The 72,089-nt window shown below is 29.1% G+C and overlaps 4 protein-coding genes across 5 annotated transcripts; 1 reads left to right on the top strand and 3 right to left on the bottom strand.

Annotated features, from left to right (window-relative positions):
• Positions 1-18,596: 18,596 nt before the first annotated feature.
• LOC107621295 (uncharacterized) lies at positions 18,597-20,743 on the bottom strand. The gene is made up of 3 exons (XM_016323327.3): positions 19,832-20,743; positions 19,122-19,663; positions 18,597-18,861 (listed from the first exon to the last, which is right to left on the bottom strand). Exons 1-3 carry the CDS (start codon positions 20,515-20,517, stop codon positions 18,803-18,805), a joined length of 1,287 nt encoding a protein of 428 aa, XP_016178813.1. The 5' UTR covers positions 20,518-20,743; the 3' UTR covers positions 18,597-18,802.
• Positions 20,744-36,316: 15,573 nt separating this feature from the next.
• On the top strand, positions 36,317-40,571 carry LOC110267678 (uncharacterized). Its single transcript, XM_088495064.1, has 7 exons — positions 36,317-36,496; positions 38,399-38,774; positions 38,884-39,122; positions 39,201-39,416; positions 39,641-39,733; positions 40,074-40,175; positions 40,284-40,571. Exons 1-7 carry the CDS (start codon positions 36,317-36,319, stop codon positions 40,569-40,571), a joined length of 1,494 nt encoding a protein of 497 aa, XP_088351190.1.
• Positions 40,572-57,898: 17,327 nt separating this feature from the next.
• Positions 57,899-60,584, bottom strand: CYB-1 (cytochrome B561-1). The gene is made up of 4 exons (XM_016323565.3): positions 60,299-60,584; positions 59,834-59,882; positions 58,724-58,923; positions 57,899-58,332 (listed from the first exon to the last, which is right to left on the bottom strand). Exons 1-4 carry the CDS (start codon positions 60,443-60,445, stop codon positions 58,030-58,032), a joined length of 699 nt encoding a protein of 232 aa, XP_016179051.1. The 5' UTR covers positions 60,446-60,584; the 3' UTR covers positions 57,899-58,029.
• Positions 60,585-62,253: 1,669 nt separating this feature from the next.
• On the bottom strand, positions 62,254-71,853 carry LOC107623510 (histone acetyltransferase HAC12-like). Of its 2 annotated transcripts, none has more exons than XM_016325816.3 (15): positions 71,724-71,853; positions 70,283-70,495; positions 70,106-70,202; positions 68,258-70,021; positions 67,139-67,423; positions 66,771-67,052; positions 66,302-66,430; positions 65,961-66,161; positions 65,660-65,802; positions 65,216-65,519; positions 64,155-64,294; positions 63,699-63,756; positions 63,212-63,601; positions 62,866-63,092; positions 62,254-62,754 (listed from the first exon to the last, which is right to left on the bottom strand). In XM_016325816.3, the coding sequence occupies exons 2-15, from the start codon at positions 70,477-70,479 to the stop codon at positions 62,667-62,669; spliced, it is 4,305 nt and encodes a 1,434-aa protein (XP_016181302.1). In that variant the 5' UTR covers positions 70,480-70,495; positions 71,724-71,853; the 3' UTR covers positions 62,254-62,666. The 2 variants fall into 2 exon arrangements, with proteins under 2 accessions (XP_016181302.1, XP_020970724.1); XM_021115065.2 differs by having other exon boundaries at positions 71,490-71,725.
• Positions 71,854-72,089: the final 236 nt, after the last annotated feature.

The raw sequence follows: 72,089 nt of genomic DNA, 5'->3' as shown, positions 1-72,089 counted from the left end.
AAATAGGCACAGATCATCAGTTGTCATGTCTCTTTTTCATTGATTTTAGCGATTGATTTTAATATACAAATAATATTTTTGTTATACATAAATATATAATAACTAATTTGATGGTTGATTTTTGGTCTACATATAATATTGTTATAAAAGAATAATCCAAAGACAGAAACAAGGTGAGATTATTGGTCAAACATTTATTTGGTTTTGGTGAGATAATAATGTTGAAAGTGGAGTTCATGGTGTATGCCATAGCTTAACCTAGCTAGCCACCGCATATAACATCATACACTCAGAAACTTACATAATGTTCTATAGGTAGGTCAAAATAGTTTCCCTTGCGTTCAAAGGAGACTCAGACTATAAGTAATGATTTGTTCTTGCTACACCCAAAAAAGATAAAAGATCTGCACTTATTATGTTACCCGAATCCAACGTAAGCTACCTTTGTTCTTCAGAGTCTTCGCATACAAAAGATGATGTATGTACTATGTTTAAATTAAAGTATGTCATAGAACACTTGTGAATGTCGTATTTTGTCATATCTAATAATATATTTTAAAAAAAATTATACCAATTAATAATTAAATTTGTATTTATTGTGTTCGATAAAAAAGAACAAAAATAAAAAATAATGACAATAAATATTTATAAAGTTTTATTTCATTAATAATACATATATTTATTTTTTGATAGGACTTTTACCAGGAACGAAACTAGTCTCAATTTAAACAAAATAATTTTATATTTAAAACAAAGGTTATCATAAACTATTCATCCCAAAAATTTAAACTAATAAAAAAAATATAACATTAATGATTATATATCTAACGGACTCTGCCTCTAACTTTACTATACTATACTTAACGACACATAAAAAATAAAGATAAGAATTATACATAATAAAATAGTGAGATACATACAGTAGGTCATGTTTTTGCTTGTTATTTTTATTGTTATCTTTATTTCATGAGATAAATTGAGAAGAGAAATTATCCATGATACAATTATATATGAAAGAGAGAAAAGAAGAGGGGCAATATTAAATTCAAACAAAACAATTCAAATGGGAATGAGAAAATATAAGAATAATTTTAATAATAGCATGGTATAAATGACATAAATTTAAATTGACAACAAAATTAAATAGACAATTTCATAGAGAATTCAACCACTCATTAAGGAAGACATAAAAAAATAAAATGAGCAAAAAATTAATGTTAGAATGTTAATAATGTTAGAGTTTAAAAAAACAGAATAAATTAGGTAAATAAAAAATTAAATAAATCAATTTTATGGAGGGTTTAACCACCAATCAAGAAGATATAAGAAAAATAAAATGAGCAAGAAATTAAGTACATAAATGTTAGAAAGTTAGAAAATTACCTTCATTTGGTTATAAATGTTTTATGCTTGTTTTATGACATAAGAATGGAGTAAATCAAAAGGATTGTTTTGTGTTGTGTCTTAACATGAAATACACCAAGAAATTAAATAAGATTTGATGAGGAGAAGTGATAGACTTTAAAAATTACAAGAACATTCAAGAATATGAATAATACTCAGAATTTTTTTACTAGCTAAACTTTAATTTCCAATATTCAACTATGATGTGTTTTCTCTTTAATGTGTGTACATCCTAATTCTATGTTAAATGGTCAAAACAATGCATGTTGCTAAAGATATTTCAACACTAGAAATCATAGTGATTTTAATTCTTATTTTTTTGCACTTCTTTTCTTTGATTCTTTTGCATAATTCCTACAAAACAATGAAGCAGAACTATATGGATGCCTAAAATTCATGTAATGTATGAGTTAAAAATGTATTCTTTTAATTTAAATTCAAAATCAAAATTCTAAATAAAATCATACGAAACACATGAATTGATTCTTAAATTATATGCAAATGCATGTAAAAATATGTTTTTATTAGATAATTATTAAAACTCTAACTTAAATGTTACCTTGTCCATATTGGATTGTCTCCACATAAGTGCTTTTCTTTTATGTCTTTAAGCTAGACGTTCGAAAATATAAAAAACACATCGAAAATTTGTAAAAGAGATTATAATATATATGTTGAGAGTTTATCTTGTTCAAACAATTTCAAAAAAAAATACGTTATTGATCTTGTTCTTGTTCTAAGCATGTTTATTGTCTGTATCTCAAAAAAAATTTTGTAAAAAAAATATTTTGTAATTTTTGAATGTATAAATATGTGTCTATACAAATATTATTCAAAGAACTTGCCTTATTTAGCATTCATTAATTGTCGCAATAATTTATGAATGTTAAATAAGGTAAGTTATGACTGTTTTTGGCTAACTTTTTTTTGTTACCAAATATTTTCGTTATTTAAATTACAATGATCCGCATAATACATTTAATAGTTACCGTTTTATACAGTTGTGTTAAGAGTGCATTGGAATTAAGTTTCATATATATATATTTCTTTACGTATAATTAGACTCCTAATTAAATTCAAGATATCTTGAAAAAGCTAATTTTTACAAATGATCCAATTTTCCCATAATAAAATTAGTGATGAGTCCATTGTTCATATTTTCACTTTTTTTTTTTTTGGTTGCATTCTCGTTGCATTGTAGTCTACTTCGAACATGTTGTGATAACACTAAATCGGAATTATGTTTATTTTTACTCCAGATGAAGTTAAGAAGATATTTTATTAATTTTCATTAATTTTATTATAGTATTTTTATCAAAAAATTAATGCTAGAATCCAACACTATAACAATTAATTTTAATTAACATTATAGTAAGTTGTTAAACAAATTTAGTATAAAACATATTAAAAATGAATTTTTGTTAAATTTCAAGTATTTTATTATTTGAATTTTAAATGTTTTTATTTTTAAAAATTTTAGATTTTTTATATTAAAATATTAGCTATAATAATATTAACTGTGCAATATTGATTTCTAAAGTTTCTCTTTAGAACATTATTTAATTTAATTGTACAGTAAATAAACACCCAATTTGATTATTTTTGTCCGTTATTTCAAAGATAATGTAATTTCTAAGATAATGTAGTTAAACACCCAATTTTACTTAATCATATTAAATATACATTAAAATTAATTATTAAAATATAAAATATATATTAAAAATAAATTAAATTATATATATTGATACATAAATATATAATAATTTATTTAATAATTAATTTTTTATTTATGCATAATATTTTTGTTATTAATATTATATATATGAGCTCCTAAAAACAAGGAGAAAGAGAGAGTGACGTGTACCATTTTAAATCTGTGCATGTATGTCATCATGCATTATTCATTCAAGCTGTAAGCACACTAAGAATTAACATTCTCTCACTGTATCTGACTCTGAATCTTAAATGGTAACAAATAGCAAGTATACCACATAATAAAAACTCAAGTGTATTTATTTTTAGGTTTAATTATTCTGTTAGTTTTATAATTTCATGAAATTTTTAATTAGATTTTTGTATTTTTTTTAATTGGATCTTTGTACTAATTTTTTTTAATTAAGTCTCTCTTAGTAATAATTGGCTTAATTTTATAGAGATCCAATTAAAAAAAAAAAGAATTAATATAGGGACCTAAATAAAAAGAAAAAAAAAGTGTAGGGACCCAATTAAAAAAAATTTGGTACAAAGACTCAATTAAAAGAAAAAAAAAAGTATAAGAACCTAATTAAAAATTTCACGAAACTATAGGGACCAACAGAGTAATTAAGCCTTATTTTTATATAAAATACAGTTGTATATGAATATTTATTGTATTAGTTACATAGTTTTTTTTCTTTTTAATGTATAGAAAAAATTTTAAACATATAAATAAATTAGTATTTTAATAATTGTTAACTGTTAATTTTAATTATAAAAAATACATATAATATATATAATTAAGATGAATGGTTAAAATTTACGGAAATACTAATTTAGCAGTATATTTAAAAGCTTTATTAATGTATATATAAAAAACTTTCCATAATAGTGAGAGAGTCTATATGGAAAGTAGCTTAGCTTTTACCCACTTTCTGCAAATAATTACCAAACATGCAGAGTGTGTAGCGTCTTTGCATTTTGTGTTTCAACTTTCAACTACTTTCAACTCATCATGTATGTTAATTCCTCTATCTCTATATATCATGGTCCTTCTTCTACCATGTTATTCTTTCAAGTAGTTCAGCTAAGGTTACTTGTTTTCTGTAACTATCACAAACACATGCATTCTCATATTCAATTCACTATAACTTAGGTTATTATTCACTATGCTTTTATGCCTCTCTCATGTAGTCATGAATGAAGTTCTCTTTTCAGGTATATATTCTAATTTCACTTTTGGTACTTTTTATTGGCTCTTTATTTCGATGCCTCTTTCCTTTTTCATGACTATTTGTGTATTTGCACTTTTCTTGATTTGTTTCATGTCACGTTCTAATAGAAGGTACGTAAAAATTCACGTGTAATTGTGTTCATATCATGTTTATATTTAAAAATTGTTAGATGATTTAATAAATTTGACTAAATTATTATCGAATAATTCTTAACTATTAATTTCATATGAAAATAACTACCGTGAGTCTTTATCTTATATTAACAGTTTAACCATCGAACCAAAATTCTTGGTTCCTAAAATATGAATAACGTTTATGCTGCGCTCCTTTTTTCTTAGATTTATTTTATGGGTACTTTGTTAAATATTGTCCATTCTTTTGAAGATTATACATACACATGTATTTTATTAAATGACACTGATGCTTTTTTTTAGTTATTTATAAAATTTACCCTCTTCTTTGTAAGATTAATAAAAATATCAATCAATAATTATTATTAATAAATATATATATATAAGTGACAATTATTTAGTTAATTCAAATAAAATTAATCATATGAAATATATATTTTTTTTTGTAATAAATATTTAATGACATAATATAAAATATTTTAATTTTTTACGAAAATATTTAATTTAAATTTATTTTATATATGTTATGATTATTGATGTAATAATTCTATTTATTTTTTATATTTATTATTGATATGATTTTTTTGTCTTACATACTCTCAAGAACAGCTTGTCAATTTACATATCTTTTCTTTCGTCACTTTTCAGTGTGAAGATATTGCACATTTGACTTTTTAAACAATGGAATGAAGCAGGTGGAATCAAGCCATATATATGTTTATGTAAAAAGTTCACTGCATAGCAATCATTACCTATTGAATTTTCTTCTCTATTTTTGTTTTTGTTTTTCTGATTACTTTTTTTTTTAATATTGAAAATATAGCTAGTAGATTGCTGGTGATCTGAGATGCAAAAGCAATGAGGTAAGTTACTTTGACCTCTAAGCATTACTCTTTTTTTCATCATTTGAAACATTATTATTATTATTATTAGGTTTAATTGCTCTATTGGTTCTTATAGTTTTGCGAAATTTTTAATTAGGTTCCTATATTTTTTTTCTTTTTAATTGAGTTTTTGCACCAATTTTTTTTAATTGGGTCCCTATACTTTTTTTTTCCTTTTATTTGGAATCTCTATACTAATTTTTTTTAATTGAATCCCTATACAATTAAATTAATTAAGAGAGACTTAATTAAAAAAAAATTGATGTAGAGATCCAATTAAAAAAAAATATATAAGGACTTAATTGAAAATTTCAAAAAATTATAAGAACCAACAAAGTAATTAAACATTATTATTATTATTATTATTATTATTACAAGTTTAAAATTTCACTCTGTAGTAATTAATTAGTTGATATCAGTATTATTATGTTACACCCTTTTAAGTTTAACAGTTGAGAATAAGTCAATAATTGACAGATGACAATTTTAATAATAGGTTTTGTATTATTACTAGAAGAGGAAATTAGCAAATTGATATTACAAATTGAATCACTTTAGCCACAACTTTTTTGTCCATTTGAGTTAGTTGGAGCCAATAACTTCATCTCTGTTTGTTTGTTTTCTTTATTTCTTAAAGTTTCTCATTAATTAAATCATAAATGTACATAAATGATTATTTATATTATATTAGAATTTATTTATTATTTAAAACTAATGTTATTACAAGGCAACGATTTTGTAACTAGTATATAGTCACACCTCACAACATAAAGAAGGGGAAAAAAGAAAAACAAAACAAACACAAAAACAACTCAAGAAAGACCAACAAATAAAAAGCCTTAGTTACCTAATAAACTTACTTTTTAAAAGAAATGCAGCTTATTGAAATGATAAATATAAACATATTTCTTCTTCACAAAATTAAAATTGACCATATGAGAAATACTTATGAAAAGATAGAAGAAAGAAAATGAAGAAAAAACAATTAACAGCTATTTTAATGGTATTTATAAATAATTTAATTTTGTTGCACTTTTTGCACTGTTTGTATAAAGCACTTTTAATTTACATGTTAGTAAAAATGATTATTTTTTACACTGGTCATATAAATAGCCATCTAAAAGAATGAATGTAATTGAATGACTGCATAAAACGTTTTATTTTGTCAGATATATTAAAATTAAATTCTTTTACAAATGACAACCAATTGTTTCATCATTTTAGGTACATTTGCTTATACAGTTTTCTTAAAAAAGATAAAAAAAACTAATAAGTAGTAACTATTTTTCTATCGACAACATATTTTGTTTTCAAAACAAATAAACAACTAATTGATATCATTAAGAGTGTGTTTGTGAGGGATAATTAAAGGAGGGAAAGTAATTTTATAATAACAAAATAAAGTGTTTGGATGATTTTTAGAGAGAATGTTAAAATTAAGAGATTTAAATAATGAGGAATTTTGGTTATTTAAAATGAGAAATTTTAATTCCCCTTAGAAGAGAAGGAATTTGAATTTCTCCTTTCGTTCTATCTCATTTCAAAATACATTTATATTCACTAATTAACACTTATAATTAACTAATAAATGATAAAACCAACAACTACATATTTTATTAATGAAGATAATTTAACTATCTTTTCTAAACAAAGTATTTTAAAAATACACAGTTAATATAATGACCTCAATCAAATAAAAAATTTTAAAATTGAAGAAATTTAATTATAATATTTAAATCTCTTATATTTAAAATACACTACTGAAAGTTAAGAATACTCATCTGAATATGTTTGGATGGAATACTTTAAGGAAGTAATATACTTGTTTAGAGAATTTAAAATTGTTAAGAAAAAATGTATTGGAATTTAATTGGAAGTATTTTTGTATTTTAAGAAAATTTAAAAGAAATTTTTAACTACTAAAAATAGAGAATTTCAATTTCTGAAATTTCAAATTCCTTCATTTTATTAATAAATAATAAACTCAACTACATATTTTATGAATAAAGGTCATTTTTTTAAATAAAATATTTTAATAAAGATACAAGTTATATTACCTCATATAAAAAAATTAAAATTAAAAAATTAATTACAACCTAAAATTTAAAAATATTCATCCAAACACATCATCCTAAGTGATTAATAAAAACAGAATAACACGAAAGTAGAAATTCAAGTGCAGTCAATTTCACGTGAAGTTGATATAAAAATTTAGTCAAATTAATCAAATCATTTAACAGTTCTTAATTATCAACTTTACGTGAAGTTAACTGCACCTGAATTTTCACTTAACACAAATGATTAATAAAAAAAAAGTTTACATGTAAATCAAACTACGGTAACATTTTAATTTAAAATAACTTTAATTATATTTTAAGAATGTAGAATATTTGAATGAAGAAATTAAAAGAATAAAAAAGAGAAAATCTGAAAATGGAAAAAGGAGGTATACCAAAAACAAGAATAGAGAAGGTAAAAGACGATGGAGAATAGAGAATAAGTAAAATCAGGAGTACGTATATGATTCAATGTCACATGGCATGCATGAACACAACAGATACATATTTTTTGATTTTGATTGGATGGATATTAAATTAGTGCACTGTACTTGCAGCCATCCACGCTCTCACTTAATGATTGTCTTTCAATAATTAAAGAATAGGGATTTGTTTTTGTTGAAAGAGAATAAGTAAATTTAGATTTCTTAAAAGTTTTAATTTTTGGTTTGACAAATTTTTTATTCATAAACCTAGAATGATTTTACATTCAAAATTACGTTTATAAGAAGCAATAATTTTGAGCTTCTGCGTTTCACTAATGGATTTTTAGTCATTAACATTTAATCTTTATTTACATTTTATCAACTTTATTTTTTATGCATGTTATTGTATTATTTATGAAATTCTTATTATTTCTGTTTATATGAATTCTTTTTTTCTATTATTTATTATTTTTATTTTTTGTTAATTATGTGTTTGAAATTATATATTTTTATAATTGTAATTTTTTTGTATTATTTTTTTATTATCTTTTTATAATATAATTTATTGATCCTATTAGGTAAACTAAATTAAACAAAAAATTAATCATAAATAATAATAATAATAATAAAAATTATAACATATTAAAAAAGAGTATTAAGAGTACTAAAAATATACTATATAAAAAATATCATCAAAATTTTTTTAATTTATTTCAATTACTACCAAGGTAAATATTTATTTTTTTTATTATTCTTAGTACTCTCTAAAATTTATATTTTGTTAGTTTTAATTAAAAATATATTTTGTCAATTTTTATATGTTATTTTTATTTTAGTATATAAATATTAATTTTATTATAAAATTAATTAATAAGATCTATTCAAATATTTAAATTAAAATGATAAAATAATATACAAAAATTATTTAAGTTCATGTCTATTTTAGTAATTTTTTATCTAAAAGTGATTTTTGAGTAATGTAATTCAAACAACATTTATTTTACTATAATCCATTTTGATATAAAGATTGCCAAATATAAATCATTTTAACACAAACTTACTTTTTATCAAAATCAAGTTTGCAAAATCAATTTTATACAAACTACCGTTTGTAAACTGTAATCCAAACACACACTAGATAATTACTTTTTTTTTCTTTTAAATTAGTTTTAAAAAAATAAAAATTATTAAAATTTATTATTTTTAGTTATTAATTAATTATTAATATTTAAAAATATAAATTAAAATATATTATTAAATTGATAAGTTTGACTAATTAAATTATTATTTAACAATTTTTAATTATAAACTTTACATAAAAATAAATGGATGTAAGTCTTCAACTTGAATTAAATTATTGTATCTTGTATATCGTTTTCAAATACATATACTAAAAATTTGTATATTTGTATACCTAATTCTTTTGGTATCTGTATTCATGCATCTCTCTTAACCAAAACTGCCTAATAGAATAGAACTAGCTAGCAGAGTAACTTACATTGGTATTGTGATGATGATGATGTGTTTAAATAGTATGTATGATATAAATTTAAATCTCATCATCATCCTCAGTAATATATAACAAAAACAAAAATAACATGGAATCAATATAAGAAATATAACTTGATCTTATATAAAAAAGGGTACACAAAGTCGAACACTATAAATATGTAATGAACATAAATAACGCATTTTCAAAGTTATTTATTTTGTTTTTTAGGCTCAGTCTTGCTTAAAACTATTGAGAAGAAAAGAAATTTATTTATCATTCAACCAATTTAATATTAACAATAATTGTCATGATACCAAAAAATAGATAGTGGCAACAGAAAAGGCCCAGAGCATGGTTTTAGAAGGTTCAAAGTGCTTAAATATAGAAATATCCACTGAGAATGGAGGCAAAAAAATGGCTATAAGATTGTGTTTATTTCTGAAAATAGAATAAGATAAGATACTGAAAACAACACATAAAAAATAAAGATATAGAATTTAGTGTTTTTTATTCTGTTTAATGATAAAATAGAACAAATTATGAAAGTCTAATTTATTTTATTTTTTTTCATTCAACAAATTTGAGAAGAAAAATATAATAATAAAAAATATAATTATGAGAAATTAATAAGAATAATGAAAAAAAATAAAATTAAATAAGTTGTGTTATCTGTTAATGTTTTTGTGTTTTTTCTGTCAAAATTGACATAAAATACATTAATTTAGTGTCTCTAAACATAATATCTCTATTTATATTTCATCTGTTAAATACGATTTTATATTTTTGTATTTTTTTTAGTATTCCATCCCTATAAATAAACACAGCACAAATGATTTTTCTGTTTGGATGTTCAAGTCGGGCAGGATCATTTAATTATAAAACACTTATTCCATATAAGAAATTCATGTTATTGTACATATATTAAAAATATCAACAGCAATACTATGTGAACAACTTTTTGCTACAACTATATATACACGATAACTTCATAATAATAGGAGAGAAATCTTTGATTTGACTTAAAGGTGTTTATATTTTCTTTTGGTGTCTTTAAGGGTGTTCATATAAATCGGGTGGAATTGAATTTGTTTTGATTTAAATCTAACTCTAATTTTATCAATTCATCAACTCCATCTAGCGGTAATGTATATATGTACAGTTAATTATTTTGACGTGTTTATTTATAAAAAATAGTCATGTAAATAATAATTTTTGGAATAAAACTTCACTTATTTCAATAGGATTTGTGATAAATAGAGAGCAGTTGATAAATGATATATGAAAACTTAAAAAATAATAAATATTTTATTATCATGTGATAATAACGAGACATACACCACTGTAAATAATAAAATACATGAACAATTTAGTTTCATTTTGCACTATTTATTAACAGAAGGACATATATGTCCATTGTTTACTATCTTAGAGGACCTAATTAGTAATTAGTACTTTTTTTTAAAGACAAATTAATCCAAAATCAACATCTTCAAAGATCTAATTGTCACTTTACTCTTGATATATCATTTAATATTTTAATATTTTTGCCCAGAAGACATGTACAAAAGAATTAAAACTAAAAGCATCTTTAATATCAAATTTTTATACATCTGTATTCTCTCTTTCTCTTATCAACTTAACCACTTGTAATATACACCATAAAACTGATTCAATAATTTTATTTGCATTAGTATAATTCTGGTCTCCATTAAAAATTTCAAACCCAATCTATTCCATCTTAAAATTCACATTCTCTTACAACAGAACCATTATTACCAATCTGCATAACTGAAACCCTTAAATTTCCAACAACAATTATTCTATACGTGGTACAAATTATATATAAAACATGTAGTAAATAATAACCAAATATCGAAATTAAAGCATATAATCACCACTAGTAAATTATCACTGAATTTGTTAATTTCATACCAACCATCAAATATCAACTAAAACCAAACCAAATCAACATCATCGAACGCAACATTTTTTAATAATTTAAACTATAATTCTAAATGTTTTTTTCAAAGTGATTCTGATATTAAAAAATGAGTAATTATATTTCATTTAACTAAGATATCATAAAAAAAAAACTGAAGTAAATTTAGAATTATTTAAAAAAAATACTTATACAAAAAATATATATATTTGAATTTGTAAATAAAACAATATTTTTCTATTTTTAATTGAACAAAAATAGTCAAACTTATTAAAATAGAAATTAAAACTAAATTATAAAAACATCTAAACTAGATTTTTTCCCAAATTCAAATAATACATGTTTTTAACCATAATTAATGATAATAAAAAAAATTTACTATCTCAACTCCCACACACTAATCAAACATCGATAATAAATCATGTATGTCAAACAATAAATTTATTTTTAGACAAATTTATTATTTATATAGAACCAAATAATTATCACATATTTATTATCACAAATGCATATATAATTTGGCCAAATCTAAAACTTTCTTTGGATCAATATGTGCCCGCATAAATTACATATAAATAAATTTATTTAGTGTACTTTATCAAATATTTTCAACAAAATTCTGCCAGATAATAAATTTATCTTTGGATCTACTTATTATTCATATGAAAATTTGAGAATTATACCTATTTATTATTGCATATATTTTCTATCAATTGACCAAATAGTAACCTTCTTTTGGATTGATTAGTAGTTACATAATTAAATATAAAATAAACACAAGGTTTAGTGTTTATTATTTGGCCAAAGAATAAACTTCTTTTGGACTGATTATTACTACTCGCCTAAAAATAAACATGAATTTATTCTTAACTATTTGTTCAATAATATATTTACCATTAATATGTATATGGAATTCTGCCAAATATAAATATTTTTTTGGATCGACCAATTTTCACATGAGTTACATATTACCATATTCTTAATATTCCAAAATAAATTAATTTTTATAAAAAAGACTATTTTGACCGCATTATATACAATCAATTTATTTTAAAACTAAACCTTATACAATTTATGGATATAATATAATCCAAATTGTTACCGATTTTTTTATGTAAAAAAACTAAAATGCTTATATAGCATAAAAAATTAAGTAAAATAACAAGTCACAATATATATATATATAAGGAAAGCATAGGGAGCCAATGGAATATTACAATGTGTACAATGGAGATTTAGGGAGTATTAGAGATATAACCATTAGTGTTACTTTTTTTTTATCAGTGTAAGCTTCTGGGATGAGTGATATTATGACATGGTATCAAAACTCTAGATCCAAAAGATCAAGAATTTGATTTTTTGTGAACTCCAAAATCAGCTTTAAGTTTTTTGGCTCCCTCCCTAACAAGACTCATATATATATATATATATAACTGCTGGCAATTGTCAATTTTTTTGGTTTAAAGTAAAATTTATTTTTGAAAAGTGCTCAGGGTCAGTAGGTTTTATGATTTGTAGTCATCAATTAACTATCATCAAATTTTTAATAGTGTGAGATTATATCTAATGATGTGAGATTACTTACTTTTTTTTTTGTTAGTTAAGTACTGATCAAATTTTAATAAAATTATTAGTCCTCTAAACTTTCTCTTATTATTAAATCTATATTCATATGCAAAAAGGACCTTCAATAAATTTTTACACACACCAAAAACATATGATTTAATTAAATTTTTATATCATATGAAAGAATACTTAATCCATGATTTAAAAAAACAAAAAACAAAAAAGGGTCAAAACATAAAACACGGCCTTTATGTATAAGTCATATATGGTATTATTTTGTCAATGAGTAATAACTCAAATGGCATAGTCTTCCATATTCAATTAAAAGGTTGCGAGTTTGAGTCTCATATTTTTGGTAAATATAAAATATGGTACTATTTCAATTTAAATTCTCGTGTACTCCATATATATGTATTTAGAATTAGGAAATAATTAAAAAATCTTTAAATTGATAAAAAAAAAAAAAAGTCTAAATTAACAAAATATGAAACTTTGAACTTCAGTTTATGTCATTACTCACAATCCAAAAGTACAAATTTATGACAATTAACCAGACAAACATGTAATTTTATTCCAAATAAATTCTTATAGTTTTGATGGAAGTTTTTAGGTCTTTATTAGTGCATTGATTCCAAAGAAATTTTTGTCCATATACTATCATTACTATTTTTTTTAAATATTCTACACAGCAACAAAAAATATAAATGTTAATAGAATTGTTCAAATTTCATGATTTTTTTTATTTAAAATATGAATAGAAACAAAAAAAAATCGAATCATTTTATCCCAAAAATACGATCAAAGTAACAAAATTGATCTCTTTTAACGATTCAGTCATGGAATTTGATATTATTTATTAAAATTTTTGAATTTTTTAACCCCATCAAAATTATTTATGTTAAATTATTAAAAAATATATGAGCGTAAAAACATACCTAAATTTTGAATATGATTGAGAAAATTTAACTCTTGTAATTTTTTATTTTCCTCAACCAAAATTTATAAAATTTTTATTTTAGGCTAAAGAACAACTTTTTAATGGGACAAGGTTGTAAAGTGATTTTGATATATATATTAAAAACCAAAACCTTGGAACTCTATTTATATTTGGTTATTGGTTTCATTAAAACTTAAAGGTCAAAAATAAATACAATATTTGGTTTTATTCTCGTTTAAACCTAAATTAAAAATAATAATACTTTATTTTATTTAATATTTATAATAATAAATAAGATTATATATATAAATGATTTAATATAAAATAATTAATATGATTATAATCAATTACCATGTATTATTTATAAATAAATTAAAAAATTATAATTTTCTAACAAATATAACTAAGCTCTCCTCCTCCCATGAACTTGTGACGAAGAAGATTCGGTGGAGAGGGGCTTATGGAGAAACAACATTTAGGTAGCGTTTGTTTTGAGGTACTGAGACAGAGACTAAGAGACTAAAATTCAGTATCGTGTTTGTTAGTTCAGAGACTGGTACTAAAATTTCTGTCTTTGTCTCTAAAATTTCAGTATTTCAGTACTTCCAAAAAGTAGGGACACATGAGACTGAAATTTTTTTAGAGATGGAGACTGAAACTTTAACAATATTTTATACCTAAAATATTTTCATTTCAATTAATTAATTTCAATTAATTAATTCCAATTTTACCCTTTGTGCAAATTAAATTAGAGTTTCATTCTTGTTTCAATTCCTGTCTCCCATTTTGTACCAAACAGAATACTGAGATTTATTTCAATCCCTGTCTCTTAGTCTCTGACTCTCAGTCTCAGTCTTTCCGTCTCTGTCTCTCCACCAAACACTACCTTACAGAGACTGTCGCCATAAAGGTTATTAAAAATAAAAATATAAACTAGACACACTCTTTAACTTTTAGCTTAATCTGGTGGAGTAATCAACTGCTGATAAATTTTTTGCACTTTATGTCTGATTGGATTTGAGTCAAATCTTTGGGCTAATAGATTGAGATTTCACTATAATAAATATCTTTTTCAGTAATAAATTTTAGTGATAATAATATAATTATCATTATATATGTCTTACTTAATTTATATTTTTACGATAGTTATATTTATTATTATTATATGTAATAATAATGATTATATACTTTTGTGATTATTAAAAAAGTTTTTATTAACAATTATGCATAATTGTCGTTAAAATTTTTTAATGATAAATCATATAAAACGATTAATGTGTAATTACTGGTAAATATATTAACAAAAAAAAAAATTTATGTCCTATTTTTTATTTTTTAGTAATTATCTTATATATTTATCCATTTTAGTTATCCGTATAGCATTATTGTGTGTGTATATATATAAATTTAGATTTTAAAAAAAAAATAAAATTAATAAAATAATAAAGTGAAGAGTTAATAATCACCAATAAATTTTATAATTTTTTTGAAATGTGCGGCCATTATATATATATCGGGCTTCTAGGTTTGTTTTTAAAGTTAATTTGTTCATTTAACTAGTACCCACAACATCAAGATTTATTAAGAGCCTCAGAATTAAGTTAATGGCAAGGAAATTGAATAATGTATGTGATATTATATAGTTTATATATAATTATTAACCATGTGCTAACAAAAGGAAGGAAAAGTTGAAAGTTTATTATTTAGAATATAAATAGCAAGGTTGGGAAATTTTCCCACTTTATTTATTAATTGTTTATTAAAAGTAAAAAGTTTAATCATTTTATTAATTCCTATAATTTTCTCAAATTTGTAATTAGATTCTTATATTTTTTTTAATTGGATTTCTATATTGCTTTTAATTTTATAACTAGATCATTTCTAGTTAAAAAATGTTAGAGTTAACTGAATACTTCTTTGCATATTAAAAGTATTTATAATTAAAAACTTAACTAAATTTTTGACTGCATATTTTTTGGAGAAATATTTTATTAATTTAAATTTTTTTAACATAAAAATAATTTAATTATAAAATTAAAAGCAGTGTAGGCCTGTAGGGACCCAATTGAAAAGAAAAAAGTATAGAGATCTAATTAAAAATTTGGTAAAATTATAGAGACCAACAGAATAATTAAACCAAAGTAAAATTATCTTTAAAAATTTTATTATTTTTCTTTTTAGAATTTATTTTAATTTTCATCTCTTAGGAAATAAATTTTTATAAAATAAAAGTTCAACTATAAATTGATATTTTTAATAATAAATTTAAGCATAAATTAAAAAAAAAACAGATATAAAAAACTTTCCAGCCAATTTCTCTTAATTTCTTATTTATTTATTTCTGTGTGAGTTAATGACAGAAGCATGGTTCACATTGGTACAATACAAACCTTGGTAGCTAGAGCTTTAAGGATATAGCTATAGAAATTTTATATGATCTTCAGGTTTATATGATGATCTTGAATTTCATCTTATATTATATCCGTTTTTCTGAAATCTGATCTATGCTCATTAGACATTCATTGAAGATTAAAATTCGAAGAGGCCAGAGAAGACTTTTGTGTCAATCTCCACATCTATAATATTATAATATAAAGGCATTGACCGATTTTTTTTTTTTTTATATACAACTTGTTAATATGAAATTTCAACACCACATATTGAAAAGAAAATTGAAAAAAAAATCAGAAAATTTGATAACGTAATTTTTTGGCTAATTTTTTTATACAAGGGGGATTTTTTGTAAAATCCAGAATATGAAAACAAATGCAAAAAACAAAATTGCACGAATGATTTGAAACTTTTTTAATAAAAAAATAAAAAAGTGAAAACGATGGGTGATTTCTGATTTTTCAAAAGAAAAAGAATAAACAAGTGAAGACAAAGGGGAAAATTTTTATTTTTAAAAAGAAAAAATTAGAAATAAAATAGTAGAAGCGATTTCTGATTTTTAAAATGAAAAAAATTTAAAACTGAAAATAATAAGCACAATTTCTGATTTTTTAAAAAAAAAAAATTAAAAAAATGAAATCGCTGGAGACAACATACATGCACACTTCATAAAATATCAAAATACACCATTTTTCAGTTAGACACCAGATTTCACACCACATAAAAAATAATTTGCATATTTTTTTTCAGTAAATATTAATAATAAATAATACGATAATACCAAAAAAACAAAATAAAAATAATCGAAATTTATCTTACTTAATATTTATTAATTATTACTAAAATTAATAAATATTAAATAAAATAAATTTTAATTATTTTTTATTAATTTTTTTGTTACCAAACATTTTAGTGACAAAAACATATGTTTTGTGCGAATCCTAAAATTTATGGAAAAGTAAAAGTACCATATAGTACATAACATTAATAAACACATAGGAGTATAACAGAGGAAATCAAGAAAGTCATAGCTTGAAGATTACAAAAACTAACTAGCTCAGCAATTAAAGAAGCCCACCTACGTAACTGTAAGACAATTATTTTCCTGACAACATTATTAACTAGGAATGCTCAATCAAACTCAGTACCACTAATGTTTTTGTTGATTTAATTTCTATCTTGACACATCGTACCAAATTAGCTTTTTAATTATTTTTTTTATGTTTTTTGTTTTTGTTTCGAATTCTTTTAGCTAAAATTTTCAAAATATGTTTTTGGAATTTATAATTTAAGATTTAGAATTAAAGATAAAATAATTTTAAAAGACATGACTATTGTTAATTAAAAAAAAGGTTAGTTTTCTAACCTTAATCGTTTAATTAAGCATCTTTCAAGTTGGAACTCAAATATCAAATTGTCAATAACCATTGTACTCTTCCCTCCATTATTGAAAACTTAACTTACCATAGAAATGGAAAGATACTATATCCAAAAATATCTAATTCAGTTTGCATGCTTATATTACTAGCGGCTACATGCACATGTTGACATATATACAAGTGCATATTTTGAAGACCAATTTCGTGTATTTGAGTTTTCTTTTTTTCTATTTATTTTTTAATAATTGTAAATACTTGACCCGCGGAGATAAATGGAAGTTAAGTAAATAAAAATTATATATCCGAATTTTCTTATTATTAGCAAAACCCAAAAAAAAAAAAGGATAGATTTACTTCACACAAGAAGAATTAGGTTAATTTAACTTGAATTTGCTAAAGGCTAAAATATGAGAGAGGAAAATAAAGAATACCTTATTTGCTTGGTTTTTCATTTTTTAAATTTTAATATTATGTTCATCCATATTTATGAGTTAAAGCAAGGAATTAACCTTTTAATCAATTATTTTTTAAAATTTTAAAATCCTAAATCTTAAACACGTTTAAAATTTTAAATAGTAAATCTTTAATCTTTCAAAAATAAAAAATACTACAATTAAAAAAATTGACTAATATTAATTAATTAAAAATTAATTTTTAATACTTATTTTAATTTTTTCATCTCATAATTTGAAAATGAGTAATACTACATGGATACCAAAATTAGTCACCAAAGTCAGCTACCAGTATAAAATACATGTTAAAATATAAATATATAATAAAAATAAATTAAACCACACATGTATTTATACATAAATATATTGGTTACTGATTTTAGTATACAAATAACATTTTTATTTAAAAAATCATGACAAGATATACATTCCCAACACATGCATATAAAATCTGGAAAGATCAAGAATATTCTTCTGTACCACCAAGCTAAGGTATACAACTGCTCTTTGAAAATGATTTCATCCATGCAATATATATAGTTATATACTAATTAACCAAATATATAATCACAATAATAATGATAATAATAATATATAAATGGTGAAATATATTATAATACGAAGCCACACTGCAACCTTTGTTTGCAACTGTCACACACGCCAATGGCGGAATCATGAGGAAGAGATCATCGTTTACAATAATACAAGGGACTTAAGAGAGATCGAGTTCATTTCGGATAATCAGATAATATATAATACCGAAAAGAAAATTAAAAATATAAAAAGAAAAAAGAAAACTAAGAAACCTTTCATGGCTAGTGCAGACGTGATGGATTGGTGCATTCCTCCCATGACTTTCCAAAGATTTGTAGCCCTAAAAAAAAAAAGAAATAAAGATTTAGAAACCATAATAACCAGTATGTAAATACGGTGAAATCTCATCTGGACTCGACTTTAAGTGAAGTTGATATCTTAGAGTCGTTAGATGAAAATTTAGTCAAATTAGTCAAATCATCTAACGGCTCTGAGGTATTCATGTGCTTCTTTCTATCGACTTAGACAGCTGTAGAAGATTATTGTTATTACAGTTTTAACATCCGCAATTTCGGTTGCGGACTAAAAAAACATGCATACCTGTAGAGAGATTCATGCTGGCTATTGCACAGAAGTTGGAGCGGTTATTAGCTGATGAGGCTGGTCCATTAGCATTATCCCAATTTGGTGACAAATTGGTGTAGTTTCCAGGATGGTAATTATTATCACTGTTGTTGTTGAAACTTGCTTCCTTATTATTATTATTAGGGATGGGAAGGTTTAATTGGTGGTGGTGATGGTGATGGTGATGCGAGGATGACATCATAGATGGCTGCTTCAACTTCCTCTTGATCACAATGGATTCCTCAATAACGTTGAAGTCATCTCTAGTTTGTGAAACTTCGCCACCACCAAGGTGGTGAGGGTTTTCACTAGGTGCAGGGCATCTTTTCTTCAATTCTAGAACCTTCCCGGAAGAAGAAGAAGAATTTCCCATTATGCTGTTACACATCTTGTTACTAGTCCTTTCTCTTGCTCTTGCTCTTGCTTTCTCCCTTGACTCCTTCATCTTTGCCCTCACATTACAAGCACTTGCTTCTTTCTGTTGTGCACTTTTCAGCTTCCTCTCCCTCGCATCTGACCTAAGCTTTGCAAACACTAATAATATTAATTAAAAAATATAATTTTAAATTCAAACAAATATTCACATATAAAAAATTAACTCGTATATATTTTTGTATTTTAATATGTATTTTATATAGATGACTGATTTAAATTAAATATTTGCGGATTATAAAGACCAAACTAACCCTTGTTGATGGTGGCGGTGGTGGTTGTTTCTAGAAAGCACTTCAAAGTCATCTTCGTCGCAGTCAGAGGACGAGGCGAAACTCTTGTTATTGGCACCGGCACCGGCACCGGCTTCGGCTTCGTCACTGGCGCTGTGGTTCTTGCTCCTGGCAAGCTCCTTAATGGCTTTCTTGGACTTGGTGAAGAGCCAGTCGAGCGTGTTGCTGGCCTTATCAAACCCTAGCATGTCTTGGAGATCGAAGAACTTGCGCGCGATCTCGATCGACAGCCTCACCCTTCGGTCCCTCAGCCCTTGAGCGGTGTAAATCTTGCTGTGCCTATCTTTCTTCGCCGCCGCCGGTTTCTTCGCGAGCAAACTGGATATGCCGAAGTGATGATGAGCACCTCCGCCACCGCCACCGTTGAGGTCGTGTTGTTTGGGCATTGATGAAGATGCAGCAAGATTACTAGTGTTATCTACAACTGTTGCCAAATTGGTTAGTGCTTCAGGGATTGGAATGTAAGGAACGCAGAGAGATGGATCATGAAGGAGATTATTGTTGTTGTTGTTAGTGGCGGTTGTTGCAGAAGAAGAAGAAGCATTGTTCTCAGGGTTCAGAAAAGGAAAAAGAGGATATGAAGAAGAAGATGAAGGGAAGCAAGGGTAAGGGCCAGTGCTGTAACTGTAAGTAGTGGAAGGAAACATCTGAAAAATTTTGCAATTGATTCCAAAAATATATAAAAAAAATAAAAAAATAAAAAAAAAGAAAAAACTAAGAAACCCTAGATTTTGTGAGATGATCTGAAGAGGAGAAGCAGGACCACTGCAGCTTACACAAGACACACTGCAGCAGATAGATAGATGTATGTATGTATGTATCTATCAATTTATCTTCTGAGCAATGAAGAATAAGGTTTGTAGGAGCTCTCCAACTTAACGGTCCAAAGTGATAACCCCAGGAGGCCCCAAGGTACCCTTTTTATATAACCAAAGAAAATTTAAAAATAAAAATAATGTGTGAAAGTGAAAACTACAAATGAGTTTGTACTAACTACTACACACTTGCCAGAAGGAAGAGAAAGTTGTGCTTCATGAGGGGAATGGATCAGAGAGAAAGAGAAGGGATTTTTTGTTTAGGCCAATGATGCAATTTCAATTTCCTTTTGTTTTTGTTGCTTACTTTTCTATTATAATTATTATTTGAATGGACCACACCTCACCTCACTCAACCTCTATATAATATAAAAGAGTCAAATAAAGATATTAAAAATATTTTTTTATAAAGATACTTTGTATAAAAATGTGATTTATTTATTTAGTCATATTTTAAATAAAAATAATATTTTTATAACCTATCAAAATAAAATTTTCGTTGGAGTATCACTTAATATAAAGGATAAAGTTTTTTTTTGAAATTTGGCAAATATTTTTAAAATATTTTTAAATTTTATTTTATTTTAATTTTAATTTGTTTAAAAAATTTTCGATTTGCATCAAATATATTGTTGGCAACTAATTTCTTAAAAGATTTAGGATCAATTTAACAACAATTGCATAAAAACAACCTTCAACACAAGCAAATCAAGTATAATTTTTATGTATTTTTATTAGATTGGTTTTAAATTTTTTAAAATTTTAACTATTGAAAGTATATTTAATACAAATAAAAAATTTGAGATAAAATTAAAATAAAATAAAATTTAGAGATATTTTTAAAAATTTTATTAAACTTCAAAAATAAAAAATATACTTTATCCTAATATAAAAATAATATGTCAATACTAAAAATCAGTTATTAAATTAATCATTATATATTTATATATAAATATATGTTATTATTTTGTATAATTTTAATGTATATTATATGTATATGTTAAAAATAATCACTAAATTAATTATTATTATTATATATAAATATATGAATTTTTTGATGATATATTGTTAATATATATTTTGCACCGTGATTAATTTGACGATAAATTTTGAATTTAGAAAGTTAGAAAAAGAGATAGTAATAGTGAGAGTAACAGATAGAGGACAAGACACACATGATTTGTGGGTTTTTTGCCTCATAATGTGGAAGCAACGTAAGCAGAGGGTGGTGGTGGTGAGAGAGTGTCAAATCATTCAAAACTTTTTTAGCCCGTTAATGTGTGTGTGTCTTTACCATTGTGAATGTTCATTGTTGTCTGGTTCCGTTTAGGGTTAGGGTTCTGATGATTAGTTTGCAGAGAATTTTAAGAAAATCAGGGATTAATAAAAGCATGTTTACGCAATACGAGATGCGTTAACTATGCGTCTACATGCTTACACAAAATCCATGTTTTTAAACTTTAAACTGCGCTTTATTGAGATTATAAAAAGAGTATTATCCAATGGATGTTACTTCAGTTAAAGTGGGTTGTGTCTTGTTCGAACTTTATGAGCAAAAATTTAGGTTCCATGTATTAATAATGTAAACTATTTTATAAAATTATTTAATTAATAATTATATTATATATACATTAAAATTACTTATTAAAATTAATTATTAGTATAAAATATATATTAAAATAAAAAATATATATTAAAAATTAATTAAATTATACATATATTTATATATAAATACATAATAATTAATTTTAATAGTTAATTTTTTATGTGTATATAATATTTTTAATTAACTAATTACATTGTTTTTCAATTTTAAAAAGTAATTAATTAATTTTTAGTTTTGACCATTCTGACTTGATAATACAAGTTTGTACTCATTGGGTAGAAATTAAATCTTCACATCCAACATTTTTTTGTTAATAAGCTAAGGTAATATAACATAATTTAAATATTTTTGTAAATATTTTTTTTAAAATATTTTTTATAAATTTCATAAATCAATTATATATATGTTTTTCTAGTGAAAAAAAATCTGTATATAACAAAGTAATCAAACATTTTTACAACTGAATAATTAAACATTTCGTGGACTTAAAAATTATCTGCCATTATATCTTTATATTTTTTTATATTTTGTTATAAACATGAACTTAATTTATTTTTATTATTTATGAAATTCGATTATAAATATGATTGTATGTAAAATCATTTTGTATTCTTAGCTAAGTTAATGATTAGTATTGAACCATAGTTATTTTTTAAAAAATGTTAAGTACACATAAAAAATTAACCATCAAATCAATCGTTATGTATTTATATATATAAATATATGTGTAATTTAATTATTTTTAATGTGTATTTTATATTTTAATATATATTTTATAATGATCATTAATTTTTATAACTAATTTTAGTGTATACGTAATATAATTGTTATTTTTTACACTAATATAGAAATTAAATCTTAATTATGATTTGTAAATCGTGACGGTGTAAAGGGGAGTGGCGGAGAAAGTTCCTATTTTGCAGTAGAAATTAATGGCTATTGAGATTTGAGAGATGGCTATTGTTTGAGGCCACAACTATTTAACCCAAGGGCCATGAAGCTTTAGTAGGTTAAACGGTGCAAAAAGTGTAGACAAAGATTAAAATCTTGGATTTAAAATCTTTTATATCTTGTTTGAGTCTTTTTTGTTTATTTATTTTTTCTCCCTTTTCATGTAAACTATGATAACTCGGTGAAAAAAATTACCGTTCTTAGGTAAAGATGAAGAAAGGGAATCAAAGAACGCCATCAAAGAATTTGACTCGAAAATCTTAACACTTCTTTTGAAGAGTAAGATGCATATTGCATATTGTAACTTACCATGCATTGAGAAATGTGAAAATTAAATTGATATATTATTAGATTCTATTTCTTATCCATATATATGTGCATGATGTATATTTATTTTTATTTAGAAAAGTTAGTCTTGTATCTAAAAAGATATTGTTTATTCTAATAAGGAAAAGTATAGAGTACCAATATATTATCTGTCAACTTATTACTAATAATAATTAATTATTATATTTTAAACACATGTATAAGGAGACACATCCAGGAAATACATATATAAAGACACTTCTATTAGACATGGTTATAAAAAAAGATATTTTTATTAGACACATTCATAAAGACACTTCCATTAAACACCGTTATAAATAAGAGTTGGCAGATAGAAATATCGTTGATAACGTAACGGAATTGATTCTGATAATAACAGGAGTTTTATTATCACTATTAGTAGATCGCATTATAGATCTATTCATCTAATCATTTCTCATTATTATTTCTACATTTAGAAAATGTCTGCAAAAATTACTTTAGGTGCAAAAAAAAAAAAAAACAATTTTGTATATTTATACAATAAGTATGTATGATTAAATTATACAAAATATAACAATACCAAGTCTACAATTATATCCAAATTTAGGAGAGATCACATTATATTTTTATAGAAATAGAAAGAAGCTGGGTCAAATAATAACAGATCTTAGAGGAGATAATTGTATTTTTTTCTTAAAAAATTAATTTTTACATAATAAATTATTTGTATAACTTCCAAAATAAAAAAGATTTACCCAAATATGTATACATACCAAATCTATAAAATATTTTATTCAACCACCCTTGAAGATATTGAATGTAAAGTTAACAGTTACAGCAATTGGTTGATTTCAAAGTAAAACAGTAGTTTAAAATTGACAATATATAGAAATTAAAATAAAATAAAGTTTCATAATACTTTTATCTCTCTCTTTCATTACAAATTTAACTCATGTATAGAAATTTATACAATGGTTTTAAAAAATATACTTATGTTTAATTTTAGGGTTTACTTATGTATTGCAAGAATATCAAAGTAAAAAACAGTTTGAAATTAAAAGGTGAGTATTTATACATTTAATGTTGTTTAAAACTTCAAAATCAATTTTTTTATATGAAAACTTTCAAATTTTTTATTCTTATTAGCAAGTGATATAATGGTACTAGTTTTTAGGAAAACTATCAATTTTAATATGTAATAATTCCTTAATTAAATTTTATGTTAAAAAAATCATAAAATATAACTATTATAAATAAAACCATCCATATATGTATGTATATATATATTTATTTATTTCATTTAATCACACAATATTCAATCATTAATTACTTTTTTAACAATGACAATTACACTTTTTTTAATTATATTTTAATATAAATTTTATATTAATAGCTGATTTTAGTGTACACTTAACATTAATTATTAATACTTTAGTTAATGTGTTTAGTCAAAATCAGAATTTTCATCCCATTGGATTATTATTTAGTCAAACTACCAGCATATATCTCTTTGCAACCCAACTCTAAATCCCCGAACATTTGATATTGAAAATCATTTCTTAAATAATAGAAACATCGAAAACATCATCTACTTTAACAATAACGAGATTTCCTTTGTAATATAACATTCCTAAGTCTTTTTTTTTAACTAAAACTGATATACTTTTGCTTCACTTTTTCATAATCAAGTGTGTTTTTTTTAATTATATATATAAAAATTTACTAATCATATTAGATATATATTAAAATTAACTACTAAATTAGTGCTAAAATTAAATATATATTAAAAATAAATTAAATTATATATATATATTTATACGTAAATATATAATAACTGATTTTAACGTGTAAATACCATTTTTAAAAACAGATAGATAGATAGAAATTGTGTGTAAAGAGGTGGACGCTAACTTCAAAACTCAATGAAAGAAATCATCTCAGCATATAAAAGACAAATTGGTAATTACAAAAATTAGGGTTCCTTTAGTGTGGCCCGTACCACCAACAGTCATTTTCAATCTGGAAAACTCATTCAAACTCTGACACCAATTTTCTCTGCTTCCACCTTTTAGAGGTGTGGGGGAAGGGGGGGTCGTCCCTGCAGTTTTGTGAATCAAGAAGCTGTAGTTGCTGCTGTTTTCACAAAGTCATATATGGAGTTAGCTTCTTACTTCTTAGTCTCTCACAAAACCTACCTAGCTTCTTGGTTTTCTATGTAGTCCCATGCCCTGTCACCATTAATTCTTTTATTATTGTTTCAATTATGTTTTCTGACTAAAATTCACTGGATTTATAGACTTAGTTGCTTATATCGTTATAGAAATATGAATAAAGAGAACCTTTTTTTGTTTTAAAAAAGGAACTTTTGTATTTTTATTTCTTATTCATATTTAAATTCTTTTTCAAAAATACTATATTCATGTTAAAAATAAGGTAAATTCTCTCTAAAATAAAAGATAAATTATCCCTTATGATATATACAGTGATTATTGATAAATTATCTTTTAATCAGAGTTTCAATATTCGAATGAAATCGTCAAATCTAATCGCTATCTAATATGATAAGAAGAAAATCCTAAGAAGGAAAGAGCTGAAAAATTGATAAAAATTTGTGATATATTAATTAAAAGAGGAAGTATAGGGAGTCAATGAAGTATCTGTACAATATGTACAATGGGGGTTTAGAGATGTTCGATTCAGTAGGATATCAGATGTTTATTATCCTTGATACCCAATGGTTATTCTGGATAGTATGGGTATATTGTGTTTGAGAAATTAGTAGTATTTTATCCTGTATGTTTATTTTTTAACTCATATTGAATTAAATAAATAGCCCATTGTACATATTGTATAAATATTTCATTGACTTCCTAACGAGATTCTAATTAAAAATGATAATAATTAATGCGTGAAAAAGTACAATAAAATTCACCTAAAAAATAATTATTAAATTAGTCATTATATATTTATAAATATAAATATTTTTTGGTAACTTTATAAATATAAATATATATTTTAACATATATTTTATAAAAATAACTGATTATTCGATATATCTGATTTTTAATATACACTTAGTATATTATAGATTTTTTTACTGTTTTTAGTGATCGGTCTTTAAATATTCATGTAATAAGTGTTCGTTAAGCCAAGCTTGCAAACATATCCTGGTCATTATTATAATAAACAAACGCCGAATTGATTTAAATAAACTTTTATGTGCCAATAAAAATTAAATTAGCGGTTCCATTAATATAAATATAAAATTCAGCACAATCATGATTTTGAGAATCAGAATCAGACAGAATGAACTGGTTCAACTACCTTAACATGATCATGTGTTCATCTAGTTTGGTTTAGACAAAAAATTGGTACAATCAATCAAAAATAATTAATAAAATTATTAATTAGTACAATACATTTTTCAATTAAAAAATATTATATTATTATATCCATTAATTTAAACCATTCAATTTTTAATTTATTGATTTAATAATCGATTCAGTTTTCAGAACCTCGAGCACATAATTAAGAAGGTAATTTGTAAAAAGAGGAAATATAAGAGGGTGTTAATATGCTGGCATTGCTCTTAACATGTTTGTTTGTGAGTGAACACTTGTGTGAGGGGTAGTATACCTAATCCGGCCTAACCTACTAAAATGAAGGGTATGTATGAAATATTTGAGGTCATGATGGTTTTCCAATGCCATCCAAAAAGGGAATATATCTGTCTCTTCACCTATTTCCTTTAAATGCCTTTTGTAATAAACTAGTATTCACACCATTATTACAATAATTCAATGTAGAAATTGCGGATCACTAATTGTTAATGCAAAACTTTTCATGCTTTACAAGTAATAGATTATTCAAAAGGAAAAGTACGAGAGGAGCCAATGGAATATTTGTACAATGTGTATAATGGAGGTTTAGGGAGTACTAAAGATATAACTATTAGTGTTACTTTTTTCCATCTGCTGAAACTTTTGAGATGAGTGGTATCATGACATGGTATTAGAGAGCGTTAAATCCGAAAGGTCTTTGGGAAGATGTTTATTATCCCTAGTACTTATGAGGGATGTTCATTTTGTAACTCAATAGCTCATTGTACACATTGTACAAATAATCCATTGTCTCCCTAGCGGGACTTTATTCAAAAATATCATGCAAAAAAAATCAATTATTAAATCAATCATTATATATAAATATATGTTATATATATATTATTTAATTTATTTTTAATATATTTATTATATTTTATATAAATAACTGATTTAATAATTAATTTTTTATATAATAATAATAATAATAATAATAAAAAATATGAGGTTAATTAAGATGATAAATATTTTATATTATAATTAAGAAATATGAAATTCAAGTTTTACAAATAACACTTTTTATGAATTATATTTGGTGAAAAACATTTTTTCAAAAAATATGTAGTAAACTTCTCTGATATCTTCAATATATACAGTAAATACTTCTATTATATTTACTTTTTTATTCATAGGGCTGTTAATAGATTGTACACTTTTTCTTTCCCTTTATTTTTCCCCTTTCCTCAAGATAAAGATAATTTATCATTAGTAACAGATCAGACATGTGAAAAATGGCATCCAAGAATAATGGCTAATGGTATTGGTATATTGCTTATGAATGCCAACTTTCACTACCAAAAAGAAGGGGTTTAGCCATGGAAAAATCCGTGGCTAAACTCCAAAAAAACTGTGGCAATTATGCTTTTGCAACAAATGAACATCCGTGGCTAGGGAGGGCGACGCGTTTTTAATTAGCCACGCTTTTTACTCCAATAGCCACGGCTTTAACACCCGTGGAGACATTTGGTTAGCCACAACTTTAGCACGTTTAGACACACTCTTTTCCGTGGCAAAATAAAACATTTACCTGTGACAAAATTGATCAGGCCGGGCTTTTTTGCCATACTTTTTTCCGTGGCTAACGATAGAAGTTAAATTAAAAAAAAATATCATAATAAAAATGCTCTTTAATATAAAATTACATCATATAATATTAAAAAAATTAATCACATTCCTATACGTATTATCCATAGTATAAAAATATAAAATTAACAAATACTTAGTATTGAAAAGCAAATATCCTAGATTAATGGATTTAATGTTAAAAAAATATTCAAATAAAACTATTACAAAATAAATATCAAACTTTGCTAAAATGATACAAATCTTGAAAGTATCAAAATAATGAATTTATCAAGCTCTCCATTTCTTGTTACACAGACAATCCACAGGTAAATAATAAAAAATACACATAACTTCGGCCACTAAATTATACACCACTGAATTATACACCCTGTCGATACTCCAGTTGTTTTGTGTACTCCAATAAAATCTGTTAAGCAAAATAGAGATCAAGAATTAAGCTAAAAAATTAATAGGTCATGATTTGACTCCTTCGAAGATGATAAAAAATTAAGGTACAATACTTACTTTTCGGATGTAATTTGCAGCTGCTTTGCAGCCTTCAATTGTCAGTTGCATAACATCTTTCAAAATGCCAATTGGTGATTTAGAATCTATCTACAACCAATAACAAAAGAAAGAATGCATGTTGGAATAAAAAAAAATCTAAAATTAACTTTCATTGTTGACTAAAAGAAATATAAAAAACAAAATGATGTCATGAAAATCTTCTTAGCGATTCGGGTTTACAGATAGAATTCTGATTCCACCGATTTTGCTTGCTTCTTCGGCGACTCAAACTGACGGTACTCGAACTGTAAATCACGGTCCCTGCTCTTTCACAGAACGTCCGATGTGATCGTACCTAGAACCTAAACAGGAACGTCTTGAGCGAATTGCTCTGAAGGTTAGCTGAATTGATCTGAGTGCAGGAGTTAAGAAATTACGATCGGGAGAAACGGAAGAAAATGTTATTAACGAAAGGGTTGGCTACATGTTATCAAACTTGAATCAATTGCAGGAGCTAACAAATAGGGATTTTGGAAATAGTGGAAGGAAGTTATTGTTAAGACTGGGTGAGTGGGCTACTTAATAAAAGTTGCGCTTAACATTGCCGCTCAAAATTTCATTCATCTTACTATAGATGTTAATTTGAATTTTGTTTAGTGAACTAACTATAACTTTTTAATTTAGAGTAAAATTTAATTTTAATAAAAAAAATATCAAATTGTAAAATTTACAACTTTAAATTATATTAAAAAATTTCACATATTAATTAGAATTTAAAATTTTTACTCGTTGAATTTAAAAAAAAATGGCATCAATAAAAATTAAAATAAATAAACTTAAAACTTAAGAATTTGATACCTTTAAATTGAAGAAAAAAATTTTTGTACATAATTAAAAAATGAACTCCCATAAAAATAATTTTAATTTATTTTTTAAATTAAATTAATAAAATATAGGTATAAAACTAATATTCTGAATTTTAAAAGTTAAAATTCTGTTTATTAATGTTGCCATAAATTAAGAGTGAGTAATTAAATAATGAATAATTAAATTAGTTATTATTTCAATAAAATCATAGTTAGTATCTTTTACTTTCTAAAATTAGTTAGAACTATTTTATCAAAGATAAATATGTACTCTTTTTATAAGTACTCTTTTTTATAATTTTAACATTTATTTTTAATTGAATCATTTTATTCTATCACCAAAGTCTCTAAATAATGCATACAGTAAAATTGGACACTAAAACTGTATTTGACTAAAAAGAACACGCACAAAAAATGTAATAACTAAAATATAAATATTAAAATTGTATGTATATAATTTAGTCTTTTTGGTTACATTACAATCTGATTTAGTAACAAGTAATGAATAATACAACCACGTTAAAAAACTACAGTTAAATCAAAAAGAAAAAATTAATCAAATCAGCGCATAGCTAATACTAAGTAAAAAAATACATGATTCAGAGATATGGCCAAATTCAAGGATCATACGAAGTGAGAAAATTGTACATCATCAACAACATCTAAAATCAAACCATTAGCATACTTTATTAATTTTTCATGACAGCACTCAAAAATAGGGAGAAGAATTCAACAATTGAAGAATTGGAAAAGCCTGCACATGATAAATCGAATTTACCTTTAAGTTACGGTTTAAATTTTGAAAAAGTAAAAACTGCATAAAAATATTTTGAGAGGAATGGAGGACAAAACCAAATTAAACGCGGAATTTAAAAGTGAAAATCGTTCGATTTTGCCACGGTAATCATTGAGTCTGTGGTCATTGAGAGAACTCATCTCAAGTTAGCCACGAACAAACAAAATCGTCGAAAAATTTCACAAAATTTGGCCACGGAAATACAAGACGTTGCAAGTGATTACCACGATCATATAAATTTGCCACTCTTTTTAGTTCGTGGATATCTTCCCGTTAGTAATGTCCGTATTTCTGGTAGTGTTTATACGGTAATTCGTTAATGACTTTGGATTTTTTAATACAATTGAAATGTGACTTAATAAATATTATCCAAAATGTGATTAGCTGAAGTAGTGTAGATTCTTTTACATGATGGTGCTTATTTCATTAGATTTTATTAACTAACATGGACATATATGAAAAATTTGATTATTCTATTAAAATAGATTTAATTATTCTATTATATTTATTAAAATTTAGATTTAGTAGATATAATTCAATTCTATAAATTAGACTTATTTGACAAACAAATATAGATTAATCTGTAGTCATTTCTGATATTATCATGGACAACTAAGAGGATTAAAATTGGTCTACTTTTTGTAGTTCCTAATTGATTTATTGATAACTTTTGATATATCTACTTCTTGATTTCTGAATATTATCATTTCTTTTCAATCACGTATTTAAAATGATATAAAAAAATTAAACCAATCAACCATCTAGTACTTCTTCATTTTTTACAGTCTTATAGGTGTTCTTGTCCAACTCTCAAAATGTTGCTTGATTGTTTTTGGTATCGACTATAATTTCTTATTAAGCGCCCAACCAAGCACATCACACCTGCCAAATAAACTCACACCCAATAAACAAGTGATAATCATTCTCAGTATCTTTTTTGCATAAAACACAAAGATTATCATTTTGATCAATAATGCCAAATTTACTTAATCTCTTTTTAGTATTAACCCTACCAACTAATACAAACCAAATGAATAACTTAACTCTGCGTTCTTTAATTGCTCCACCTTATTATGTTGAGCTTTTATTTCAAAAAAAAAATTAGACTTATTTAATCTCAATTTTAATATAGTATATATTAGAATTTATTCGATCTAATATTATTGTAACACCTATTTATCAATGTTAATAATTACTCTATCATTTATGGGCATAAAAAAATGTATTACAAGTCTCACATCACTCAAAGATAAACTCTTTAAATAATTTATAAGTGTGAAATATTTTTTACTTTATAATTTAGTTTTTACGGTTAAATTAGACTTACTCAATCTCAATTTTAATATGATACCAGAGACTATTCAATTTAATATTATTAAATTATTTACCTACAAATATTCACGCTCTATATAATCATTTATAAATATAAAAGAAAGTGTATGTGGGAGTAATCTGTCATTCGAGCTAACGTTTAAAATTGAATTAAGTCTACTAAATTTAAATTATAATAATATTAAATTTGTTTATTTTATTAAAAAATATGTAAAACAATGTATCTTTTTAAGTTGCATACATTGAAAATATCTATAGGCATTATCCTTTGATAATTCAAGGCTTGATTTAATTTCAACCCACTTTAGACTTCACCAACTCCATATAAATGGCAAGATAGAACAACTTTTTAAGAAAGCCACACTGCCATAGTCGACAAATTAAACAATCACGCTTAGAGTTTTGAATAACCCAAAATTAAAAAAAAAAAAAAAACATTTAACAAGAAGCCTCTTACAACTTTTCAATGATTAAATATGTAGCTAGTTTATGTTCTCAAAAAGATAGACCATCCATCCTAAGCGAAGACCAACCTTATTGTTTCATACCCAAAACCACACTATAAGCCAATTTTTACATAAAATTGTGTATTCTTTATAGGTCAAAAATACAAATTCACGTATTAAAGAGTAAATTATCATTTCTACCTACAAAAATTTTAAACGCTGATAAATCTACTTATATAAAAAAAGAAATTATCATTTCTATCATTAAAAAATAGTTCTATACGATAAAATTATCCAAATACTGAAAAATTACTTAAATGTTAGGTACCAAATAAATGACGCAGCAAAATATAGAGATAAAAAATTAAAAATTTATATAAAATAATTTTTTTTTGAGAATTACAACTTCTCTCTATCATAAGGAGATTACAATAATATTCTCTTAACAAAAGGAGAATACACCTCTCTTTAAATATAAGAGAAACCTCTCAAAGAAAAAATTCTCTATGTAACTCAATGTTATTATTATTCGTGTTGGATGAATTGATTGAAATGAATTAAGAAAAAACTCAATTTATAGATGAGTTTCTTCAATATGAACCGTCCGTAAATTAGAGATATATAATTCTTCTCTTTTTCAACCATAAATTCTATGGTTATAAACTAGGATTGTTTATTACCTTTCATTTTATTTAGCTATTATTTATTTATTTGTTTTCTAAAATGAGCTTTATTAATTTAATTTTTACAATCTCTTACTTAAAGCTAATTTTGGTATTAAAAGTCTCATGACTTCATGTTGCTCGTATACTCAATAGGCCATAGGACTGCACCATTCAAACTTATCAGTGTTGATTGGTTTTGTCATGACATCTACTAAGTTATCTTTATTATGAATCTTTTGCATATTCACACTCTTTTTTTCTACTACTTTCCGAACAAAATAATATTGTACTCCAATGTGTTTTGTTCTTGAATGAAAGGCAGGATTTCTTACAAAGTGTAAGGCACTCTGACTGTCACCATATACAGGAATCTTGTGTTGTTTGTGTCCGAGTTCTTCTGTCAACCTTTGGACCCAATGAAAATAGTTTCCTTGCATGTTTGTGTAGCTGTCATATATTCGGCTTCTGTAGTAGATAGAGCTACAACAATCTGTAATTTAGAGAGCCAGCTCATAGCTCTTCCTGCAAGTATGAACACATATTCTGTAGTAGATTTTCGTTTATCAAGATCACCTGCAAAGTCTGAATTGACATATCCATTGACAATGAATTCTGATCCTCCAAAACATAATGCAACATTCGAGGTCCTTTTGATGTATCTCAGGATCCTCTTAATAAAATTCCAATGCTCTTTACTCGGATCTGCCATAAATCGATATACCACCACAACTGTTTGAGTAATATCTGGCCTTATATAGATCATGACATACATAAGGCTTCCCACCACTGATGCATATAGTACTCGAGACATTTCCATTCTCTTTGCTTCACTACTAGGGCACATACTTGAGGATAATTTAAAATTTATAGGAAATAGAATTGAAATTGACTTACATTCTTGCATGTTAAAGCGTTGCAAGATCTTTTCAAATAATTCTTTTGTATCCCTAAAATCTTGTTTGCTAGTCCTAAGTCTTTCATATCAAACTCTCTAGGTAATTGTGCCTTCAATTCTTGTATTTGATCTTTGTTGGGACCTACCCCCAACATGTCATCCATATACAATAGCAGAATGATAAAATCATTATCACCAATTCACCAGACCTCACAACTAGAAAATTGCTTATTACAGATGGATTTACAGACAAATTTGGTCTTTTATTATAGATGGATTTTTCGTTACCGACGAACTTTGTCCCTCTGTAAAAGCCTCGTTGAAAATTATTTACCGACAACTTTTTTTCGTCGATAATTTATCAACAGATTTTTTTCCATTATTGACAATTTTTTCCTTGGTAATCGTCCCCCCCCCCCCCATTTCGCTAAAAACGTCATATTTTCCGACAGATTTTTTGTTGGTAACTAGCGTCAGATTTTTTGACGAATTTTCTATCGGTAATTGGAGTTTGGAAAAGCAATTTGAACTCAATACAGACAAATTTTTCGTCTGTAAATCCATCAGTATGGTAAAATAGATTTTTTTTAGATTTTTTCATGGTAAAATGAATACCACCTTAGGTTTGTTTTCTAAATTTATCCCATAAAACACATTGAGAATTGAAAAAAAAAAAAGCCAAAAGTCACATAGATAAGCATAATATTCATTACATCATACCTGATTAACATTCAAGAACAAACGAACTCATAATTAATTGACAAAGTATGCTAATTTGAGTAAAAAATACATCACGAAAGAGTGTCGGAATCATATAAATTTTTCTTGTTGAACAAGATGCCATTTTCTGATGATGCGCTATCATCATCATCATCGTCATCATCATTATTCACATCAAAATGACTCAACCCAACATCATAATTCATTAGCAACCAAACCACAATGCCTTACAAAATTATCAAAGAAAACCACTTTCTTCTGAAGAATCCAGATGGAATTCCAGGCCCTTCTTGCTGTTGCTGTTCTAAAATGGAAATTACACTTCCCAACCTCAGTGTTGACTTTTGTTCTTTTCACAACCCCTTCAATAGCAACTCCACAAACAAGTGAACCACCAATTTGAGTAGCCATGTAACTGGTATAACTTAACTCACTGTAGATATATTTCAAAACAAAGAAACTGATCATATATCTAAGTTGCTTTGCTTAATTTAAGGAATAAAGAGTACTAGAAGATAATATATTATGAATGTGGTTCATCGTTCACTGAAAAATGAACCCAATTTTCAATTCCAATACAAAAATGCAACAAACAGAAGCGGCCGCAATTCACTTCTAAAAATCTTGTAACATCGTTGATCGATGCCCTTTAGTTAAGACCACTTGAATCAATTGAGTTTGGACAGAGAAGAATTTGTTTTAACTTGTTTATCTTGCTCGTGTGAATTATTAATATTACTATCTAGAAAGGAATAATGATTACTTGAGCCACAGTGATATATATACTCTGTTTTGAGTCGAGATTTAATTAAGTGATTGATCATGTAACCTTGCTTTATATGTTTCGATCCAATGCTGAAATGTCATCTGAGTCATCAATTTTGTATAAATTAATAATTTTACTATAGTAAATCAACTTCAACTGGTTGAATGATCAATTTATTTGTTCATTTAAACAAGTACTGAGGAGTTGAATTTTTTCTTTGTACATCTAATACATAGTTGGCGTATAGAAAAAGCCTTTAATAAAATTTAGATTTGCAGTAAATTAATCTTTAATTTGATGAGTTGGAAAATATCGTAAAAAAAATTAATGAATATAGTAAAAAATTAACCTTAGTTGGCCAAAGCTAATGACATTAAATGCAAGATTAGATTTTAGGCAAACCAATCACTCCCAAGATTTAATTAAATAAAACAAAGATGCAAATAAGGGGTCTCATCCTGCAATATTTTCAAATATATTTAGAAGATAATACAAAATATAATAAAATAAGTACACAAATTATTTTAGTATGTATTAAGTTTTTTTATTTTGTAATTTTTTAAATTTTGTTAGAATATATAATATTGTAATTTTAAATTTATTTTGGATGAGATTTGTAAACAAATTTGCAAAATCATGTATTTTTTTATTTGTTATTATAAAACTTTAATTATTAGTATTATTATCAGTTTAATCCATTTTACGTTTTGATAGTTTGTAAATTAATCAAGGCCCATACCACTATCTAATTAGAGGTAAAACTAACTAATTAACCTCATATACTTCCTCACTTCTCTCAATTCGCACATACACCCCCACTCTTCACTAGATGAATCCTTATTTTCGAAACACACATTGTCTTACCGTGGAAAGTTGTCTTCTCCTTTTCGCCGCTGAGCATCGTGCTCGGAAGTGTTGTGTCCTTGGCTCCCTCACCATCGTCAGTCAAGTTCTCTTCCACACTGTCGTCAGTCAAGTTCTCTTCCACGTCGTCGTTGTACTCGTTGAGGTATAAAGTTTCCATCTTCATGCTAATTGTTTATCTTCCTCTTATTGCTTCGGTTTCTAATTTGTAACCCATCAAGAGTGAACGGGTGCACTTTACACCATTGCTATTAGGAACAAATCACATTACTTGGCATTTGCTAGTCACAAGTTCCACTTAATTGAATTGCTGACCATATCTAATCACATGCATTCTTTTTTGCATTTATAATTTATTCACCTTATCTTTAAATCCAATTCTATGGGGGTATGAACAATCACAGCTAAGATTTGAAGGGTTTGGGGGTTGCATTTTCATATCTTCATTGTAACTAGAAAAAAATATTAAAAAATATGGCCTCTGATTTATTTAATTAATTTCTGATTTAATTTCTCACAAAGAGTAATGATGGCTGTTAACTTTAGGAATAATTTTTTAATTAAAAATATCTAAAATTTTGGCACCTGTGAAAAATAAGAATATTAATAATGGTAATTAATAATCTAAGGGAGTAGATGTTGCTCAGTCAAATAGAGAATTAGTGACGCCGGGACGTCGCTTGGGTCACCAATCTCGGCGAGATTAACAACCACACTATGGTGAAAATAGCCATAAACCCACCTTGGTTGGCTAAGCTAAGGATGCACCTCTTACTTTCAAAGAGCCTAGAGGAAAATAAGCACACAGCTTATTTCATATTAAAAAATCAACTTCAACTTCTATTTCATAAATAAAAGGTACATGAGTTATTTATACTAGTGAGAGAAGGAAAAGCCTTCATAACTTGGACGATGTGGGACTAATACATAACACAAAGTTCACTATCCTAAACAATATGGGACTTGTATTCCCTTATTACAATTAACTAATATAATTAACCTACTAACTCTACTTGCTCCTGCGTCATTCTCCCTGGGTTGAAAGAACTCTTGCGTGAAAAGACTTGTGACAGCAGATGATCGATCTCATTAATGAATCCACATCAAAAGATCCTATTGGTGACTCCACACCAAAGACCCGCACTCACAAATCAGATAAAATTTTACAAGATTCGTGGCAGCAGACAATCTCATTGACAAATCCACACCAAAAGATCCCATTAGCTAATCCACGCCAAAAACCTACACCACAAATCAAATAAAATTATACTAAAGCAAGGTGAAGGCCATGAGGACCGACCTTGCTCTGATACCAAACTGACACCGGGACGTTGCTTGGATCACCAATCTTGGCGAGGTTAACAACCCCACTATGGTAAAAATAGCCATAAACTCACTTTGGTTGACTAAGTCGAGGTGCCATAAGCCCACCTTGGTTGACTAAGCCAATGATGCACCTCTTACTCTCAAAGAGCCTAGAGGAAAATAAGCACACAGCTTATTTCATATTCAAAAATCAACTTCAACTTCTATTTCATAAATAAAAGGTACATGAGTTATTTATACTAGTGAGAGAAGGAAAAACCTTCATAACTTGGACGATGTGGGACTAATACATAACACAAAGTTCACTATCCTAAACAATATGGGACTTGTATTCCCTTATTACAATTAACTAATATAATTAACCTACTAACTCTACTTGCTCCTGCGTCAATTAGAGAAACTAATAATTTTTTATGCACTGTCAAATAAGTTTCATTGTTGCAATAGAATGTCCTATTCTCTTTATTAGTTTCCTCCTCTATTTACATGTTTGCCTTTGGCTTTTTTTTAATTTATATGTAGTTGGATCATTTGGGAAAAAAGGTTCCATTTATATAATTAATCTATGTACATATATATAATGTTATTTACTATCATGTGATCTAGTTATAATATGAGTAATTCTATTAACCTAAGACGCGGTAATTCTATTAATAGCCTGTAATTCTATTAGTCTAAGATTAATTTATATTTTTTAGCATGTTACATGTGTTTATACTAGAATTTTAAGATGCCCAGGAAAGCTCGCTACACAAAAGGCACAAGAGTGGAACCACCAAGTCAGCAGCCTCCAACTGCACCTCCTGCGTCTTCACCATCCGCTGACGATGACTGGCTCATCCCCCTGCCCTCCAGTAATGGTGGTGTCTCCGCAGCGGCTCCTCTCCGACCCTTTCGTCCGCCCCAGAGCAAACCAAAACCTGAGTCACAGACCGCTAACGGTGTACAAGTGACGAAACTGTGCAATGAAGACATGGATCCAGAGGCGAATGATGTAGATTCGTTTGACGAACACATTGACAGGATGTTTGCCACTTCTGATGCTGAAAAGCGCAAAGGACGCAAGACTACTGAGTTTTGGGATGTTGATCTCATTGGTAACAAGTGTTGAACCATATGACTTTTTAATTGATTTGCTAATGATATTGTTATATTTCTCACATGTTGGGCACATTGGACACATAAACAAGATTTTATTTTTTATAGATTCTGATGGAATAATCAAGCAAGCAAAAATGAGTGTGAGGGAGGCTATGGAGCGGCCTCTTAATGGTAGCAAGATCATATTGAGGTTCAACGAGGAACTGCAAGCAATCGGAGATGGAGCTGGCCTGTTGAGTCGCATTCTAGGAGCACTAGGTTCTGATTATAGCAAATTTCCTATCTGGGAGAAGAGTTGGGCAAAGGTGCAGGACAAAGACAGGGTTTATGATGATTGCATAAAGGTAATGACTTTTGGCATTGTTTAATTATATCAAACATTTCATCTTACAATTACTTATAGCTGGACATTGTCGTTGCAGGAGATGTTCCACTTTCATGAAGATAGCGGTAGTAGAATCAAGAAAACATTTTTGCAACAAATGGGGAGGTCCTGGAAGGATACAAGGGGGAGGCTGTATGATGCGCATTACAAACCAACAAGGACACTTGAACAGAATCTTGATAACCGCCCGGCGGGAATTCCTAAAGAGCATTGGAGGTGGTTCATTGATTATCGTAATGATCCTGCAACAAAGGTACCCCATTTTTTAAGTAACAACTAATTTTCAGTCCTAATGATTAATTTATTGCATTCAAGCTTTTTTGGAGTTATATATAGTACTTTTCAAAGAAAGAGAAAAGGAACATATATATAAGTAATACACCAAAGTAAAAGAGAAATATAAGAACATTTAACTATTTATGGTACACTATGTATTTATTCTGTGTCTAACTAATCTTATTGTTGATGAAATAATAGGCGAAGTGTAAGCAAAACGCGCTGAATCGAAAGAAGCAACTTTACACGCACACTGGCAGTTCTAAAAGCTTGGCTAGGGCAAGGGAAGAAGAGGTAATATAGATTTGAAATCAAGTATAGGTGCCTATCATTGTCTCGAATAATTCTCTTTTTTTAAGCAAATCATTCTTCAGTTTTAAGTTATAAGGAATTGACAAGTGATGCTGATTTCCAAAAAAGTAATGCTGGAGCTATTAAAATAATTTTACTATTTAAGTATAATCAATTACTTAATCCTTGAAAAATAAATGGAGCAATCATTAGATACTTAATTGATTGGGGTAAAATAAATTGGTTGGTATGTAGTTTGGATTTATTTATAGAGTAAAACAACAAAAAATTATTGGAAAAAATTAAAGAAGTGAAACTTATGCTATAAATTATATTGTCACAGTCACAAAAACAAGGGAGGAGAGCTGTTAGGGGAGAAGTATGGATCCTAAAGCACAAACGACTTGATGGCACCTATATACACGAAGAAGCTCAGAGAATTGGTGTAAGTACACTTAATCATTTATGTTGTAACATGTTGGGTTTAATTATTAAAATGTCTTGAGTATGCTATATTCCTAGTGTGATTGTGTATTTTTATTTACGTCTGCAGGAAAAAATATTTGAGATTGAGCAGCAGGATGAAACTACAAGAATATTGTCAGAAAATGATTTCCTTGCCCAAGCTCTCGGTAAAGAGCACCCGGGTAGAGTGCGTGGCATAGGTTTTGGGCCGACACCAAGTCAACTCTTCCGTCCGAGTTCGCATCCGTCGGTGGATAGAGCTCAAATAGAAGAGGCCCAAAGGATGCTGTTTGAACTACAGGCAGAGGTGACGGCCAAAAAATTGAAAAGGAAAGCAAAGGAGGATGAAGTAGCAGCAGAGAAAACGAAGAGGTAGGCAATAGAGAGTGTGCTGAGTTATTTGGTCCAACAGCAAGGTGGGAAGTTGCCACTAGACATCGCTGCATGGATGAATTCTTTGGATGGACATGACGGAAAATAGAAATTAGGATATATGCAATTGTTTGTTTTTCAGTATATGTTTTGTTTATATTAACTATGCAGCATTAATTATTAGCCAAATACTTTACTTTTTTGGGTGACTATTGAAATACTTTAATGATATTAAAATAAACATGTTAGTTTGTTTTGTAGTTAAATATTCATGAGTTTTTTTCCTACAATATAGAATTTTAGAGAAGAACGATAAGATTCTTAAAATAAAAAAATAGATAAAAAATATCCCCAGGTTAATAAATTAAATCAAACTAAAATATTAGATTTTTAAAAAAAATTTGCTATAAAATTAGCGGGCAAATAAAAACCATATAAAACGCAATAATCAAATTGCGGCAGTTTAAGAACGTCGCAAATAAATTCTCAAATGTCTCTTGGTGATATAGCAGCGGTTATAAACTATCGCTAAATTAACCGACGCAAAATGTCTGATTTGCGACGATTATGCCGGTGGTTGCTGGAAACTGCCGCAGAATGTCATCTCCGCGCCCTTATACACTGCGATTGCTGTTTCGTTGGCGTCATCTTTAGCGGCAGTTTAAAACCGCTGCAAATTGGCAATTAAACCGCCACTATCCTCCATTCGTCCTGTAGTGCGGGGTGGGGATTAAACCATTAAAGTACCAACCTTTATTGTTTTCTTAGTTTCAAATATTCAAAATTCAAGTACGGTGAACTTGGAACTTGATATAGTATAAGGTTTATAAGTAGCAACTGATAATTGAAAACACTTATTCCATTTTCAGCTAATTTTATTTTCTATTAGTGTCAGAAAAGAATCAATTTCTAACTGTAATGCCAATTTTCTTTTTTTTTACGATGGTAAAGCTAGTGCAAAGTTGGTGTTGCCTGCAATGACCAACTATGAGAAATCTAATGGTTTAAAGAATGGTACATTTATCAAACAACAATAACAATGTGTATGGCGATCCATTGAATTTAAAACAAAAAATTAATATTTCATTTATTCTAGGGGTGAAAATTCAATTACTTATCTCTGAGCTTCTATTGGGAGAAAAAGAGTGAATGAATTATTTGGAAATCAATATCGGAGATGCAAATGCAATCAAAGCAATATGGAAAAAGATAAAGGTAGACCAAACACAATTATCTGTTTACCTTTTCAATCAAGCCTAAAACACTGAACTTTGTATGATTTGAACATTTTTCTCCCTCGGTTTGAATAATGCCTGCACCTTCTTGCTCTAGTAACTCTGCAAAGTTGACTTGTTAAGGTTTTAGATTAATTTTATTCATCTATGCAGGTAATTCATAACATCAGCTACATAGTGTATTTTGGAATTTAAAATGATGCTTATAACCTGATCAGGAAGACTTAGTGTGTGAGGCACGATGATGGACAATATTACTAATGGAAGTCTGTTATTTCTAAGGCTGATAATAAAAGAATTAAATCTCTTATACCAACACATTGGCGCCTGCATTAGACCGTACAGAGATTTAGTTAACTTGCAAACTAAATTTTCTTTTTCTTGTTCTTCAAAACCTTCTAGTTGGAGCATATATATCTCTTCTTCAAGTTCTCCATGAAGAAAAGCAGTCTTTACATCAATTGCTCTAGATATAAATCAAATACAGCACACATAGCCAAAACTACTCTGATAGTAATTAGTCTCACCACTGGAAAAAGTATTTCATTAAAGTCAACACCTTCTTTCTGAGCATGTCCTTTGACAACCAATCTTGCCCGATATCATTCCACCTGATCATTGCTATCTTGCTTGATCTTGTAAACCTATTTGTTACCAATGGCTTTCCAACCTACTGGAAGTGCAACAAGTTTCTAGGTATGGTTCCTATGTAATGCCTCAATTTCTTCTTGCATTGTTGTCATCTATATAAAAGCATATGGATTGCGCATAGCCTCCATAAAAGTTACTGTCTCTCTATCTTTTGTCAGAAGACAATATGCATCTCATGGCTTGTCAAAACATAATTTGAGCGCTGTGATGGTATTTTTATTTGTCAAGTGGATCGACGAACTTCTATGTCATTGGCTTCTACTTCTCACTACAAGAAAAACACTGAGTACCATCGGATTTACCATTGGATTTAGCATCTCAGAGTAGCAGCAAATTTACCATCGGATTTACCAGTGATAACAGTGTCGAATTCGAAAGGTTAAGTAATTACCGGCGGATTTTGGTTTTCGACGGTAAATTCGCTAGTAATATTTAGAGGGAAACAAAAATAAATTGGCACGTCCTTTAAGGTCGGATTTACCGTCGAAAAAATCTGACAGTAAACCCATTTAGTGAAACACAGCATTTTAGTGACCCGCAATGGTTTTTCAACGGTAAATGGGCTGTAAATTCAAAATGCGAACCTTTTTCCCCTCAATCAAATTTCACTCTCTCTCTCTCTCTCTCTCTCTCTCTCTCTCTCTCTCTCTCTCTATCTCTCTCATCCATTTCCTCCCCTCTCCCCTACACCACAATCTGCCGCCACCAAAACCACCACTATCATAGCCCCTCTCCATCGCCGTCTACCCACAGTCGAGACCCCTCCCTTCTTCTTCTTCTCCCTCTTCTCTCATTTCCATTTCATCGTTAATCTTCTCCCTTCTTGGAACCGCCGCGCCGCACCACAGAGCCACCACTGGCGAATTGTTAGCTACTGGACAAAGACACAACAAAATATAGCGATGTAAAAATAAAAAATTTGTATAAAAAATTTTCTTTGAGAATTATTACTTTTCTCTATCACAAGGAGATTACAATAACACTCTTTCTTAACAAAAAGAGAATACACCTCTCTCTAAATACAGGAGAAAACCTTTCAAAGAAAAAACTCTCTATGTAACTCAATGTTACTATAGAGATATATAATTGATTGAAATAAATTAAGAAAAAACTTAATTTATTAGTGAGTCTCTACCATCCGTCAATTAGAAGTATATAATTCTTCTCTTTTTTAACCATTAGAATTCTATGATTATAAACTAGGATTGTTTATTATCTTTCATTTTATTTAGCTATTATTTATTTATTTTTTTAAAATTAGCTTTACTACTTTTCACGTTAAAAATCCCAAATTACCATTTTTCTAACCCTAATATCAACATCCCTCCCCCGAATCTCAACCCTCTTTTTATAGATTTCACCATCGCCTTCACCAACACCACCACCGTCACCAATCGTAAACCCCACATTCTTTCTTCCGCTTCAAGCTATGGTGGATGGCTCAGAAGATGAGAGACAAAGGAAGAGATATTCTATTGGAAACTCAGTGCCTTCTCGTTGAGACAAGGACGGTTCCCACCTCTAATTCAATGACGGTGACAAGAGTAGCCAGATCGTCTACATCGTCTTCCTCCCTCTCATTGAACGAAGCTTCAGAGCATGTCTTTAAGCAATGACCGCGACGAACTCGAGCTTTGCATCGAGATCGGCGATTCCAACACAAAGGTGTCATCGTTTAGCCACGCGCTCTTCATCAACGCTGGCACCGACCCCTTCGCCACCATCCACAACACATTCAAAGCCGTAAAGAATCGTAAATTTCTTCGGGTGATACACGTGGGACGCTTGCTTTTTATCAAGAGGTAATGCAGGAAGACGTGGAGAACAGGATTCAGTTCCTAGCGGCAGGTAGTGTGCCGCCAAAGTTCTCTTTGTCTTCGAAGGTGGGATTTATGGTTGGTGGTGGTGGTGTTAGTGAAAGAGGTGGTGAAATTCATAAAATGAATAAAAGAAGGGTTGAGATTTAAAAAAGGAGTGTTGAAGTTAGAATTAAGAAGAGAATAATTTAAAATTTTTAAGCAATTTTTTAATATTTAAATAATTTTTTCATACGAAATGGGTAAAAATAATAATTTTTTTTTATAAATAAATTTATCAGCATTTAAAATTTTCATGAGTAGAAATTATAGTTTACTCCATATTAAAACTCCTTTTTAATATCGTCCTTTTTAATTATCGAAAAACAACTTTGACATTAGCTCCACTTTTTTTCCCCGACAAATAACATTAACTCTATTACTTAAATACTTCAAATATTCAAGTGCGGCTCACACTAATTAATAAGCTGGCCACATCAGGGCTACACATTCATTACTCCTTACAAATATAATGCAAATATGATCATTTTATTTTTAAGTTATCAGTACAATTATATTTAATGTTAAATTATTTAAGATATATATATATATATATATATATATATATATATATATATATATATATATATATATATTTGTCTAGGAAATTATATGAGAATTAATTTGGTAACTAAAAAAATCTAAAAAATAATTATATTTTTTGACAGTAATAAATATATTACTCTTATATATATAGTGATTCTATGTGTTATTATTCCATAATTTCGTATATATGTTAGGCAAAAAAAATATTATCCAAAAAAAAATTTAAATAATGCAAAAAAATTATAACTGACACGATATTATTGGATATATTTGATCAAAGATGTAATTAACACAGGTAGCAATGTAAAGTGTCAAGAAAATAAATGTGGGACGGTTACTAATTTAAATTTATAAACAAAAAATATATTATAAAAATAACTGTTAATTGACATTAGGTTAGTTTATAAATAGAATTTTGGGCAAACATTGTAATTAATTCAATTTTTGAGAAACACTTAGAAATTCAAAAATACTCCCTGACATTAGAGAGTAAAATTGAAACTCTTAAGTAATTCTTTTAAAGTCTAAACTCAAATTTATACTCTACTTTTTATTTTTAATGAAAATTCTTTACTTTTATTTGTTGTTGTTGTTCTTCTTCTTCCTTTCTGCATTTTACTTTGTCTTCGTCACCTTACATATTTTCTTTTTATCTTTAATTTTATTTTTGAAACTACAATTGAGACCTTAAAACACCCACAAAATGAGTCGTTTTCAGCTTTTCGCTCCTTGAATTAAGATTGTGAAACAAAACTCGAAAGTTGTTAATTTATTTGTTGTTAACAAGAGAACAAAAAATCGAGTAAAACAAATTGGCACGCCGATGAAACATTGTCAATAAATTGTAGTTTTGTAAAAAAAAAAAAACAAACTTGCAGGAAAATTACGCAATGGCAAAATTGTTTGATACTGAAAAAAATAACGTCAATTAACATGTCAAATTTATTTGCATCATCTTCTTCTACTTTCAGTAATGAAAGAGGAAAAGAAGTTGAAAATATTTTTATACCCGTATCAAATAGGTTACTTTATTTTTCGGCAGAGGCATGATGGCGTTAACCATGTCCATCATGAAATAAGTGCATCTTATACAAAACACTATGGGGTGGTTGCTTAATAATTTGTCACCGGAGTTTGTTTCCCCCATAGCGACATAAGATTTGATTAATCCTCTTTACTCATTAGTTCAAAATCATGTTTGCCATAACCCATGTGTCAATATTACCATAGCAAAATTTTCAATTTTTTTTGTCACAGACTTCACTTGGTATATTGTCTACTCCTTTAAATGTGAGCACAATGAAAAATAATTACTCTTCTATTACACAAAATATAAGTCTATTTTTTTTTAATATGTCAAAAATATTACCGTCAAAAAGTCCTATGATTACTGTTGATACATTGGCAAAGTGTCATCAACAGATAAATAAAAATCACTATAATTTAGTTAATATATTATTGACTCATCATATGACAAAAATGGTTAATATATTATTGACTCATCATATTATACATAAATATAAATTATTATTGATTAAATATTCATCTAAAATAATATTTACTATTATGTAACATTACTGTTTTAATATTATGCATGATTTATATTAGATATGATTGGATTAATTTTAAATATTATATTCAAAATTCGATCCAATTCATGTGATTTAAACGAATTCCGATCCAATAAAAATATTTCCAATCTTGGCTGCTATTCGATTTTAATTGAATTGAATTGAATTAGGGCTGGCAATGGGTAGGGTAGGGTAGGGTTTGGACTCTACCCTAACCCTACCTGCGGGTTGAAAATTTTATTAAAACTCTACCCTACTCTACCCGTGGATTGAGAATCTCTCAACCCTAACCCTACCCGCACCCTAAAGTTCTAAACCCTACTCTACCCTACCCTATCCGCAGAAATATCAAATTTTTTTAAAGTAAATATAAAATTCAATCATTTCAAATTGTATACATATTAATAACATAAAAAATAAAAAATTAATGCTCTAAATTACTAAATTAACTAACTAATTTAATAGTTATTCACTTATTGTAAGTCATTACATAAGGGAGGTTGTAGGTTTAACTCTCACTTCCTAAATTGAATAGATGGTTTGAATTGAAATTGCATGTACACTCCTAATTAAAATTGGATGCCAAGTAATCCACTACTCATCTCAAAGCCTAACTTAACATGTAAGGTGTTCATAGTTTTGTCGCTTAGCTAGAATCCAATATGCATCCCTCCTGAAAAAAAAATAATTAATGATTGTTAGCTCCCATGAAAAGAACTTGACCTAGTGTATGTTAGGATCATGGTAACCTTGTTCGGTACATGCCAAACTCAATAAGTTGTGTCTTTTTCCAGGGCCAAATTTTGTTCACCGGCACACACACCTTACAGATATACAATTTATAGATTCAACCATTATTTTATATATATATATATATATATATATATATATATATATATATATATATTGAAGATCATTTATACTAATTTTTATTCAAATGGGATATTAATAAGTATGTAATAGAAAAATAATTTGCTTTTGTATATTTTAAACAAATATATTAATTTGATTATATAAAAAAATATAACAAGTGATTTTTGATTGATATGTAATTTTTTAAAAGTGATTTTCGAAAAATTGCATGAATAGACAAATAATATTTATTAGTGGAACATTTACTTAAATTGTCACGGATGTCATTTGATCTTAAACGTAATTATTGATATTTGAGAAAACATCATTCATGTCTAATTGACCAATTATGTCATATAGAATAAAGTGTTGAATGACAAATAAAAGATGAATATGAATTTAAATTAAATACGACAGACATGAAAATGCTAAAATGAATGAGCAGTTACATAATGTATGAATAAAATAAAAAAGAAAGATATACAATAGAGAGAGTTTGAGTAGTATTTATTGTTGAAAAGATAATAGAAAGTCGTCTTAAATAATTTAGATACGTAAAAAAAATCGATAAAATATCTAGTTACGAGGATAAAGGAGAAAGAAGATAAACATGAAGTGAAAATTAGAAAAAGATTCGATAAAATTGTACATGAGATAGTCAAAATTGTTCTAAAGAGATTTACATTATAACCAATTTTATTATAGACATAATAAAAGATAAGATTCAATGATATTATTTGATCCATCTAATCAATTTATCATACTTAGTGAGATAAGCTTTTGTTGTTGTTGTTTAATTTGTTTTCATAAGAATATATTATCTAGATATAAATTATATAAAAATGGTTGAAAATCTATGCGACCGACAAATAAATAGGTATAATTAATGTAGCTAGATCAAGACTTCATTTGTATCTTGGAATCTCATGATGAATTTATGATCTTGGAAGGCTTGAACGTCCCATATGTATCTAATTCACCATCCGATTCGTCATTGCAAGATCGAGTAGTATATGTTGTTGACAAACACTTTTCTGTGATATATATATATATATACATATATATATATATATATGATGAATGGAAATTGTAATCATCCAATAGAAGCAAAGATTTCAGTGTTAAATCTCTTTCAAGCTAAGCTGTGATGGTTTGTTGATAAAGAAAGTTTAACAGAAAAGAAAAGGAATAATACTTGAATTTAGAGAAACATTGTGAAATAAATATCTCAGCCAAGAACATGAATAACGACATAGGTTCTTTTCAACTCAAAGTGCTTAGAAGATTTGCTATGCATAACTAGGAGGCTTGTACTTTCTTTGTTTATGATTGAAATTTATAGCTGGAAAGGAAATCATACACCAATATGACACTACAATAAATCCATCCAATTACAATTTTTTTTTAAATTATGGATATCAATTGGAATAGAAAAGGAAAATTTAGGGTTGGATTTTTATTTTCAATATTTTTGTTTTTAATTTTTTTTAAAAGATATGAAAATAAAAAATAAGTATTTTCTCTTCTTTTTTTTTACTAAATTTTAAAAGAAAAAATATTAAAAAAAAAAAACACAAATCAACGGTACCCTTATTTTCCAAACTGATTTTTTTATTTGAGCAATTAGTTCGATAATAATTTATTTATTTTAGCTATAACGATTGATCATTAAAAATAATTGAACATATTTGTTCGGTAGGTCGGTTATCGGACGGTTCGGGTCAGGACTCGAAGTGATGGAAGGGGCTCGTCCGGTCACGCGGTCTTCCGGTCCGGGAGGCGCGAGGTCCCGAATACTTCGTGTGGAAAAAAAGGGGGTACCACCTGCAAAGACACTCCGACGCTTTTGTCAGAATATGTGCAGGCGGAGAGAGGATGATGTAGAAATGTGACGTACCTCGGGGGAAGAGTCAGTCTTCCCCTTATATACATGTCAGTAGTGGGCCCCTCTGGAGGACAGGCCCATATTCCCAAGGACGCTATCCCACAGCTGCGGATGAGCCGTACGGAACACGTGTCTGGGTCGATTGAAAGGCGTAGTCGGGCCGGGTGGAGCTCGAATCGGGTTGACCCGCGAGAGTCCTGGGCCGGACCATAACAATATTTAACTAAATTATTCAATATTTTATATCTAAGATAACTTACGAACGATAATCATATTTATTTTTTTGAAAAGTCACATAATTTTATATATAAGAAAAGAAGGAAGATATTTTTAATAAATATCCAACGTGTTTTAGAGATATATAGGTGGTCCTCAACCTTTCTTTTTCTTTTTTCTATTTTATTTTTCATGAAAAATTTAGTTGGTCAGCGACAATTAATCTACTAACATAACAACATATATAACTACTGTAGACTCAATGAATGTTTACTTGAATAGTTGCAAATTGTCTACTGAAAAAAATTCTCAAAACAACATTAATAGGACGAATTCGAGTTCATGTCCTTGTGAAACCAATTGTGGCACTCCATTATTTTGAAATGCCAATTTTGTCAACAAATTAAAAAGTATATTTTGAATGTAAAGGTTAGTTAAACACATGCATTGTTCTTCTATCGAGTTTATTACAGAGAAGAGATATAGTTACAATCGAACAACAAAATCTTAAGAAAGCAAGATAAGACGCATTTAAATTTAAATTTAAATCTATTAAATATAATATTTTAATAATCAAAACATTACATGTGGGCTTCCTTTTGTATATACACTTTATGTTCACATTATTAATAAACTATTTTATAGAAAAAAAAGAAGTAAATATCCTTATAAAAAATTAAAGGAAACTTAAATAGATTAAAATGTAACTATTCATCGTCAAGAAAAATAAATATGCAAATGTTATTAAATAACTAAAAGTAAATACAATAAAAGTACTTTTATAAATTACACATATATATTCCCTCTCCGCGATCCTCTCTATAATAAATATTTATTTTCTACTTTAAAAAAGTAATAATAATAAAATAAATCATTCTAACATAATTCAATACAATTAAATATAATCTAACGCAATTCATAATATATATTCATTATAAAAAATAATAATTTAAAATAAAATAACATAAAAATATTTTCTAACATAATAAAAACATAATTTTTGGGGAGCTGAGAAATAATGATAGACTTGAAAGACAGGAGAGAAAAGAGTAAAATAGAGGTCGAAGTAGGGGTGGTAATAGGTAGGATAGCGTAGGGTTTGGATCCAATTCTAACCTTATCTGCGTGTTGAGATTTTTATATAAACTCAATCCTACCATACCTGCGGGTTGAGAATATCCCAACTCTAATTCTATCCGCTCTTAACCTGCGGGTATTCGACCCTACCTGCGGGTTACAAAAAATATACAACATTATTATATAACTTGATGATAATTTAAAATAGAACTGATTTTTATGTAAAAAAAAATATTAAATAATTTTCTTTTAGTAGTTAAGGATCTTTTGCATTTAGTGAGAAGTCTTTGATTCAACATTCACTTAAAACATATTTTTATATAAGTATATAATATAAACATATATAGAGTGCAGGTTGGTCGGGTAGGGTTGAGACTCAACCCGCACCCTACCCAACCCACACGAGAACCCTACTCGCACCCTACCCTACCCGTTGTGGATCAGGTTGGCAACCCTATCCGATCGAGTGGAGTTGGATTGAATACCCGCAGGTAGGATACATATTGCCACTCCTATGCCGAAACTTAGTGAAAGTCTAAAAGAAATAAGAGATATTCAAATCGGAGGTAAGAATTAAGATATTAACCCTATATTTTAGTTGAGTTAAATTTTAAAGTGGTCCTTAAATTTGTAATTGAGTCTCGAATTTGTCTTTGAATTTAAAATTGTCCTAAATTTATCTTTGGTTATCTCTAAGATATTTTCCAACGACAAAGTAATGACATGATTAGACGAAGACCACGCTGAACTTATAAACGTCGTTGGTTCGTCTCCATTTATTCAGAAGGGCTCCATTTGATACCAAAATGGGAGTGTCCGAGTCCAGTCCATTGACATGCTGCTGGTGATTTATAATGGCGTCCATAACCACCTCTTAAAGTGAGAAGATCAATGTCACTGAATGATGATGAGTGTGTGGGGCCATGGCATATGCAAGTAGGACCCACAGATATAAAACTGATCATGTGCACAGCCAAGCTATACTCACTGCCCAGGAGACAGTTTGGTACTTTGAGCATAGAGGAGGGTCAAGTCTCTGTGACTTGTTTCCCTTTCACATGCTTCCCTTCTTATTTAATTCTATCTTTGTGTGACAAGTAGTGGGGAGCCTCGCTCTTTTCATTCAATGTCTATCACCTACTTTCTTCTCTTTCCTTTTTCAGTAAACATTATTGACTTTCTATATCTTACTCTATTCATATATACGTATAAACTAATAATAATAAGATTTACTCTCTCAATGTTAAAATTAGAATAGTTAATAAAAACGGAAGTTAATATTTAAAATAGTTCTTGAAATTTGACTCACAGATTGATTTGGACCTTAAATTTTTAAGAGAAATTCTTCACATACAAGCATTTTTTTATACAAGTCTTTACAAGTGCACCTTCTTCTTCTTGCGCACGTTCTTCTTCCTCTTCCTCTTCTTCTTCTTTTTTTCTTTCGTTTCTTGCCTTCTCTTTCTCCTTCTTCAACCATTACTACACGTTTTCACTGCACCTTCTTTTTCTTCTTGCTGCACGTTCTTCTTCCTCTTCCTCTTCTTCTTCTTTTCTTTCATTTCTTGCCTTCTCTTTCTCCTTCTTCAACCGTTACTGCACGTTTTCACTACACCTTCTTCTTCTTCTTCTTCTTGCTGCACGTTCTTCTTCCTCTCTTCTTTTCTTTCGTTTCTTGCCTTCTCTTTCTCCTTCTTTATTTACGTGCTTTTCTCTCTGTTTTCTTTCTTCGTTATTCTCGATTTCCATTGTTTTTTGACATCAAGCTCTGAAATCATTTTTGAAGAAGAAGAAGCAGCAGAAAATGAGGAGGAGAAAGAGAAAGAGTTCTGAATTATGCATAAGGTATACTTCAACGAATTTTGGGTGTAGTTTTTGTAATCCTTTGGGTGTATTTCTGTAATCCTTTGGGTCTATTTCTATAATCGTTTGGGTGAATTCCTGTAACCGTTTATGTGTATTTCTGTAATCCTTTGGGTGTATTTCTGTAATCATTTGAGTGTATTTCTGTAATCGTTTGGGTGTATTTATGAAGTTTCATTATCTTCAAATTTGGCAAGAAACTCGTTTTCATGGAGGAAGAAAAAGAAGAGTCGTTTATAATGCATGGTGAGTAGCGCGCTTTGGAAACAGGAAGTGGTCGAATAACGTGCGTTTATTTACTCTTGAATGTGGGAGTGTAATGCGTGTTTTTTGTTGGGCTTGTGCCAACTTGTAAGACTTGTAAGCCAAAAAGACTTGTATGTGTAGAGGCCTCAATTTTTAATTGACTCAATTTATACTTTAAAATTTTGAGCTGTGATTCAAATTGGCCCTTCTATCAATTTTCGTCACCAAAGAGATGACGTAATAATTTTAGTTGACACCTGGCATCTCCCTCACCACCAGCATTCACTCGAACCACCACTCTCATACCACCACGCACCATCCCTCTCTTTTTTTTTTCTTCCATTCACCCTCACCACCCTCTTTCTCACAACCCTTTCTTCCTTCATCATGAACCCACCACCGAGCCATTCTCCTCAATCGTCTCTATCCCTCTGCGCCGTCCAAGCACATCCCCCACACTCCAGTCTCTCTCACGTTTAGTCTCTCACAAATTGCTACTGCGCACCCTCAAATACCACCACACCATCAAAGCTAACTTTAGCGGCTCGACCCATCTCCGTTTATCACCAATGCACGCTCGTTACTGTGGTTGCACCTCTCGTTGGATCCTCTACATCATTATCCCTGGAAGAGGAACAATAAAGCAAATAAAAACCAAAAATTAGAAACTTTGAACAATTAAATCAAACCATCAATATCAATCAATAAAAATTAAAGTGAATAGAAGACAAAGTACTACTGTGTTGAATGATGAGGGCGGCGAGGAGGAGGGTTAAGAGAGCAGGGAGACGACGGCGCAATTACTGACAGAAAGCGAGACAGCAACACAATGAGTCCAGAGATGAATACAACGACATGACGAGTTCAAAGACGTAGATGGCAGTGTGAGAAATGAGCAACGATGAAGGAGGGTTAGACAGAAGTGCTGCGACGGGTTGGAGGGAGGGACTGTGACGTGTTAAGGAAGAAGACGGCGACGTTTGTTGGGAGAGAGGGAGTTACAGGTTGAGAGAGGGAGTTACGAGTTAAAAGAGAAAAAGATGAAGAGTTAAAAATGGAGGAGGTAGAGTCGTTATCCTGAAAGAGAAAGAAAGAGAGATATGTGGTGAGGTTTGGGTGCCATGTCATTTTTTCGATGACAGGAGTTTGATGGAAGGGCCAACCTGAGTTACGTCTTAAAAGGTTTCAGGGTACAAATTAGGTCAATTGAAAAATTGAAGGACTAAATTGAGTGGGAGATCAAATTTTAGGGTCATTTTGAGTATTAACTCTAAGAACTTAAGATTTGTCAATTTTTACATTGTTGGATATTGTAAATCATCGACATAGTTACAAATATTTTATATTTAAATATTTTTAATATACTAAAAAATAAAAGTAGTATCTATAAGATTAGTAACTAAGACAAATAATGTTATAAACTCATAATAAAAAATTTAAGATTAATTTGAGTTGACCTAGTAATTAATTTATTAATTCGTTTAAATAAATATCAGAGATTTAAATCTCACTTTATATATACAATAAAGTTCAAAAATATTATGAAAAAAAAAATAATAAAGAAAATAGATAGGCAAATATATATATGATGAGCACCAATCATAGCTCACCCTTACTATCACTTATGCTAATTTTTAATGCACATATATACAGGAAGATGCTACTTGTAATTGAGGTGAATAGTTTTTTTCCCTATCAATTATGCTATAAATAATGTGGAGCATAATGTGAGCAATTAAATGGTCCTATGAAAGAAGTTTGAAATGAAAGTTGTGACATATATATCCATTAAAAAAAGATGAACCTTTTTCTAAATCAGTTTTAGTATGCAATATATTTTAATTTTGATGACAGTGTAAATAATTTTACATAATTATTTAATTGGATTGATGCGTTTAAATAAATTTTAAAATAATAAATTTAAAAATTAATTACTTTTATTGATATAACAATACACTCTGTGTGTAAACTTTTTTTAATGTATGAAATGAAATTCTTTTAAATAATTTTCTTACACTAAAAAAAAAATCCCGCGATTCTGAGTTCGAAATAGCGTCGGTTCCAAAAAAATTCCCGTAATTTATTGCAGGACACCTAACTGCGTCATTTTACTAAACCGCCGTTATGCAACTTGCAGGGGTTAAAAATCCCCGCAAAACAAAAAAAAAAACTTCCGCAAATTAGCGCCTTTTTTGTAGTGTTATATTTAGGAAAAAATTGTAAGTGATGATCAAGGCTCTTATATTGTATGGAATAATCAATCAAACTATAGAGCATCAAAGGCACCATTCTAGTTACATATGTATGATCAAATTGTTTTCTATATTTAAATTCATGGACAAGGCCATTTACTTCAAATTAAATGAGTGGTTTCTGGTCCAGCTTTTGTGAAAGCTGAAGAAACACGAAAGAGAACATAAGGGCATGCATCAAAATCTATATATGGAAGTTTCTTCATCAAACTTATCATATGGACCCCCTAGCCTCATGATCACTCTCTCCTGCTGCAGCTGCAAACATTATAAAGATGTTAATTGATGATACTACTTTCAAGTGATTTGGCTCATGTGATGTTTCAAGTACATACGTGTGGGGAATACTTGTTTGGATGTTTTTATGTTGGTTTGTACACACTATTTCAATGCAAATGAAAGCCTAGACAATAATTACTATTCACATGAACAATTAATTTGCCATCTACACGTGATACAATACAAATGATATATTTATCGTCTAAACTATTTTATACACTTATTCAATTACGTCTGTTAGTTTAGATGATCATTCTCACACGTTAATTATTAAACATAGTTATTTTTACTCGTGTGATAATACATAATTGGATTTATACATGTAAATTAGATGTGCATGTTAAATTTGTTCAGTAAGACTTATTTTATATATATATATATATATATATATATATATATATATATATATATATATGTATTTTTTTTAGGTGGTCACACTAGTTGAAATGGAATTGATATGACCATTTACACTAAGATGTAATTGTGGAGTGTAATTTGGGTCATCTCTTAAAAAATTTCGTATTATAGTTTTTTTTTTTTACGGTTTTCTTCAATCTGATAAGTTAAGAACTAATTCATCGCGGATCAAAGTTTTATTTAAGAGTTTGTCGCTGGCCAATTAATCAATGGTTTTGAGAGTGACTTTTTTTGTTATGTGAACAATTGCTGATTTGAAAATCTAAAGAAAAATCAACCTAATTCAAGAAAGATTCTTAGATTCAAATATTTTCTATCATAGACACATTTTATCAAATAGGTAGAGTGTCATCTTCAATTATCACACACTTAACAATCAATCATACATTCCTTCATATAATTAGGTCACTCAATTCATATATTTACATTAGTGGACATAAATATATACAACATGCATGGGTTAGAAAGATAAAGAGAGAGAAAAAAAAAACAAAAAAACAAAAACAACCATAATGTATATTAACTTAAAGAACATGAATCTCAAAATAAATCCTTTGAATCCTTAAACTAGATAGGTCCAAAATTCTCAACCTTCCAAATCCATAATTAAAAAAAAGTGCTTCATAAAACATTAAAACATAAAGTGGCTAAGAAGCACGCCATACACATTACTTCTTCTTCCCGATTCGTTCCTTTTCCCTTGTAGCCACTCGTTATTTTATGATATATATGATAGAATAAAATTCTTTTTCAATTTTTGTTCTTTTTTAATTTAGACAATCACATCTTAATAATTGAAAAATAATAATTCGCCTCTTATCTATTCTTTCTTTTCTCTTATCTATTTTTTCTTTTCATTAAACGCATGAGTTTTTCTACGAGAATTTTCAATAAGGGATGACAAAAAATACTTACATGTGAGGTAACTTGTATGACCTATCAATCCTACGGAAATGATAATATTTGATTAGGACTATCTAGATCTTATATAATCAAATAATTATCATCCCTCTATAATGTTGTTTTGATGATTGTATAGACGATAAATATTTCCAATGAAATAATTATCATCTATGTAGTACCGGTGAATATCAGATCATACAAGCTAACGTTACACGTAAATATTTTCGATCACTTTTTTAATGGAGATCTCGTAAAAGAACTCATGTATCTATCGAAAAGAAAGGATAAGAATGGATCGTTATTTTTCAATGGCTAAAGTACGGGTTGGCTAAATTAAAAAAAGACAAGGGCCGAAAAAAGGTATATGATATACTGAAAATAAGGATCCATCTATCTTTATTTAAAATGGTTAGTGGTTTAAATATCTTAAATATAAATGGACAGTATAGTTTTTACAGTCAAAAGAACGACAAACCTAGAAATGAGAATCTAAGGGACGCACATTCATACAGTTAAATTTAAAAATTGACTTAGTTTCAATGTTAATCCACTCTAAACTTAAAATATTTTCCTAATTACTAAGATGTCACCAAAGAAAATTAGAAAGATATAAGAACATAATTGTACTTCAAAATTTTGAAGATATTAATTGTATATATGTCATACTTCATGCAATAGTCGGGAAGAGCGAAATTGTTAGGTGCTCTAGCAAATTATAGTTTTGCTCATTTTTCTGTCATTAATTGAAACATGAGGAATGCTAGGAGCCAGCAATTTTGGTATTTTGTAACCATCAATTGGCCATCAATAGTGTTTTTAATGGTGTGAGATTACATCTGGTAAAAAATCACTCACTTTTGTTTTAATGGTTAAGTATTGGCCAGAAAACACAAAAGTTGCTGGCCCCTAGACTTTTTCTTGAAACATTACGATACTAAACCCACATATTCATTAAATATCTTTTAAAAAATCTTAAAGAAAGAAAAATGTAATCTATTTAAAAAAAAATGATCCGATGAAAATGTGATCCGAAAGTGGATACATATCTATTTAGTATTTACTTTCAAATTATTTACTTATTCTCATCTTATGATAATTCACTTTGAGCAATGATAGGGATTAGAGAATCTTAATTCATCTTTTTCCTTATTGTCTTAATACTTAAATAAATAAAATTTAAATATATGCTATTTTTTGAAGAACCAAAAGGAAAATAGAAATTTTTTATTTAAAAATTATAAAAATAAATAAAAAGATGAATTAAGACTTTATAACTTTAATCATAAGAAATCAATATTTTTACTTCCATTTTAATAATATCAAATTCATTCTTGTTTTCTTTCATCATATTTTTACATGAACATGTTAAAAATAAAAACATGCTATCAAGAGTAACAATATCAAACTTTAGGTCTGATTTGGGTGATTCCTATGCACGAAGCATCCAGACACTCATTTGTCCAAGGTAAATAGCTATGTAAATTGAACAGAAAATAAAGCCTGTATACATGTTTAAAGAGTTTGTTCATACATCCATGTAATGTTGTATTAGACAGAATACACAAGTTCATGTTTCTTTTTTTTTTTTTTTCAATCATATACACTCAGTATAGTTATTCATTTCCTCTTGTGGTTTCTGATTTACCACCAGATGGAGCAACGATTCCAAGAATAACAAAGCCGCCTAAAATGACAATCAAGATGCCTAAAGTATTGACCAGCAGGGCTTCGCTGGAATAGCGCGATATAACATTGTTCGTCTGAAGGAATGTCGCCTTTTCCAAAATACCAGTAGCAGCAGTAGCTATAGCCAAACCATAGATATAGATCCCAAAGAACACATGCCATGGCAAAAGCGCAGCTCTGCTATTCCTTGAACCTCCCGGATACCAAAATGTCACAAATCCGGCAGCCCACTGATAAACAAATATAGCAAGAAGTCAAATATCTGAATCTGTGTCTGAAGTAGAACAAAATATCTGGGTCTTGTGAGAAGTTAAAATTGAAGAAATAGCCTCGTCTCTAACAGGGATAAAAAAGACAATTAAACTTGAGAGTTCACCTAAACCCCTGGAGCCGAGTTTAGGTAAACTTGAATCATAAAGCTTAATTCATAAACACGTAAAATTATGCTGGTAAAGTCATACACTTGATTTTGAGAACCTAAACTTGTAATCTTGTAAGATTTTTGAGTTAACTGAGTTTGAGAATAGCCGGTGAGTACATTATCCTCACAAAATCCCACCGAGAGTCTCGTGCATTGGATTCTCCTAATTGATCTAGTTATATAACAAGTAATAAAGATACCTGGATGGAGAATAGGAAAAGGCATGCAAGGCCCAACCAGGAATGCAGGCTGTAGAAATTGTCAATGCCCTTGTCAATGTGAAACTTCCAAGCAGCCCAGACACCAATTAAACTCAAAATTAGAGACAGAAACTGCAATGTGAGATGCACTGTTTTTCTGAAGCTTTTTGTTCCAGATAATGTCTTGTATGCAAGCATCCCTGCAAAATGCAATAATAAACATAAAATAAAATAAAAAGTTCAAATTAGGAACAAACATATAGAACTCACAATTCACCACAATCAAATGAATAAGGAAATGCTTGGAATTTAAACCAACAAGTTCATTCGACATGGTTATTGCCCATTGTGAGGCCTCTGAAACATTTGTTCTAGTCTTGCCTCTGCCATTTCCATGAAACAGAATATTCTATGAAACAAAGTGCAGTTCTCAGGTCTACAAGCATATGACAGGGGATGACTCATAAGATATGAAGAATGTTTAATCCAAGTTGTAAATGTCAAATTACTATGACAATGATTAAAATCAATCCGTATTGATATTTTTCATTCATTTTTTATAAGTTAAAAACTAGGCACTGAAGTAGTATTTCTTAAAGGACAGGATTCATAAATGAATACAAAACATGTAAAGTGTTAATTGAGCATCATGTTTGTTCCAGAGCAATTTCGTACAAACATGACACTTGATTGTTAAAATGAGAAAGGCTAAAAGAACCAAAAGTTCATCATCTTCAAATGTCAAAACCAAGGGCAACTGACATCAAACAATGAAAATATCATGGATCAACGATTATGACCACTAAGTCAAATGCCAAATGGGTATTGAACAATGCTCGTGAATCAATAATTCTTAAATATTAGCACCAAACGTCAAAGGCGAACGTGATCATTTATTGCATTAAACAAATAAAGGAAACAAGCAATTAGATTACTCGAACCAGGTAATCTAAACCCGCAAATTTCATTTATCTTTCCATTAATTGAGATTACTGCAAATAATTATCGTGATATGATCCTACAAAGTTTTGAAAAGACGTTAATATGCACATACTAAACAATTAAGCATATATGTCCTATCTCAGAGAATAGAAAAGAAAATCCAGTTACCTTCACCATTGATCAGAACAAGCCCAATCACCATCAACACTGGATGGACCTGCAGAACACAAAAGAAAAGCGAGTTTAATAAAAGTATAAAACCATACATAATAGCAATTCTCACATAATGTTGAAAATGCATAACAAGCTTACATCAAAGAAAATGGAGCTAAATTAATAATAAGTAATAAAATGGTCCAAATACGAAAGATAAATGCATAATCACATAGCAAAGTTTTCCATGACAGTCAAAATTAAGGCTACATTACCCTTCTCATTCACCTTCCCGATTCCTGAAATTTTCAGCAACTCTTTCAAAAACAGCAAATAAGACTAGGAAGATATTTTCACCAAACAGCAAAGAAAACAAGGAAATATAGATATTAATGAGAAAAAGTCAATATATTGGAAGATTCTGGAATCTAGAATCGAACACACACACAGAGAGAGAGAGAGAGAGAGAGAGAGAGTTACATTGAAGATGAGATCTTTGTTGTCAGAGATGAGAGCGAGGCCTCCTCTGAAATGAAGCGTCCAAATGAGAAGAAGAACGGTGACGGCGACGCCAAACGCTCTCACAGTCGTGAAGATCGGGAACCTCACCACCGGTGGAGCCGCCATTTCTTGAGAGAGAGAGAGAGAGAGAGAGAGAGAGAGAGAGGGTTTTGGAAAATTGTCGTCTGGTTTTTGAGGTTTGAAGAAAGAAGAAAGAAGAAAGAAGAAAGGAGGGAGTGTTGAATCTTGATCAAGCAAAGCAACGCATATACATGTTATTTTATTTTTACAAAATGTTAATTAAATTTAGTTGGAGCCTGATGCAATTATTTTTAGGATAGTTAGATAACTTGATAAATTTAAATAATTATTTAAAAAATACACGTAAAAGAGAGGCAAATTTTGTTTTCTAATTTTTTGAAAAGAAGACTTTGTGGCCATTCACATGTGTATATTTAATGTCGTATTGACTTGTATTGTTTTTTTTTTTTTTACCAAAGATAGGAGATTTAAATCCGTAATTTTTTTTACCAAAGATATGAACGAGTATGGAGAGACTATGTCATTTGAGCTATTACTCATTGGCAAAAATTGGAAAGATATGTGACTCGAACCCGCACCCACGACCTCTTAATTGAGTATGGGAGTCTATGCCATTTGAGCTATAACTCATTGGCTCGTTGGCTATTGACTCGTATTGTTTATTATTGTATATAATATGCATAAAAATTTAAAAGTTTAATTAACTTGTATTTTGATGATACATATTAAAGTTACTATTCATATAAATTTTTATATTTTTATTTTAATAAATACATAATAAATATATTTAAAATTTAAATTTATAATTTCTTAATATATAATCTTAATATGTTATTAAGATACATCAAATCCTCAATTAAATTTTATTCATAACTCTTCAATAGGATGTCAACGGAGTAGGGTGGGAATCTCTCCATTCCTGAGATTTGCTCTCCATCTCCGTCTCCAGTTTCCGTGGTGAGAAAATATTGCTCTCCATCTCCATTTTTCACATAGTCTCATTCCCTATAGAGACCCCATTCCTTATCTATTTGATAATTCTAACTAATTATTAATTTCAATATGAATAGAGTTGCAAGTATCCATCCTATACAAAAACAGCAAGATTTTATAAAAAAAAACTTGAACGACAAAACGGTGACTTCTTTCAAAATGACGCAGTGGAGGACGCAACGGCGAGTCAGAGGACAGAGCAGTGGACGAGGTGGAAAATGCGGGAACAGAGAGGAGAATGGACACGACGGCAGTGAGAGTGATGGCACGGTGGGGTGTGACGACGCGGCGAGAAAAGAGAGTAGTGAGGGGGTGGCTGCAGAGAGGATTAGGATAATTCAACTATTAAAGGCAATTCAATAAATTTATAAATTTTGGGAATTAACGGGATAATTCAACTATTAAAGGCAATTCAATAAATTTATAAATTTTGGGGATTAACGGGGGACAGAGGATCCCTGCAAAAAAAATTTTCTACAGTCAAGAAGTTTTGCTATCCCTACTCTTCAATGATTAAAAAAAAAATTTTGTGATTCTATGCATAGATTATACGTCTTCCCATAGCAGATGTGCTTTGCGTTCCAATCCAAAAAAATGTATATTATTCTATACTCGCATTGGATTCTCACTATTATTTTAAATTGAAATTGTTTTATTTTTATTTTGTTATAAATGCATAATTGCATACCTCCTCGGCTCCTCATTCCTTAATGATAATCCCTTCATCCCATTGCAACAAGCAAAGTATATTATTTTATAAAGAAACGGAAACTGAAGAAACCAAAACAGAAATAAATGAGATTGTAACAACGGCAAAAGGATCAGACGAAGTAAACCCAAAATGTGAATGCAAAACCGAAATATGAATGAACAGTCAAGATAAGAGTGGTAAAAAAGCCTAAATTAAACCTTCAACAATTGTATTAATATAAGGAAAGAATAGGATTTATTTACATCATAGAAATAAGGTTGTAAAATCCCTAAGAGTGAGCTAGTAATAAGGGGACTCGGGTGGTTTTCATGAGGTAATGAATTAAAACCCTCATAACCACAAATATTTACAGAAGAATTATGATGTAACCAGCTCTAGCTTATCTTAACCTCTTATTCCATTCTTTTTTCTATAGAAGCTCTTGGACAAAATTTTCTTCACTTCCTCAAAGCCTATGTATTAACTTTACAAATTAACTAGAAATCTGAAAGACTATGTATTAACTTTACAAATTAACTAGAAATCTGAAAGACTGTACACTTTCTTGCTGTTGATGACATTCCTGTTAAATTTAATAGAAGGCACAAAAAGCTTATATCATCATTGACCTCTGATGCTTTCCACAACTGCAGCTCTCCGCCGAGATTCAAATTGCATAGCTATCCATTCTGCATGCCTCTTCAGATCCCTGCAAGATTGAGATGAACATCATGAAGTAAATATTTAATGCAATAAAGTATGGAAGCTAGATTCTAGGTTGTGAAGGGGAAAAAAAGGGAAAAAAAATAGTGTAACACACATGCAACGCGGGACGTGACATGGCGAATCTCTACAATTCCTCGAGTGCATAGTTAACGCCAGCCATGCCTTCTTACAGATTTGGCAGCCCCCAGCAACTCGAACAGTGCACTTACTGGCATGATAGAACAACATTTTGATTTGAAGACAGTTTGGGTAAGAGCAGGGTTGAGTTTTACTCGAGCGACATCGAGAAGCATGCTGTAAAATTTTCATCAGTTTCTGAATCTGCTTGAACAATTACATGACTAAGTCAGCAAGTGTGCAGATTAAGAATATATAACTGAAGAAAATCACTAGTAGTAATAAATAACTGTGTAGGTGTGAGCAATGAGATAGTTTCATACCATTACTGAGTTCTCCATCAATTCTAGATTCCCTGACCGAGAAAGTGTTGTTGAAGAGGTTCGACTCAACTTATGCGGATGGCAATTAGCACCTCTCTCTTTATAGCATGCTGCGCAGGCAGTGAATTCTGGGCAAATATCACATTTCCAGCTGTGTTGGAATACATTGTGTTTAGAGCAAATGCTACATGTTTCGGCAACAGATGGAAGGGTAGGAGCCCTTAGATGGTAGAGGATCATCATGGAGGAATACTTGGCACGGCGGAGTGTGTCAAACTGAAGCTGATTCTTCTGGCAGAAGATCAGAAAGTTAGGCCTATTCTCAAATAACTCATTATCAAGGATGGTGTCGTTCTCCTTGGTATCCAAAGTGGCATCATCCATGAGAACCTGAAATGAGAAAAAATAGAATATTTTTAGTTTTTTGCATTAAATCAATAAAAACAACAAAAATCGTATGAACTTCGCTTCATGTTTAGGCAGTCACCTGACATAATGTATGCTTCTCCCCACTAACTGAAGTGTGCGAGTCAGCGGTGTGGCATCTGAAACATTGATACATGTTAAATGAGGATCGGTCCTTTTATGTCTTATCCATACAATCAAAGCTTACTTTTTCATTCTAAATTCTGCATATAAATAGGATATTATCTATTTACATGAGAGTGTTTATTCTGCTAATAGGAGTGGCTGGGTAAAGACAAATCAAGGAGTGCAATATATATATAATTTACATAAATGAACGATTTCTTCCAGTATCTGTTTGGAAAAGTTAGAAGTGAATTTATCCAACGAAGATGAAAAATGACTAGACCCACTGGTCTTCAACCCTCATTTAAGTATAGGAAAAAGAAGGAAAGCAAAAAATAGAGAAAAAAAAAAGAAAGAAAATAGAAGGGAAATTTATTTTCTAAAAAATGAGATGTTTTTAGGTTAACATTACCTTTCACACTCTTGGAAATTCTTGCATTCAGTGCAAAACCATCGCCTTCCAGATACCATCACTTCGTGACAGTGCATGCATTCATACTGCAAGTGAACTAGTATGAAGTCTTCCTTGAAAGATAACATAGTTTGGCCCAACTAATGAGAGAGGAAAATAAAGGAAGATCAGATTACACTTTCAAAATATAAAGTATCAGTTTATATAACTTTACTCATAGAGAAGAACAATACAACATTCAATTAAGCTTATGCATGAAAGGATATATCCTTGTGTGAATGCAGAACACTACAGTAAAGGAATAGACAGTTAAGAATCCACAGCTCTAGAGAATTGTCAGGGAATCAGTAGTGAAGGTTGTATTGCAGATGATATATCCATAGAAGTTGTAGACTGATAATGTCATGGGTTATTCAGTTTGCTGCATTGCATTACTACCTATCTTTGTTCTAATGAACTAAGAAAACAAATATAAACTGATATGAATCGAACGCTCTTGTGAACAGGTTTTGCACTTGACTATGGAATAGGTAACTGTTGACCCAACACAAAAAGAAACACGGATATATGGTTTATGTTGCTAACAAGGCAATTTTTATTTTGATAAAGTGAAGCTTCTTGTAATTATAAAAAAGTAGGGTCTGTTTGGTTTGAAAACATTTTCTATTTTCAGGATTTTATGTATAAAAGAAGCGAAGACAATAAAATTATATTTTTTGTTTTCATTTCCTATTTTTGCTTTCTCCTTCACAAAATCCTAAAAACAGAAGACATTAAAAACAAGAACAGAAAATGAAAACACAAACAAATCAGATCCTTATCCTCTCTTCTGCTACTAAAACCCTAAATCTGCCATCAGAAAGATACGAAAATTGGGAGTAGAATGGAATAAAAAAGGATTACATAAGATACAACATATAGAGGAATGATTATGATAATTCAAAAATGAAGAGTCATTCAGCATCTCATTTGGTAACCACTTCAAAGTCCCAGAAGGCCAGAAATAATGAGATGGAGCCATCTAAGAATATCAACTATGAAGAGTGAACGCTACTGCATACCTTTATCATCACTAGAATGTCCTTGGCACTCCCCTTTGAAGGATTTACATATCCCATGGTCTTCAAAGTTCTTTTTGTTACTTGTTCCTTCAAGGTCTTCTCATAATCTCCTCCACTCTCTTGCTCAATTTTCCTAGCAAGATCCATAGCATTACCAGACCAGAAGTCTCCATCGAAGTATGGCAACCGAGCAGCAGTCACCTTGGAGTCAAATTTTCCAGAAGGTACAAAGAAATGTTCGTATACGTTAGTTACACCAACGACGATATTTTCTTCAGCAGCCTTTCTTAGCATTGAATGATACCTGAAAAAATAATACAAAAGATAACACCCATAGATTATATACAGTGATATACTCTCTATAGTCTATAACATGAAAGTATACAAAGAATAACATGAGAATTCAAAATACATAAACACATAAGGGGGAAAAGAAAGACAGACCAGCGCCGCAGTTTATCATTCTTTGGAGTCTTTTGAGTATCAGGATGGCAATACAATACATAATCTTCCCCCTTCAAAGGAGGACAGGCCCATATATAGCAAGTTGTGAAGCCTCGTTTCTTGCAATAGTCAAGATATCCAATCTGTTTGATGATAGAAAAAGTGAAAAGGAAAATAATAAATAGAATGAATGGATAGGTAGGTGTGACTGATGTAATAACTTGGTAAATGAAACCAAGGTGAAATGTAGTTTAAATAAATAATAATAAAGAAAGAATATTTTATTCTATAAGCAACCTACCAATATTTCATGGTAAACAAAGGTACGAAGAGCTTCTCCAGTCACAGTCTCTCTTTCAGGCCTAAAATACTTAACAGAATCCAGATATGAAATATATACTGAACGCTGATTAGGATAGCCACAATCCGAGCCAAACTCCTGGACATACATTCCAAAGAGGCATACATCTACTCCTTCAATCTTCTGAAATAAAAGAATAACCTGATACAGAAGTAACTGCTATCATTTCTTCAGAACAATATGGACGAAATGGTGGTGAATTGGTGATATCAAGATAGTTTTAGTCTTGAAGAAGTAATTGGAAGTAAATACATGACCAATTAGCTAACATCTAAACTTACTTGCAGTCTATAGGGGAACTCGACAGGATAATTCTCCTCTGGGAAAATGTCCAGAAACTGCTTATTCACTCTCAATTGTTTGTCAACAGATAATACGACTCGAACAGAAAGATCTTCTACTGCAAGAACCTGGTAATTTGGAGTGATACATGGAAAAAGTCAGAAAATGCAGCCTTTTAGAATAAATACCCAAACATCTTTTCTCAAAAGAATAAGGATAATGAAAAAGCAACTGATATAGATCAAGAATAATATTATGAGAAGAATATGATGCTACATCTGAAAATATCTACATTGCAGCCTATTGATTGACACAGCTATTTTAACAGACTCTACGTAATTAGTATCAGAACTAGTACGCTACAATTTCCAATTTAATTGATTGGCTGCATAAGAACAACATGTTTAGCTGAAACATAGCAACACCACACAGGTATTCAACTACTGTAATTGCATAGTATTGTCTTACCTCATCAAGAGCTGTAATCCCTTTTTCTTTTGCCCAGTGTTCTCTCTCTTGCATGAGACGCTTGAGAAGTCTTTTCTCTATGTGGTCACTAAGCATAGTGCTTGGCAAATCCTTAGCGCCAAAAAATGCAGACTCCGGTAAGGGTACATGGGTTCCATTTTCAATATCCTTTATGCGGCATCTGGGACATATATACTCAGCACTGGAGTCCAAATCACTCTTATTGTTATAAAGTGCACACACTTGATGCTGCCATCCTTTGCATTTATCACATTGGACCCACTAAAAGAGAAGGGAAAAAATTATACAAGTGAGTTTCAATCGTCTATAAACATAGAAGAATTAGTGTACATGAAGACGAAACTTACTGATTCTTCCAGTACTTCATCATTTCTCTTCTTATCAAGAAGTTCCTTGGAAACAGATATCCCATTGTAAGTGATGGATCCACCTCGAGAAATATTATGGCATGCAGTGCAGAAGCAATGTTGCGAAACAACTTCGTCTGTTTTTCTGTAGTAATAGTATTTATTTCGCTTGATGCGAAGGCCACAACATAAGCAATAAATTGGCACTGATGAAAAGAAAAGCTTTTGCATTTCACATAATTGGCATGTATTAGCAGCAATTCTGCTTTCTTCCTCAGTTGAACCCTGTTAAAAAAGCAGCATCAGCTTGTTTATGGTTTATAAAGTTCAAAAGAAATCTAAAAGGTACAAGTATAACACATCACGTGCTTCCCAAGTTGATACTTGAAGATTTTTAAATTCAATTGAATCATGAAAAATGAAATCAACAACTTTATTAACGATCAAACCACTTAGTTAAGGAGGCCTCCATAACATATTAACGATCAAGTATGAACCACCAACTTTTCCAAAACCTTGTGTTTTTATTTCCTAAAGAATAGACTTTCTTATAGCTGAAGAAATCCTTAGAAAAGAAGATGTGGCCTCTACTGAGCTCAGTAATTTCAGTTTATTATTGACACAAGACAAACTAAATCTCCCTAGATATGGGGCAGTTCCAACCAATAAGAAATCGTTATAAGGAATTATCATCAAATTATTAAAACAAGAATTTAACCTTAAGGATTAATTTGAAGAAATTAAATCACCTAAAAAAGGAAAACTTTAATGTCACAGTTATCTGATAGTAAATTTATGGATGTAAGTTTCAAGAAATTTAACCAAATACGTGTATAATCCCAATAAAGCTGATCAAGCAGATCATGCATAGAACAAATGCATGGTAAGGTTCACGTTAAAAAAGAAAAAAAAAAGAGGAAGATAAACAAATATAAGCATAAAATGAACAGAAAAACTGAATAAATTTTATCATCACACAAGAATGATTTCAAACTGATTGATAAAGATGAACAGATTTTTATCAGCATTAATTTGCAAAATAATTTTTGTGTAGTTTCAGCAGGGAAGAATTGGACAACAATTCAACTAACACCAAACACTTGAAGATGGAGAACTTACATGACCAAATTGCATTCTGAGACTCATAATGTGCTGCTTTATCTGATCGCTACTGAAAAACTCAGTTAAGGAGACACTATTTGAAGACCTTATTTCCTTTTGTTGATGGGCTTTCAGCTCAATGACTTTCTTAGAATTTTTTGCACCCTGGTTGAACTCAATTCCGGCTTGTACCTCCTCTATATCTTCAACAACACTTTCTTTTAGGTTATTTCTGGCTGCCACATCATGATCTATTGGTTTCTTTAAAGTGTGCCCATCTCTATCATCAGCCACACTGTTCTTTATCTCAGTAACAAGATTTTCATTTATGTTACTTCTGGTTGTAACAGCAGCATCATTTGGTTTAAACCCGTCTGGTATGTGATCAGCTTCTAACCCTTCAGAGGGAATATTTTCCCTATTGAAACTGTGCCCGATTATGTCATCAGTTGAAATGTTCTTTGTCTCATTAATGACATTTTCCTTTAAATTACTGCATGCTGTAACATCACGATCTTTTGCTTTTGACTCCTTTGAGATGTGATCACCTTCTAAGCCTTCGGAGGAAATATTGTTACTCTTGAAAGTATGTCCAGAGGTGCCATCAATTGTACTGATCTTTATCTCGTTAATTACAGAATCAAGATTCGGATTTGTATACTGTTCCATACTGCATGATGTAACTTCAGAATGGATAGAAGAGGGGGGAGACTCTGGTTGTTGCTGCAACTGTGGAAATCCTACAGGCTTAAAAAAAGGTTCACCCATCTTTTGAGTCAATGGATCAGAAACTATATTGGCAGGATCCGCTTTTAGTCTCTTGGTAGGTGGTGGCACGACCTCAGAGATACCAGATGGAGCATCGATATCTGTTTCAACAGAATCCAAAATCATGCAATTTGTATGTTCCGAGTGAGACTCAGGAATTCCACTGACACATAGTAATCTCCATTGGGAACATATTTGACATTGATCACTCTGACAGTATTTCAAATGAAAAGACAGCTTGATAGACTGGTCACAGATACACATCCCATTGCTACAAACCCTTAAATGTAGATAATTAGTAAACGGAATTGGCCTATCTCCTGAGACATTGTTTAAGTTCTTGTACTGAAAATATTCAAGCATGATCCTCTGTTCAACTGAAGCTTTCAAATTACTGTCTGAATTTACAGTGGATCCATCCAAACAGAAATGACCAGCCGCGCTTGTTGAAGCGAACTGATCAACCCCAGTAAGAAGTGTTGTAGGAATCTGAGGCTCTGTTTTATTTCCTAACATCGGATAGCAATGCTGGTCTTGATCAACAAAACATGAACTTGTCTGAGCGATAGAAGCATTACTACAAAGCTCATACGGCTGCATAAAATGTTCCGAATTCTGATGAAAATCCAACTTCTGGTGGTGATACTCCCTTAGGCTTAAATGCTCACAGCTAGACCTCATGCCAGGGAAAGGATTGGGGACTTCTGGTGTTTCTCTTGAGACATGCGGATTGGAGAACAAATTTAAAGATTCAGTAAGAGGGGACTTTCCCATGGTTGTTAGAAAAATCGTAGGTTCACTTTTCTGGATAGTCCCCAAACAGTCTCTATTATCAATGCATACTGGCTCATGAACAATATTAGGACTAGCTAAATTTTGGAAAGTAGGTTCGGCTAGACAAACATTAGACATGGCATGCAGTGAAGTGGGATTGATAGTGCTATTGCAATCTTTCAACCTCTGAATCTCAGTTTGCATTCGCTGTCCTAATGTCTCCTGGTTCATATACTCCTCCTGCCAGAACACAAGTAAAAAAGGTCAATAAATATCTGTGATGCATATGGGTTTGACCAAAAATGAGAAACTCAAGGACCAAACCTCTGAAGTAGCATATTGAAATAACCAGTATTCCATAATATCTGCCATCTGTAATGCATACTCATCATGAAATCCTTCCGAGCAGAACAATGTCTTGCTGAATTTCAAATTCCGTTAGTCTCAATACATGGAATAAGCAAAATAAGTTGAGGTTAACTTAAAATTTATATCACTTACATTCTACTTGCAATAAAATTACGGCAGTGGTGAATTCTGGGATGCTCCTTCCAATCTGTCGAGATACCTACTTGATTCCTTACATACTGCTGGCTCAAATGAAAACCCCCATCCTGAGGCAGGATTGGTGCAAATGATGGCGAATGTCTTGGCATTTGTCTGCAGGTGTTCCCAAGATTAAAACCGCTTGGGTTCATCTTGCTACACCATCCACTAAAAAAAAAATTAACAAATATTAGTTTTAAGAAATCCCATGAATTTTTGCCATATCATATCAGAATAACAGAGTAGACAACAAACAGGATTATCAGAAACTTAAACAACCTTTTAATTGATAAGAATAATGACAAAAAAATAGTTATCATAATATGGAATTAAATTACATTACAACCAATAGATTCAATTCAGCTGCAGCAAATAATAACATCTAACATTGATTTAAATGTCCTCATTCTACTATCAAGTGTTCATAACAGAAATTTGAATGCTTGCTAACTAGGAAGATATTGAAAACTTATCATTAGCATTTAGAGAAGACGATTCTCTTTCGTTCCGGTGGGCACTATCTCCTTGAGTTTACTTTTGATTCACTCTTAGACAAGTTCAACAGCATTTATTTTATCACATGATGTTTTCTTTAATAATGAGAAGTTGAACCAAAAACTTTCTCCGATAGAACAATACATTATTTATATATTTGTGTAAACTTTTTATATTGACAGTAGATCAAAATTAACTCCATACTTCGAATTGATGTATATGTTAAGTAAAAGCTCTAGTAAAACAAGGGTTGACCCACTAATATTACATCACTATTGTTAAAACATTCTTTTGTCTTAGAAGGTCCACTGATAAAACACCACATGAGCTTCATTGCTTCAAACCCAGCAGTCCCAGCTATAATTAAATAGAGTAATCTATGCCTCAATAAATTTCTTTTCTTTCTTTTTTATATCTTATGTTTTTTAGAAAAAGAACAGACCCTAATGGAAGCATGCAAATTGGTAGCAAAGTAAATTCACTAATTTAACGAATTCATCTACCCTAATACCTCGCATTTACGAACATAAGAACAGAAACACAATCAAGAATCGATTAATCAATGTCCAAGAATTGAAGAATTCTTCTACTTAATGTTCAAGAATCGAATAACAAATATATGAAACTAAATTGAAACGAGACGTCGGCAGAGATTCAATCTTTTTACCATCTTTCCCAGCCAAGAACACCGTCAATTAATTAATTAACGGCGAAGCCAATATAAATTGCCAGCATTGAAATTTATCGAGCTCAGAATTAGGGTTTTACGATTAAACAATTAATTAAGTCCAGAATCGCCGAGCTACGTTGAAAAAAATAATAAAGAAAGAAAACCCAGTAACAGTAAGAGAGAGAGAGAAAGAGAAAGAAAGAGAAAGGAAAAGGAAAAGCGTCATCGAACCTGTGAAACGAGGTCGTTTTGCGTCTTTTTCTTTGTCAATGTCTCGAATTACGCAACACAACGTAAAGATTAAAGAACAACAACAACAAAGGTGGTGGTGACCAACGTGTTTTTCTTTTTCACTCACTCTAAATTTATATGAGGCTAGAGGGTTTATTTTGTAGGTGGAAACTCAGATGTAGACAATTTTACGTGAAGTTAATAATTGAAGATTATTAAATAATTTGATTGATTTGACTAAATTTTTATTAATAACTCTTAATTATTAATTTTACATGAAGTCAACTTACCTGTTTTCACTTTATTTTTATTTTTTTAATTTTAAGTAATCCTCAGAAAAGATAATTTTATAAATTTAAATATAAA

This window comes from Arachis ipaensis, chromosome B10 (assembly GCF_059453495.1).
Source record: "Arachis ipaensis isolate K30076 ecotype BB chromosome B10, ASM5945349v1, whole genome shotgun sequence".
Lineage (NCBI taxonomy): Eukaryota > Viridiplantae > Streptophyta > Magnoliopsida > Fabales > Fabaceae > Arachis > Arachis ipaensis.
The sequence above is the reverse complement of the archived record's forward strand: the minus strand, read 5'-3'. Positions and strand labels throughout refer to the sequence as shown.

Coding starts and splice junctions, on each gene's coding strand:
- LOC110267678 (XM_088495064.1), top strand. CDS start 36,317: ATGAATCCTTATTTTCGAAACACACATTGTCTTACCGTGGAAAGTTGT. Junction 36,497..38,398: donor TCGTCGTTGTACTCGTTGAG/GTATAAAGTTTC, acceptor TGTTTATACTAG/AATTTTAAGATGCCCAGGAA. Junction 39,123..39,200: donor TTTATGATGATTGCATAAAG/GTAATGACTTTT, acceptor TTGTCGTTGCAG/GAGATGTTCCACTTTCATGA.
- CYB-1 (XM_016323565.3), bottom strand. CDS start 60,445: ATGGCGGCTCCACCGGTGGTGAGGTTCCCGATCTTCACGACTGTGAGA. Junction 58,924..59,833: donor TGTTCTGATCAATGGTGAAG/GTAACTGGATTT, acceptor TGCATTTTGCAG/GGATGCTTGCATACAAGACA. Junction 58,333..58,723: donor TTTTCCTATTCTCCATCCAG/GTATCTTTATTA, acceptor TTTGTTTATCAG/TGGGCTGCCGGATTTGTGAC.
- LOC107621295 (XM_016323327.3), bottom strand. CDS start 20,517: ATGTTTCCTTCCACTACTTACAGTTACAGCACTGGCCCTTACCCTTGC. Junction 19,664..19,831: donor CACCGCCACCATCAACAAGG/GTTAGTTTGGTC, acceptor TGCAAAGCTTAG/GTCAGATGCGAGGGAGAGGA. Junction 18,862..19,121: donor CAGCATGAATCTCTCTACAG/GTATGCATGTTT, acceptor TTTTTTTTTTAG/GGCTACAAATCTTTGGAAAG.
- LOC107623510 (XM_016325816.3), bottom strand. CDS start 70,479: ATGAACCCAAGCGGTTTTAATCTTGGGAACACCTGCAGACAAATGCCA. Junction 65,803..65,960: donor TTGTTTACCATGAAATATTG/GTAGGTTGCTTA, acceptor ATCATCAAACAG/ATTGGATATCTTGACTATTG. Junction 63,093..63,211: donor TGATGGAGAACTCAGTAATG/GTATGAAACTAT, acceptor TTGTTCAAGCAG/ATTCAGAAACTGATGAAAAT.